Here is a 72089-nt window from a genome sequence, read left to right on the forward strand (position 1 = left end):
GGACATTACAGCTGCAATGACAAACAGCACGGTAACAAGCCATCCTCCAGTGACACTCCGCCTTGTGTTCCCAGGGAGTCAGTGTGGCTCCTTGATAGGCAAAGGAGGCTCCAAGATCAAGGAGATCAGAGAGGTAGAAGAAGCTAGGCCCGAAGCATCTCTCAATTACTTTCTGTCTCTCTTGACAACAATTTTGTCCTAGCGGGAGCTCATTTGATTTAGCCTGGTCCCAGATCTGTTTGTGCTGTATAGCCAACTAATGACTGTAGGAGTTGTTTATACAGCATATATCTGGGATCAGGCTACATTTGATGATCCCATCCTAACCTTTCAATCACCCAATGAAACAGCCTCAGGTAAATGAATTACAATGAAGCACCAGCACCAAGCGACACTATTCAGGGAGACTGATAAGCCCGGAGTACCAAACATTGTGGTCACGCAAACATTCGCATTCATCCATGGAATTGGGTGCTAAATCCTCATAGTAAACATAGTACATTAACTATGAAGGAGGATTGCACTCTCCAAGTAATTGGGTGTCAAATATTTATGTTGACATAATCTCGGAACACAGAAACCAAATCTTGTGTGTGCACTGGCTAGCAGTGTCACAAGAGACTCATTTGTACAACATATACATTGTGTATGTCAACAAAAATAAATAGAAATTCAGACATTGTACAGTTATATATGAATAATACATGATCAAAAGGAATCTTTTGACAAATGATGGCCTCTCTTTGTAATTGACTCCCATTGTATGTGATGTTCAGACCACAGGTGCTCAGGTGCAGGTTGCAGGGGACATGCTGCCAGAATCCACTGAGAGAGCTGTCACTATCTCAGGCACTCCTCAGGCCATCACACAGTGTGTCAGACACATCTGCTCTGTCATTCTGGAAGTAAGCAAGCCAATACATTTCAAATACAGTATTATTATAGCATCCAATTGTTCAAATTTATATCCAGACCTGAAACGACTCAAGGCTTGATAATTATGGTATCTAACTACACCATAATAATTGAGACTACAGCCATATCAGGGCCTAAGAAACAATGGGATCTAACTAGTTGCAGTTGGTAGTGATGTGTTTGTCTGATCAGTCATTGCTGTTTGTTGGTTGGTTGTGCCTTCAGTCACCGCCCAAAGGAGCAACTATCCCATATCGCCCCAAGACCATGCCAGGAGCCGGCCATCCAGTATTTCAACAACAACAACAACAACATGCTTCACAAGTGAGTTTTTTGTTGTTGTTGTCTGTACAAAAGTTACACTTGAATACAATACAGTAAGATAAAAAAATATATATATACATCAGCCCCTTGGCGCTGATGATTGGCAAGTGATGGCAGGTGATCAAATAGCCTTCAAAGGCTGATGATGTTATGTTCAGGAAATGTACGATAACCTTGTTCTAAAAAACTTGCATGTCCATTAGAATTGTTTACGTGTCTGTGTATTCCAATTCATTCCTTGAAAATGATAGACAGGAACCTGTTACATGGCGATGGAAGGCTGGAAGGACAGCTACTAGCCACATAATGTTGTTGTATATTCATTACCATACCTGCTTGTAATTAAAATGAGCTCTGGGAAAAATGCAAACTAGGCACTCATTCCGCTCATTCTCGGAATTTCATGGACATGAATTGCATTTCCTGTTATTCCAATTAAAAGGTAGATTCTGCATCTTCCTGGCCTTTTTTGATTCCGAGTAATCAAGTTAAGAAATGTAATTGGAGTTTAGGCTACAAAAACATTCGGAAATGTCACGCAATGCTCATTTAGCCCAAAAAACATGCAGTGCATCTTTTCACCACTAGAGGGAAGCATCCGCATATATTGATGTCTCTCCACTATTTGGAGTATGTGAGTGGTCAGATGAGAAATTGCTGCTGCCAGTTGACTTTAAACGTCTATAGTCTCCGGTCAGAGCTGTCATATAATTACACAGCAGTTAGTAAGCACATCGCCACGTTACAAATGACAGCAGTGTACAGATGGGCATCAACGCTAGACAAAATATGGCACTTAAACCTCTCGCTTTGCCATGTGGCATTATCCGTTATTGCTCCCATTTTACATACAGACAAATCCATTATGACCTTTCACAAATGTGTGTATCTGATTGGACATCCTAGGCATAGCGAAACCAAAAAAATGAAATGAATAACCTTTCGATTAAATTAGGTGGATCGAAACATAGACGTAGTAGTAGCTACAGATTGTGGGAATGTGACCAAAGCAGCATGGGATCTACATCAAATCTTCATGTGTTGCAACCATTTAGAAAATAATCATAAAGGGACAAGAGGAGAAATGGTCAAACAGTTATAATACCCCACTCCTGTATCCCATTTTTGCAGGCCTTCACAATTCAAGGACAGTATGCGTTTCCACATCAAGATGTAAGTGCATTTGTCTGATCCAATAACACCCACCCCAATGACCCACTCCTGCCCACAACCACCACCAACTTCCAAGCCACCACTATGCCCTCAGTGCACTCATTAACAAGGAGGAAACACTAACACTATCCTGTACTGTGGTGTTTATTAACACGAGCATAGCAGCTTGCTTTGTTTCAGAAGAGTGTGAGAAAAGAAAGGGACCATGACAAAAAAAAGCTAACGGTAACTTGGCACCTCTTGCTCATAGAAATACCACATCTAATATTGAAGAATCTCATCACTTCCATGACAAGCCAGCATAATTCTGATTCTGATGTCAAACGTCGAATTCTTCACCAAACTAACACACATTCTGAACTCTGTGTTTTGAATTTAAGATTGGCTCTGTATTGTAGCTATAGCTGTCAGCTCCGCTGAAATAATCCAGTTTGATTGGTTAGTTCTAACTTCCTTCCTACCCTGCAGTTGACCAAGCTTCACCAGTTGGCTATGCAGCATATCCCCCTCCCTTCCCTTGGGCAAAGCAACCCTACCTTCCCTGGTACGTACCCAAGGCTCCCTGGGAAAGTCCATCATATCCCTCTCTCTCTCTCTCTCTCTCTCTCTCTCTGTGCTCCTCTTTCTTCTTCTGTGCTCATCACACCAATCAAAAACCCTCTTCTGCTTCTGGAAAGACCACATCTTCTTTTGCATGTGTAGGTTTTACTGTATGTCTGTAAAGATAGAGCAATTTTTACGAGGTGGTAGCCTACATCTTACAGAACCCTCATCTCACAGACCCCTCTCCTTAACCTTGGCAATGATTCTCCTCTGTCTCTAATGTCCTCCCTACCATCCCTGACCTATACCACCCCATGTATTCTATCTCACAACAAAGAAGCAGCCAACCGAGAAAAAAACCCACAATATTCAAACAGTGAGAATTATTGAATTATTCCAATTGTTTGATAAATTTAAAAAAAGACAGGGTATTGCTGAACATGTATGCATTCCAAAGGATACATTCACAGATTGAAATGCGAAGGTATATTATTCATCTATCATTATGTATAATTGCATGCATTTTATAATCACAGCTGTTAAGTCGCTTGGTGCTTTCGTGTTAGATGTACATGCAATGTGATTTGAAGTCTTTAATTAAAGGTGACCAAACAATTGATGAATGTCATGTCTCAGGGATCATACATATACAGTGACGTGCAATGCCACGACTTTCAGTGCATACCGGAAACAGTACTATGTCCTACTCTGCAGGAATGGATGCCTCTGTCGCCACAAGTTCTCAGGAGCTGGCGATACCCAACGACGTAAGTCTTGCTCAGTCTTCTCAGCGTCATACAAGGTACAGACTACAGATGGCAGTCATTTAGGCACCGGTTCCGCTGCGCTCAAACAGAGAAGGACAGCTGAAATGGATCGTTGTTGTCGTTGTTGTGATACGGAAGCCAACTGAATGCTGTCTCTTTACATGACGTTCTACTCTTATCTTTAGGACAGATCTCCAATTGTCACATGTCCAGGCTGGCGAGAATATTTTTCAGATGTCCCAAATTGTGGAGATAACATTATGGAGGGTGCAGATGTTTTAATTGGACTGATAAAATCCACGAGAGAAACGTGTGACACATCTTTTGACTTCAATTTGTCACTTTCCTACCTTTTCCTCCTCAGTTTATTGGCAGCATAATTGGCAGACAAGGCAGCAAGATCAATGAGATTCGCCAGGTGTCAGGAGCTCACATCAAGATAGCCAGTGCCACGGACGGATCGCCCATGCGCCAAGTCACAATCATAGGCTCTCCAACCAGCATCAGTGTGGCACACTACCTCATCAATGTCAGGTAAGACTGCCTCACTACCTCTAACAGGTCAGTTGTGAGTTGTGACCCATGAGGCACTACAGTACATGACAGGCAACTGACAAGACCCAACTGAAAATAGAGAACAAAACAGGCAAGATAGTCAAACAACATAAAACAGTCTAACAACAGACACGACAGTCAAACAACAGACAAAATACTCAATGTAACAGTGTTGACAGGAAGGAAGGATGGAATTGTTTTGTTTTAGGGAAAAGCATGACATATTATCTAAGTGCCTTGGGGTCTACATACAATCCAGTGATCCAAACTCACAAAAGCATGAACATGTTTTTGTCTTACTGCTTTTAACACATAACATTCCTCATTTGATTCTTTTTTTCCCTTTCTCTCACTCTCCTCCCATGCTTTACCCATTCTCTTCCCGCCTTTCTTTGGATATGCCTCCCCTTAACTCCTTTGCTGAACCCTACCTTCCCATCTTCTCCCAACCCCATCCTTTCCAAAAATGGCTACCTTCCCTGTATCTGTTTACAGCTTAGAGATGGCTAAATACACCATGCAGGCTGCTTCCTCTGCGTCATCTGTTGACCTCAACAATATGAGCTTCTCTCAGTCTGCTCCCACTGTCTCCACACCCACCTCTATGGCTGTCATGGCTGCCACCACCCAAGTCCCTGGCACCATTAACATGCACTCCCCCTCCACCTTACAGTCCATCCCCACCCAGCACTATGCTGTCCCCGTTTCCAGTCTGCTTGGCATGAAAACGCTCCCTATGCTGGCTATGCACCCAGCAGCTGCCTCAGGGCTCCTGCAAGGTCTATCCCCTTACACCACTAAGATTCCTACTGCTGGCATGAAAAAACCTGAGCGCCAGAAGTTTGCCCCATATTGACATGTGGGATAAGAATTGAATTCTCCTTCCAAAAACACGTTTGGGGTCAGTACTGCATAACACTTGTTCCCTGTTGCAAAGCTTGATTGAGATATATTGACTGTATGCAGAGGCCTCATGCCCGTAGGGGGGACAGGGGCGTGTTCCCCCTCAGATTTGTCTTGTTGAAAAATATGTTGTTGTTGTTTCTCTGTGATACTACTAGCCACCTAGCAATTTTATGAAGTTGGCTTTAGGTAGCACAGATAGGTTCCCAATCTACTACCCTCATTACTAGCTACCAAGAAACCATTTCAGGATGTAAATAAAGTTAGAGTAGCTCGTTAACAAGGTTTCCTGCTGGCAAGATTGCTACACTTTAGAAAAGCAAGTAGTTGCTAAATGTACTGAATAAAACTCACATGAATTAAAATATTTTACCCAGACTTTAGCAGAGCAGCAGAAAAGCATATAAGAGGTATGCTGAGATATGCAGAAAAAAATAAACATATTTTTGGCATATAATTAAGCATAATGATTATTCTCTAGATTGCAGGATAAGGCTTTCAGCTGTTTGACACACACACACACACACACACACACACACACACACACACACACACACACACACACACACACACACACACAGTAGTGTAACAGTTTTGTTTGCAACTGTAACTAAAGCGAAATACCTACTTGTGTATCAGAACATACACAACAATACACAGGCATTTCTCAAGCTTACAGTATGTGATGCACAGACACAGCGGATCCTTCCAGCAGAACAGTTTTCTCAGATATGATGTACTGTATTTTGTTTTGAATCGCTATAAACAGTTGGCCAATGATGTGGTTAGGAAAAAGCCAGTTCCAAACCAGAATTGACGTTGTAGCAGCTGCATTCTATCGGTAGGGTAACTGTTAGGTAATACTTTACTTGACACCCATGGCCATAACCATGTCATAATATGTCATAACAGCTGACATAATGTGTCATAACCTGTTATAATATGGTCATAACACTGTCATGACCCATATATTTACACCTCTTGTGACATATATTGTGTTATTTTATGGCTGGTTATGACACCTACATCAGAGTGTCAAAACCCACATTTATTCAAATGAGTTTTTTCACTGCCAAGACGTTTCCTTTTGTTTGAATGTTTCTTTCTGAAATCCTTTGTTGTGGTAATATATTTTTGTTACAGTCATGCTTCTTTTTTTATCGTCATTTTTCAAAAATGATCTCGTAGAAAATGAAGTTTATTGCACTGCCGTGAAGCATGATGACCTCCCTGTGACACTTTACGTGGACTAAGAAAATACAATTTATGAAACTGTCACGAAGCATCACGACCATCATAATCAGACAAGCCAGATTGGCCTATCACGTACATGCCCTGATATCAGTCATCAATCAAAAAGAGGGTGTCTTGTCCTGCTCCTGCAATCTGATCCTGCATTCATCCCAGTCATCAGCAACAGAGCATTGGGGTAGGTGCACGTCCGACATCAATGTGTGCGCAATTAAAGTGAGAATTCCATTTTTTTTCATTTTTTATATCACATACATAAACATACTGTTGACACGTAGGCTAGGATGTAATGGAATGTTTTGCCTTGTGTGGCAGCTTTTGAGTGTTTTGACACTCTTATGTAGGTGTCATAACCAGCCATAAAATAATGCAATATATGTCACAACAGGTCTAAATCTATTATAACAGGTTATGACAAGTTATGTCAGCTGTTATGACATATTATGACATGTGTATGACATGTTTATGACCGCGAACGTGAACATTTATGATGCTGGTTGTCAAGTAAAGTTATTACAGTGAAGTTTACTGTAACAACGGTTTTTCCGCTTGGTCATGTTTCTTCCTCCTCCTCCAATAGGCTCTCGTCAGTGGTTACAGACTTGGGTGCTCTGTAGTATTGTTGCACATGCAGTGCTGATGGGATTACTCTAAAGCCACGTTGGATTCTTGTGGCTTTGAATCTACTCAAAAATCCTGTAGAGTGGGACTGGCCTAACTAATTCCTATAGTTCTGTTTTTGCCGCTTGGTTTTCTCAGAACTGAAGTCATAATGAACAAACCTCTACAGTCCAATTCATATTCCACTCTGCACTCAATATCTGTGGTTGATGCAGCACACTATTGTAACCACGTTATGTTTATGCTCGTGTTTTTAATTAGGTTCTACTCTTAGCTTTGTTGATGAGCTCTTATGATTTGTTATATTTGTCCCAGACATGAAATTACTTTTAAATAAATCAAGCTTTTTACGAATACAAATGAGTAATTTCTCCTTTTTTATTGCACAGCAAAATCAAACAATTTACACACTTGAGATTAGACTACCCCTCAATATTAGTAATTGTTGTTTTCATATACAGTATCTTTTCTCATTCACATGAAGAGTGAGCCATAATTCAGATATGGCAGGGCTGTGCACAGACCTTTCAGGGGACAAGTGCTCAAAATGAAAAAGCCCAGGTGTTAATCAACTGTTCTGCTTCTGTGACAGTACTGTTGATATTTTAAACTAGGTAGCTAGCTGCACACACTCGACAGGTGACCGCATGTCTCAAGCCATGCATGTTTGAATACTGGGCACCCGCAATCTCCTACAGGGCAGACTGGGAAACAGGCACAACCGGGCGCACTCGAGCTCTGTACAGGGCAGATCAACAGGAGCAAACCAACAGACTGGGTGGGGCAGGGCGAACATGATGACATCACGACGACTTGCGAACAGTGGGTTCTGAACAACAACGTTAAAAAATCTATACGCAACATTTTTTTTTTGTGTGGGGGAAATATACCACTAACCAAAAGGGCACTTTGGAGACTGGAAGGCCTAAGGGGCATGTGCTCTGCACAGGTAGAGCCCTATCTGTGCACATGCCTGTCTGCCTGAGATATGGTATGGTAATTTAGTCGACATGCCTTTCCACTTTGCTAGACTATTTTTCAATAATTCATTGTATATTAACGTCTGGGTTATTTTTGTCAAAATAACCTTTCTCTAGGAACTAAGCCACATATATATATACTGTAGCATTCCTATGGGGAAAAATTGTACAGAGTTGCATGACACAGTGTTTGAGATATGGAGTTTCAAGACTTATATCTTGGCTAGACTTTGTCATAAGACTTTCTGAACATACTGTTAGGTTCTGGGAATATGAAACATGTTACTTATTAATTGCACTGATGGAGTGATAAGGTTGAGGGTCTAAAACAGAAGTCAAGGGTTATAGGAGGAAGGCATATAGTGTGTGCTAACTAAGCTTGGAATGTGATGAGTGCAGGGAAGCGATTACATGTGGCAGGCATTGATAAGGGGAGACGGGTGGCGGTCTTAGAAAAGAACAAATGTCACTGGGGGAGAGAGGGTCATGTATAACGTTTACATTATGTCAGGATATGTTATTGTTAGCCACCAGGGATCATCTGGGAGGAGGAGAGACACAGTCTGGTATCAATCACCATGACAGCCTTGAGTTGGGGAGGAGTGAGCACTTTGGGGCAGAGGTCAGGACAGATGAAGTGAGGAATAACAGATATCACTAAGGTTCTGTCTAGCAGCAGGGATGCATTGGCTGTTCAGTTGTGGAGGAGGAAACTGAGCCTAGGAGAAAGGGTTAAATATCACTGCTTGTGTGAAATGTTTGTTTTTTTGTCTGAATTACAGCAGTAACGACCCTTTGGGAAGAATTAAACTTTGTTAAGCTTCTCTAGTGTCTGTGAGTTATTTACTCTGAAAAATAAGAACCTAACAATACAAAAAGTCTAATATAGGTATACAGCTAACTGCCAAAATAATGGAAACATCTGAGTAAATCAGGGATGCAAAGTATATTGAAAGCAGGTGCTTCCGCACAGATTGGGTCCTGAGTTAATTAAGCAATTAACATCCCATCATGCTTAGGTTCATGTACTGTATAAAATGATGGGCAGGCCATTCTTTTGGCTACCATGGCTATGTCCCCATAGGATGACAATGCCCCCATCCAGAGGGCACGACTGGTCACTGAATAGTTTGATGAGCATGAAAACGATGTAAACCATATGCCTTGGCCGTCTCTGTCACCACATGTGAAGTGAAGACTTATGGGAGATTCTGGAGCGGTGGCTGAGACAGCGTTTTCCACCACCATCAACAACCAAATGATGCCATTCCTCATGGAAGAATGGTGTCCCAATAAAGTTCCAGACACTTGTAGAATCTATGCCAAGGTGCATTGAAGCTGTTTTGGCTCGTGGTGCCCCTGTTTGCTTTATTTTGTCAGTTACTTGTAGTTCAGGTTGGCGCATGATTGGATACACAAACCTTTTAAAGACCCTATACACATTTTTTTGCTAATAGAGTACTCTGTAGTCTCACTGGTGAAATCTCTGTTGATCGATTTACAGTACCAGTCAAAAGTTTGGACACACCTACAGTACTCATTTCAAGTGTAATTTTATTTTTTATTTTTTAACAGACCTACTCATTGAAGGGTTTTTCTTTATTTTTACTATTTTCTACATTGTAGAATAATAGTAAAGTCATCAAAACTATGAAATAACACACCTGGAATCATGTAGTAACCAAAATATTTATATTTTATATTTCAGATTCTTCAAAGTAACCACCCTTTGATGACCCCTGATGACAGCTTTGCACACAATGTAGAAAATAGTAAAATTAAATAAAAACCCTTGAATGAGTAGGTGTGTCCAAACTTTTGACTGGTACTGTATATCTCTGGCTGACTCTTGTGTACTATGTATTTGCATTTTTGATTGGTCACAAATATCTGACAATACCCTAATCCAAAGGTGTTGGGATCATCAAACATGTATCATTAAATAATATTGCTTACTGTCAAAGTATATGTGCTGTACCTGTAAGCTACAAATAGTAGGCAAACTTTTTTCAATACTATATTTGTCTTTATGATCTGGGCTTAACCCAAAACATCAAATGAATATTCAACACATAAAAATGTCCTCTCGGGTGCTACAGGAACAGCTTTCTCTTGTCTGGCCTATTCAAGCATGCTGCTTTCAATGGCCAGGTATACTGTAGTTCTCTGCCCTCTTCCTTTCAAGAATGAACCCTTGTGCCACTGCATACAGTGCACTCAGAAAATATTCAGACCCCTTGACTTTTTCCACATTTTGTTACGTTACAGCCTTATTTTAAAATTGATTAAATTGTTTTTCCCCCCTCATTACTTTACACACAATATCCCATAATGACAAAGCAAAAACAGTTTGTAGCAATGTTTGCTAATTTATATATTTTTTAAAACAAAATAAAAATGCAATTTACATAAGTATTCAGACCCTTTACTCAGCACTTTGTTGAAGCACCTTTGGCAGTGATTACAGCCTTGAGGATTCTTGGATATGACGCTACAAGCTTGGCCCACCTGTATTTGGGGAGTTTGTCCCATTCTTCTCTGCAGATCCTCTCAAGCTCTATCAGGTTGGATGGGGAGTGTCACTGTATAGCTATTTTCAGGTCTCTCCAGAGATGTTAGATTGGGTTCAAGTCTGGCTCTGGCTGAGCCACTCAACAACATTCAGAGACTTGTACCGAAGCCACTCCTGCATTGAGTTGGCTGTGTGCTTAGGGTCTGTGTACTTTGCTCCGTTCATCTTTGCCTCAATCCTGACTAGTCTCCCAGTCCCTGCTGCTGAAAAGTATCCCCACAGCATGATGATGCCACCACCATGCTTCACAATAGAGATGGTATTGGCCAGGTGATGAGCAGTGTCAGGTTTCCTCCAGGCCAAATAGTTCAATCTTGGTTTCATCAGACTAGAGAATCTTTTTTCTCATGGTCTGAGAGTATGTTAGAAACCTTTTGGCTGTCATGTGCATTTTACTGAGGAGTAGCTTCCATCTGGCCACTCTTCAGGAAGTTTCTCCCATCTCTACAGAGGAACTCTGGAGCCCTGTCAGAGTGACCATTGGTTCTTGGTCAACTCTCTGACCAAGGCTTTTCTCCCCCAATTGCTCAGTTTGGCCGGGCGGACAGCTTTAGGAAGTGTCTTGGTTGTTCCAAACTTCTTCCATTTAAGAAGGATGGAGGCCACTGTGTTCTAGGGGACCTTCAATGCTGAGGAATGTTTTTGCTACCCTTCCCCAGATCTGTGCCTCGACACAATCCCTTCAACCTCACGCCTTGGTTTTTTCTCTGACATGCACTGTCAACTGTGGGACCTTATATAGACATGTGTGTGTCTTTCCAAATCACATCCAATCAATTTAATGTATCATAGAGGGACTCCAATCAAGTTGTAGAAACATCTCAAGGATGATCAATGGAAACAAGGTGCACCTGAACTCAATTTCGAGTCTTATAGCAAAGTGTCTGAATGCTTACAGTTAAAGTCGGAAGTTTTCATGCACTTAGGTTGGAGTCATTAAAACTTGTTTTTCAACCACTACAAATTTCTTGTTAACAAACTATAGTTTTGGCAAGTTGGTTAGGACATCTACTTTGTGCATTACACAAATCATTTCGGGTGTACCTGTGGATGTATTTCTAGTCCTACCTTCAAACTCAGTGCCTCTTTGCTCGACATCATGGGAAAATGAAAAGACAGTGCCTTGCGAAAGTATTCGGCCCCCTTGAACTTTGCGACCTTTTGCCACATTTCAGGCTTCAAACATAAAGATATAAAACTGTATTTTTTGTGAAGAATCAACAACAAGTGGGACACAATCATGAAGTGGAACGACATTTATTGGATATTTCAAACTTTTTTAACAAATCAAAAACTGAAAAATTGGGCGTGCAAAATTATTCAGCCCCCTTAAGTTAATACTTTGTAGCGCCACCTTTTGCTGCGATTACAGCTGTAAGTCGCTTGGGGTATGTCTCTATCAGTTTTGCACATCGAGAGACTGAAATTTTTTCCCATTCCCCCTTACAAAACAGCTCGAGCTCAGTGAGGTTGGATGGAGAGCATTTGTGAACAGCAGTTTTCAGTTCTTTCCACAGATTCTCGATTGGATTCAGGTCTGGACTTTGACATGGCCATTCTAACACCTGGATATGTTTATTTTTGAACCAGTCCATTGTAGATTTTGCTTTATGTTTTGGATCATTGTCTTGTTGGAAAACAAATCTCCGTCCCAGTCTCAGGTCTTTTGCATACTCCATCAGGTTTTCTTCCAGAATGGTCCTGTATTTGGCTCCATCCATCTTCCCATTAATTTTAACCATCTTCCCTGTCCCTGCTGAAGAAAAGCAGGCCCAAACCATGATGCTGCCACCACCATGTTTGACAGTGGGTATGGTGTGTTCAGGGTGATGAGCTGTGTTGCTTTTACGCCAAACATAACATTTTGCATTGTTGCCAAAAAGTTCAATTTTGGTTTCATCTGACCAGAGCACCTTCTTCCACATGTTTGGTGTGTCTCCCAGGTGGCTTCTGGCAAACTTTAAACAACACTATTTATGGATATCTTTAAGAAATGGCTTTCTTCTTGCCACTCTTCCATAAAGGCCAGATTTGTGCAATATACGACTGATTGTTGTCCTATGGACAGAGTCTCCCACCTCAGCTGTAGATCTCTGCAGTTCATCCAGAGTGATCATGGGCCTCTTGGCTGCATCTCTGATCAGTCTTCTCCTTGTATGAGATGAACGTTTAGAGGGACGGCCAGGTCTTGGTAGATTTGCAGTGGTCTGATACTCCTTCCATTTCAATATTATCGCTTGCACAGTGCTCATTGGGATGTTTAAAGCTTGGGAAATCTTTTTGTATCCAAATCCGGCTTTAAACTTCTTCACAACAGTATCTCGGACCTGCCTGGTGTGTTCCTTGTTCTTCATGATGCTCTCTGCGCTTTTAACGGACCTCTGAGAATATCACAGTGCAGGTGCATTTATATGGAGACTTGATTACACACAGGTGGATTGTATTTATCACCATTAGTCATTTAGGTCAACACTGGATCATTCAGAGATCCTCACTGAACTTCTGGAGAGAGTTTGCTGCACTGAAAGTAAAGGGGCTGAATAATTTTGCACGCCCAATTTTTCAGTTTTTGATTTGTTAAAAAAGTTTGAAATATCCAATAAATGTCGTTCCACTTCATGATTGTGTCCCACTTGTTGATTCTTCACAAAAAAATACAGTTTTATATCTTTATGTTTGAAGCCTGAAATGTGGCAAAAGGTTGCAAAGTTCAAGGGTGCCGAATACTTTCGCAAGGCACTGTAAATCAGCCAAGACCTCATCATTGGGAGCAATTTCCAAATGCCTGAAGGTACCACTTTCATCTATACAAACAATAGTATGCAAGTATAAACACCATAGGACCACACAGCTATCATACCGCTCAGGAAGGAGATTTATTTTGTCTCCTAGAGATGAACGTACTTTGGTGTGAAAAGTGCAATTCAATCCCAGAACAACAGCAAAGGACCTTGTGAAAATGCTGGAGGAAACAGGTACAAAAGTATCTATATCCACAGTAAAACGAGTACTATATCGACATAACCTGAAAGGCCGCTCAGCTTGGAAGAAGTCATGCCCTGGTATTAGTATTTTGTGTTTTTTTAAATTATTTTGGTCAGGCCAGGGTGTGACATGGGTTATTTATGTGGTGTGTTTTGTCTTCGTTTTTTTTTGTAGGTAATGGGTTTGTGGTTAGTGGGGTTGTCTAGAATAGTCTATGGCTGCCTGGAGTGGTTCTCAATCAGAGGCAGGTGTTGATTGTTGTCTCTGATTGGGAACCATATTTAGGCAGCCATATTCTTTGAGTGTTTCGTGGGTGATTGTTCCTGTCTCTGTCTCTGTCTGCACCAGATAAGGCTGTTTAGGTTTTTCACGTTTATTGTTTTTGTATACTGTTCATGTTTTAATCTTTATTAAAGATGTATACAAATAACCACGCTATAATTTTGGTCCGATCCCTGCTACACCTCCTCTTCAGAGGAAGAGGAAGAAGAGAACCTTAACAAAGCCTAAATAATTTCAGGAGTGAAAATGTGCTTAGCAAGTCATAAAATAAGTTACATGGGCTCACTCTGTGTGCAATAATAGGGTTTAAAATTATTTTTGAATTACTGCCTCATCTCTGTACCCCATCTGTACCTCATCTGTAAGGTCCCTCAGTCGAGCAGTGAATTCATTTCAAACACAGATTCAACCACAAAGACCAGAGAGGTTTTCCAAAGTCTCATAAACAAAAAAGCAGACATTGAATATCCCTTTAAGCATGGTGAGATTATTAATTACACTTTGGATGGTGTATCGATACACTCAGTTACTGCAAAGATACAAGCATTCTTCCTAACCCGGAGGGGAAGGAATCCGATCAGAGATTTCATCAATGGTAACTTTAAAATGGAATGGAGCTCAGTGACCTGTATTCATGGATATCAAGGGAAACTAGGCTTCACCAAAAATGTTACCAATAAAAGAAGATAAATTATAAAATAATTTCTCTTTCGTCTCTCTCTGTGTTTCCATAATATTCCGTCATTTCGCAAGGGGCTGAATCTCACCTGAGAAATCACCAGAGCGAGCGAACAGTGTGCCCATCTGTCTCAGTATGTATAGCTGTTGTTATGATTGCTGTCTGAACCAAAGCGTATAACATTTTTGGTGCTGTAGCATTTGATTGATTGATGCCAGCAATCATTTGGCCTTTATTTGCCAAGCTGAACTCAACTGTGGGTTGTCCCGGTGCAACAAAACATCCCCCAAAGGAGTGCAGTTTGGATTTGGCTTCAGACCAATTAGATCCCTTCCTAAGGAAAATGTAATTTTCAGAAAAACATGTCTGTTTCTGGTCTGCTTGTGTTGATGTCCTTCAGTAGCTAGCCTGCAAAATCAGCCCTTTTCTAAGCCATGGATGGAGATGGGGATTTGGACTTGTGGTTTTGACTTAATTCTGTTTGCAGGCCAATGATTTACTGCAATTCTAATCTAACCATAGATCCATATTTAGTACCACTGGCCTGAGATGCTTAAAGTTCAATATGTAGCCTAGATGTAGCCCAGTAGGCTCCCGCTAACTAGCTAGCTAACTTATCTGGTTCTGTAGTTCATTGTTGTCCATGCGAGGAAGTTAGGCTAGCAAGCATTTCAGCTAGGTAGCCTATGACAACAAAAACTTAAAGTGTACTGTACACACACACACACACACACACACACACACACAGACATAATCTAGTACCATGGACAGCCACATGATATATAGTAACATTAATTGGACTAAATTGTGTTGGTATCTTTATGTTTGTTTTCTGTGTATTAAACTAAGCATATACAGCCTTGTTGATTTGATGATGTTTAAGTTGAAATGGTGCTGGAATAGCGGAGGCCGTGCTCCTGTTGTCTTTGTGCTGACTTGCGGCTAATACCGTGGTTCTAAATCAGTAGTTGTTTAGTAAACTGACAGGGAAAAAATTTGCTTGACCATGCTGCAGATTATTTAACTGTTGGTCACATGCAATGTTTGCTTTCCGGTTTTGTGATGAACAAATGTATGTGTAGTTGAATTTGTTCTGCCACTGTGTGACTGTTGTCTTTTTTTGTCACAGCTTTATTGTATATCACGGTGGTGTATGAACGAATGGGTTATAGCGCAAACAACACCCTTATCACAACATAGGTTGCAAAATGGCTTTTTTTACTTGGCATCCTCAGTGATTTTACCCACGCACCGCTACTGGTGGAGGTAAGCACAGGTACAATCCTCTCGGAAACCTGGTTCAGTCAGCTGTACACCAGACACTTGGAGGTGAATTCACCTTTCAGCAGGACAATAACCAAAAACACAAGGCCAGTGAATGTTCCTGAGTGGCCAAGTTACAGTTTTGACTTAAGTCTGCTTGAAAATCTATGGCAAGACTTGAAAATGGTTGTCTTGCAATGATCAACAACCAATTTGACAGAGCTTGAAGAATTTGGAAAAGAACAAAGAGCAAATATTGTACAATCCAGGTGTGGAAAGCTCTTAGAGATGTACCCAGTCGACTCACAGCTGTAATCACTGCCAAAGGTGAATCTAACATGTATTGACTCAGGGGTGTAAGTACTTAGGTAAATTAGATCATTCTATTTTTAATTTTCAATAAATTTGCAAACATTTATAAATATGTTTTTACTTTGTCATTATGGGTTATTGTGTGTAGATGGGTGAGAGAAAAAATATACCGTACCAGTCAAAAGTTTGGACACACCTACTCATTCAAGGGGTTTTCTTTATTTTTACTATTTTCTACATTGTTGAATAATAGTGAAGACATCAAAACTATGAAATAACACATATGGAATCATGTACAGTAGTAACCAAAAAAGTGTTAAACAAATAAAAAAAATATGTATATTTTTGATTCTTCAAAGTAGCCACCCTTTGCCATGATGACAGCTTTGCACACTCTTGGCATTCTCTCACCTCTTCACCTGGAGTGCTTTTCCAACACTCTTGAAGGATTTCCCACATATGCTGAGCACTTGTTGGCTGCTTTTCCTTCACTCTGCAGTCCAACTCATCCCAAACCATCTCATTTGGGTTGAGGTCGGGTGATTGTGGAGGCCAGGTCATCTGACACGTGGAGATAATCCGTTCACGTACTCTGCGTCTCACAAAGACACGGCGGTTGGAACCAAAAATCTCAAATTTGGACTCATCAGTCCAAGGGACAGATTTCCAACTGTCTAATGTCCATTGATTGTGTTTTTTGGCCCAATCAAGTCTTCTTATTATTGGTGTCCTTTAGTAGTGGTTTCTTTGCAGCAATTCGACCATGAAGGCCTGATTCATGCAGTCTCCTCTGAACAGTTGAGATGTGTCTGTTACTTGAACTCTGTGAAGCATTTATTTGGGCTGTAATTTTTGAGGCTGGTAAATCTAATAACGTATCCTCTGTAGCAGAAGTAACTCTGGGTCTTCCTTTCTTGTGGCGGTCTTCATGAGAGACAGTTTCATCATAGCGCTTGATGGTTTTTGCGACTGCTCTTGCAGAAACTTTCCAGATTGACTGATCTTCATGTATTAAAGTACTGATGGACTGTTATTTCTCTTTGCTTATTTGATTTGTTCTTGCAATAATATGGACTTGGTCTTTTACCAAATAGGCCTATCTTCTGTATGCCAACCCTACCTTGTCACAACACAACTGACTGGCTCAAATGCATTACGAAGGAAAGAAATTCCACAAATTTACTTTTAACAAGGCACACCTGTTAATTGAAATGCATTCCAGGTGACCACCTCATGAAGCTGGTTGAGAGAATACTACTTTGAAGAATCTACAATGTAGAAAATTGCAAAAAAGACCCTTGAATGAGTCGGTGTGGCAAAACTTTTGACGGGTACTGTATATTTATCCATTTTGAATTCAGGGTGTCACACAACACAATGTGGAATAAGTCAAGGGGTATAAATACTTTCTGAAGGCACTGTATTAAACCTTTTTTTTATATATGAATTGAAAGATTCATCATTTCCCTGTGCTCATAATCCAACCCCCTAAGAACCCAATAAATACATACCATGGTCTTACATTTCCAAATAGTGGATTATTCCATTCAGGTCTAAAATGCTGTTGAATATAATCAATAGTTGGGGAATGGGAATGTAATGACAGCAAGTAAAGACAGGTGAAGGGTAACTGCAGCAACAGTCAACAGTGGTGCTGGGCTGTGTGCCCTGGGCAGTTAGGAGTTCACAGACTTTTGTTGAATGTAAGAGTAATGATTTCCTTTCTGGCCCTGTCACAGGGGAAAGTAAAGGGGCATGGAATTACTCGAAATAATCAATTATATTAATGTAGTACCCACAGTGTTGGGAATGAAAAGGATTTGAGCTTAATCACTCTGCAGTGCTACTCTATGACATGTACAGTATGCATGTTGCCATACTCTGATAAATGCCTAGATTTTCCGAGAGTGAGCATTGAGTAAGACATTGACCAAATAGCTTAATTATGGTACTGGAATGTGTTATGAATGATATCATTTTTTATTGTGGTAAAAAAGGTAAGGTGTGTGTGTGTGTGTGTGTGTGTGTGTGTGTGTGTGTGTGTGTGTGTGTGTGTGTGTGTGTGTGTGGTGAGTGTGAGAGTGTGTGTGTGTGTGAGTGTGAGTGTGTGTGTGTGTGTTCTTTGACTTGAGCATTGATTTGTCTGGGCACAGTCTCAGTTCACAATGCTTTTCTCATATCAGCCAAATGAAATTACTGTAGTGAAACTTTACATTAAGGACCCTCAAAGAACAGAATAACCTACTAAAAACAATATCTTGGTTGGTTCGAGGGTCTTCACAGACTCCACTCATGCTTTATTGGTTGAATTCTCCATAAAGAAGCCATACACAGCCCTTCTAGTGGTCAAGTCCACGCTCCTAATTCATTGACCCCATGAATATGTGACGCAAGTACCCTAATGTTTTTTTGGTCACCCATACCAAAAAAGTGCCAATGTACACCAGGGAGAGCATTGGCGCCACACTCGTCTCACAGTGTATCGAACGAACGACAGAACAGTTGTTATACTGTACGTAGAAAGGAAGACCGTAAGTTGTGCAAGACACGTCTAGACAATCAAGCATCCTTATTGGGAACTACGCTACTAGATCAGTGTTTGCAATAGTGTTTGTATTATTGGTTTGTTGTAGGCTATATACGACCGTTTCTCTGTCTCTATAGTGATATGTTGTTACCGTGGGCAGTTTATAGCCTGCAATAAGAAAGCTTCGACTTCTTCCTCAACCCAACCGTCAGCCAACGGATAAAGGACACATGCAGAAGCTTACAGGTAACATGCATTTATATTATCTGCCACTTTCAATTGGTTCGCAATTTATGCAGGTGTATACCCCACCAATTAATCCAATATGAAATAATGTGGCTTCATTTATACCAATTGACTTTGTTCAATAGGAGATAGTTGTGTAAATATCTGATGATTCATAGCATCACGCCCCTGACATCTATAGTATACATAATGGATTTAAAGGTAGTAAATGCATAATAGAATGTGCATGCATATCTGGACAGATTGGAAACCGGCGAGGTAGTAATAACATAATAAAACCATTCGAAGACGGTCTACCTGCGTATAAGACTGTTGCGCTCTAATCTGACGACCAATCTAATAAACTAAATGTGTATGTCGCTATAATCAGAATAATGAAAGGTTTTATTTTATGTTGAATTTGGACAACAATGTGAATTCGCTGCGAAATAACATTCGTACCTCCTGTTTTGAGATGTCTGGCAATGTCTAAAATCCATTTAATAACCGAGGCTATAGCGCTGTAACAGGTGCTGGAAACTGAATAAACATGTTGAGGTTTGGGATGTCAAGACTAAGCACAATCTATTTGATCATACTGCAAATTAACTTCTTGAAATAAGCAATTACAACATAAAACATTGAATTCTCCTATCACATGCATCATTTGTCATCATGTCATGTTGAAAGGTTTGAACCATAGAAACCTCATATAATCATTTAACAACCAATAGGTCAGTGTGCTTAGGAAACATCTCTCAAAAAATCCGTTCTGAAAATGGTGTGTCTGTGTTATAGTTGCAATAGAGCTTAGTATAAGCCTTAAGAGAACACTGCCTTTCCCTTTAATAACTGCAGCTTAGCTTTAATTGGGGGATTTTGGTTGTCGACTACAAGATGGCCCACTGGGCATAGTCATCAATTCAAAGTCTATTCCACATTGGTTCAACGTCATTAAATGACGTGGAAACAATGTTGATTCAACCAGTGTAAGCCCAGTGTGGGAGTTGAACTGGTCTTGAGGTTAGTCGTGTGAATGGGGTTTCATTGCTGATATGATAGGCGACCTCCAGCACACAGTTGCTACCTTATTTAAGTGGCCCTGTACATACTCAAAATGTACCGCTGATACGACTGTGATACAGTTGACAGTTTTTCTGCACAAAAATAAATTCACAAGCATTGTGGATATATATACATATATATATTTTTTTTTCAGTCAAGCTCTCTGTTGTATCACAACAATATCAATAGCATCACAACCATTGAGGCAAATGTGTTGTTGTACATCAGTTGTACAACATGACTGTGTAAGGAGCCATAAAATAGGAAATGCTTCAGCCAGTTATTCTCTTCCCAGCTTACTCTGCTACGGTCTGTTATAAACTGCTGATGCTATCCAACCTCGGAGTTAAGGGCAGACTCCACTACATTTCCATTTGCATAAGACTCCATTTGATCATTTAGTAGACCCACCCTAACAAAGGAGGCCGAGCAGCATAGCCTAGAGATGATAATCGTGAATAAACAACGGTGGCCGTTATTCGCTGGTTTCCCCCAGAAGATTTTGGCATGAAGTGAGAACTCCACTCAAGAATTAAGAGATTGACCCTTCATAGATGTGTGTTGGACCAACAAGAGCATTTAGAGCAGTCAGCCATGGAACAACTCTAGGCTCTCAACAAAGAAGGAAGGAAGGATGAGGAAGATCAGGTCCCCAAAAGTGCTCATCTAAATCATTTGTATTGGTCAGCCCTTGCCAAACCAGTCCAATTCAAATATTATACATGAGTCTATCAGCAACAACTATACAGTCTTCACTCAATGTAAAACTGGCCTTTTATGAGACACCGTCGTTCAAAAGTTTTAGAACACCTACTCATTCAAGGATTTTTATTTATTTTTGACATTTTCCACATTGTAGAATAATAGTGAAGACATCGAAACTATGAAATATCACATATGGAAATCATGTAAAAAAAACAACATCAAAATATATTTTATATTTGAAATTCTTCAAATAACCACCCTTTGCCTTGATGACAGCTTTGCACACTCTTGACATTCTCTTAACCAGCTTCAGCTGGAATGCTTTTCCAACAGTCTTGAAGGAGATCCCACATATGCTGTGCACTTGTTGGCTGATTTCCTTCACTCTGCGGTCCAACTCATCCCAAACCATCTTCATTTGGTTGAGGTCGGGGATTGTAGAGGCCAGGTCAACTGATGCAGCACTCCATCACTCTCCATGGTAAAATAGCCCTTACACAGCCTGGATGTGTGTTGTGTCATTGTCCTGTTGAAAAACAATTGATAGTCCCGCTAAGCCCAAACTAGATGAGGTGGTGTATTGCAGCAGAATGCTGTGGTAGCCATGCTGGTTAAAGTGTGCCTTGAATTCTAAATAAATCACAGACTGTGTCACCAGCAAAGCACCCTCACATTATTGCACCTCCTCCTTCATGCTTTACGGTGGGAAATACACATGCAGAGATCATCCGTTCACCCACACCAGGTCTCACAAAGACACGGCGGTTGGAACCAAAAATCTCCAATTTGGACCCCAGACCAAATTACAGATTTCCACTGGTTTAATGTCCATTGTTCTTGTTTCTTGGCCCAAGCATGTCTCTTATTATTATTGGTGTCCTTTAGTAGTGGTTTCTTTGCAGCTGTAATTTTTGAGGCTGGTAACTGTAATGAACTTATCCTCTGCAGCAGAGGTAACTCTGGGTATTCCATTCCTGTGGCAGTCCTCATGAGAGCCAGTTTCATCATAGCGCTTGATGGTTTTTGCAACTGCTCTTGAAGAAACTTTAAACGTTCTTGAAATGTTCAGTATTGATTGACCTTCATGTGTTAAAATAATGATGGACTATCATTTCTTTTTTGCTTATTTGAGCTGTTATTGCCATAATATGGACTTGGTCTTTTGCCAAATAGGGCTATCTTCTGTATACCACCCCTGTTATTAAGGCAAAGGGTGGCTATTTGAAGAATCTCAACCATAAAATATGTTTTGATTTGTTTTACACTTTTTTGGTTACTACATGATTCCATATGTGTTATTTCATAGATTTGATGTCTTCGCTATTATTCTACAATGTAGAAAATAGTAAAAATAAAGAAAAGCCCTTCAATGAGTAGGTCTGTCCAAACTTTTGACTGATATTCTAGTTAAGTTTTGATGTAGCCTTCCTTGCCAGGCTGGCTGATGAATAAGACTATAATATAACATATGTCACAATTTCAGTGTCTCGTTAAATGTTATTGAACCTGGCAGTTTCACACTTAAATAGCATAGCCAGATGAAATTTTGCCGAGCCTGATTAAATGTTGCTGAGACATTGCATTGTTCAGTCAGACATTGCATTGTTCAGTCAGATAGGCATTTTGAGATGTGAAGACAACTTCGACTGAACCTCGACTGAATCACAACTGTGTCAACAGTAACGACTAGCCTAAACCTGCTCTCATCAAAAGACAAAACCTGTTCATTCATTCTAAACCAGTAGAGCAGTACACCTTTAAATGTCAATGGAAACATTGATAGTCTTCTGTCAGCCAGACAGGCATCAATAAACCATTCATTCTGTGCTCATCAACCACTATTGCTGTACTGAATTATACAGAAATAACTCATTACCACTGTTAGATAATCATTGGGATTATTTCCACATATGCAATTGACTTCCACATGAACTAACAGATAAAAGATAAAAGGCAATAAGAGAAAAACAATATGAGAAAAAGAAAGACGAACACACTGTTGACGAGAGCCACTATGAACCCAGATTCTGGTTGATGGTTAGCTTGAGGACAATGCAGAGTCCAGTAGGAGGGAAAGAGGACAGCTAGCATGCAGCAGCAGTAGCAGCGGGACTGTCGCAGCCAGGTACTAGCAGCTTTTAGGTTACGGCAAATAGAGCCAAATGATGTCCTTTTACTAATGAACCACTGGCTCTGTCTGCTGCGGCACTATCGGTATGCACCTTGTTCTGCCACCTCTTAGAGCCCAGTCTCAGCCTTGCTTTTTTGATTTTGACTCTTGGCTCATACACAACAATTTAACAGAACAGAATCACCTCACAAATACCAAACGCTACTGGCATCCCCACACCACTCATTTTCAATTCAAGTCTGTTCTGTGAATGGATTGGAATTGTTTTCGGGTATTGCAAAATTATTCTTGTCTTAAATGCAGATGTTGAAGTAACCTCGTCCCCGGGCTGGAAGTCTCGGGCTGTGTGTTGAGACTACACATGAAGTGACTTCCAATTTATGTTTGGAATTGAGTTCGAATTCACCGCAGCCCTTATCTCAATATATACTTCCCCGAGGTGCCAGGACAGGCCCATCCATTTATTAGTGTGGCATATCCTAAGAAATTACATTTTTTTTATGTTGTTACTGATAACATATGTTTATTGTTCCCTTTATATTACTATACAGCATTTTCTTTAAGACTGACTTGCTCAGAGAAAGCTTAAAATATTTATACAGCTTCTATTCTTTCATGAGAATCCTAATTAGGAAATGGTAGTTGCAGCTACTCTGTTGAAAGCTAATTCAGTGCCAGTGGAGTTGACATTTGAATCAATACTGCATGGACTCTTTTTTAAATGGGTCCCGATACATGTCTACAGCTCATTATTAGGTCAAAGTCAATACAGAGAAATCTTACCTTTTTACACAGAGATAGACACATCCATTCTGCTACAGTGTCTAAATAAAAGACAGAAAGGCATTAAATCACAAAAATAAATGACATATTATGATAGTTTAGTGACTCAAATAGATTGATTAGTAATGAAACAAAACGTGTCTTCGTCTCTGTCACAAGACGTTGCATACGGGTGTCATCAACATGACCTCGTCAACTCAATGCAGTAATTGACGTCCGTCCTACTTACCTAGGACCAACTCTGTGGCATTGTGGATAGAGTGTTCACCCTGATATTGGAAGGTTGGGAGTTACATCCCTGGATGAGTCATACCAAGGACTATAAAAATGGGACCCGATGGCGGTAAGGACCTGTGACAGACTAACAGTCCTGTCTAGGAGGTGCACTTGAATACTGCAGAAACAGGAGATAGGCACCTGCTTCTATGGGCTGATAGTATTCACACGCCTTGACTTTTTTCCAATACCCCATAATGTCAAAGTGGAATTATGTTTTTTGAAAATGTTTACAAATGAATTAAAAACGAAATGCTGAAATGTTTAAAGTCAATAACTATTCAACCCCTTTGTTATGGCAAGCCTAAATACATTCAGGAGTAAGAAATGGCCTAATAAGTTGCATGGACTCACTCTGTGTGCAATAATATTGATTCACATGATTTTAGAAGGACTACGTCCTCTCTTTACCCCACATATATAATTATCTGTTAGGTCCCTCAGTCGAGCAGTGAATTACAAACACAGATTCAACTACAAAGAACATGGTTTTCCAATGCCTCGCAAAGGGCACTTATTGGTAGATGGATACAAATGGAAAAAAACAGACATTGAATATCCATTTGACCATGGTGAAGTTATTAATTACACATTGGATGGTGTATCAATACACCAGGTCACTACAAAGATACAGCCATCCTTCCTAACTCAGTAAGAAACCACTCAGCACTTTCACCAGGCCAATGGTGAGTTTAAAACAGTTGCAGAGTTAAATGGCTGTGATAGGAGAAAACTGAGGATGGATCAACAACATTTTAGTTGCTCCACAATACTAACCTAACTGACAGAGGGAAAAGAAGGAAGCCTGTACAGAATAAAAAATATTCAGAAACATGCATCCTGTTTGTGAGAAGGCAATAAAGTAATACTGCAAAAAAATGTGGCAAAGCAATTAACTTTTTGTCCAGAATACAAAGGGTTATGTTTGGGGCAAATCCAATACAACACATTAATGAGTAGCACTCTCCATATTTTCAAGCTTAGTGGTGGCTGCATCATGTTATGAGTATGCTTGTGATTGTTATCTACTGGGGAGTATTTGAGGATAAAAAAATAAATGTAATGGTGCTAAGCACAGGCAAAATACTAGAGAAAAACTTGGTTCAGTCTGATTTCTACCAGGCACTGGGAGAGGATTTCACCTTTCAGCAGGACAATAACCTAAAACAAAAGCCCAAATCTACACTGGAGTTGCTTACTGAGAAGATAGTGAATCTTCCTGAGTGGCTGAGTTACAGTTTTGACTTCAATCTATTTGAAAATCTATGGCAAGACCTGGAAATGGTTGTCGAGCAATGATCAACTACCAATTTATAGGGCTTGAAGAATTTAGAAAAGAATAATGAGCAAATGTTGCACAGTCCAGGTGTGGAAAGCTCTTAGAGTCTTACCTAGAAAGACTCACAGCTGTAAACACTGCCAAAGGTGCTTCTACAAAGTATTGACTCAGGAGTCTGAATATTTATGTCAATAATATATTCAATAAATTTGCGAATATTTCTGATTATTTCACTTTGTCATTATGGGATATTGTGTGTAGATGAGTGAATTTCAAAAAAATCCATTTTGAATTCAGGCTGTAACATAACAGAATAATAAGTCAAAGGGTATGAATACTTTCTGAAGGCACTGTACTTACCTAGGGTGGTGGTGTCATGATACTGTCATAGAAAATGTAATACAGCAAATAGTCATGACAGTTGGTGTCTGTTATGATTGCTGAATTTGGTAGATATGGCCATTGTTTGACAAATATAAATAATGAATCCAAAGGCGTAAATTTTGATTCCCTTTTCATTAGTGGTCTCAAACTCCTGGCCAGCGGGGCACATCAGATCCGTAAGCCGCAGTTTGGTGGCCCTGTCTGGAGTTTGAGACCACTGCACCAAACAGGAGCCAAAGTTATAGAATATACTGTATAAGGACACACTTCATTTTATTGCTCTTTATAACACTGTTCACTGATCTAAGTTGGTCTGGTAATTTCTTCAAGCGACAGTAAATTCATTCTTCCTGAAGAGAATCATGATCTCTTTTTCTAATCAATTTCTCCCTGTATACAGTTCTTTATTTGAACTGGTATCCATTGATTATTTTTCCCTTTGTTCTGAGTTGGGAGTGAGAGTGTTAGATTCAAGTTATTTTTGAGCCATTTTCTCCTCAGTCTATCTCTGCTGGAAGTATTTGATGCAAGGAAGCGTTCATGTAAGAAAGCCTATTGATTTCCTGACAGGCCAAATCAATACAGTCCCAGTAAATAGGCTTTTCTTTATGTCATGTCAGGTGTTTCTTTGATAGGATCAGACATTGCAATCAAAAAACAGAATTCTTACCGTTATTGGGGCTAACATGGAGACAATTAGTCATATTTGTTTATGCTGTATAGCCAGCTAAATGCATAAAGAGGTCAATGGAACTCGACCAAACAATGTAAATGCCATGGAGTATAATGCTGTATGGATGTCAACCCCAATACATGTTCATGTCATCGTCAGCAATAAACTGTATTACAGTTAAAAACAACTTTGACTACCACCTCTAATTTATTTTACGCTAGCTATGCTATATACAAAACAGGAGTTAGCATATACAAAACAGGGGTTTGCATATACAAAATAGGAGTTAGCATATACAAAACAGGAGTTAGCATTTAGCAGTCACTTCTTCTATACCTGAAAAAGGACAACTTCTAAATGTTGTGCTGCGAAATCTGCCAAATACCCTGTATATCCAAATCGGACTTTATTAACCACACTGTGGGCCTGTCCTAATACATCTATCATGATGCATTTGAAGAATATTCACTTTGTTAGATCAGATTTGTTGAAATGTGCATCATCTGGCATCCTTCTTCTATCCCCCACGGTCTGCGTTCCATTGACCTCTTCACCGCATCTATCCAACTGATTCTGGACCACGCTAGGAGACAATATAAATGTCTATACTAAATGTGACAATCCTGTCAAATAATTAATAACGGTTTCATTTTCTTTTTCCAGATGGACTGGCTCACACCGGAGATGTGAAGTGTGTTATGTGAAGCCAAGGTGTCATCCCACCTTATAGGTGGTGGGGAGAGATGCTGCACTCTGTTGCCATGACAGCGGAAGTCCTGTTTGTTATGTGGTTTCTCATGACCAGTAGTCAGTGTAATCCCGTGGCAGACTTGTTGGTGAGCCGGGAACGCTTTGAGCGTGTCCTGACCCAGGCCAGAGAGGACAAGTATGACAAGCAGCAGGCCTCGGAGGGGGCGCACAGTTACAGCACCCAAAAACAGCTGAAAGAGATCAGCTTCATGGGCCTGGAGGCCAACAGAGGGGTCAGCAATAGAACTTCTGTCAACAGATCCAGGACGAACTCCAGCTCCCAGAAACGTGGTGGATCCAAGGGTGGGAAGGCATCACAGGAGTTGTGGGAAGAGCAAGAGGGGGGCCTGAGTCGAGTAGACGAGGGCCCTACAAGTGAAACAAACCTCTCTCTCGACGAGTATGCATATCCAGATTACAGGGGGAAGGGCTGCATTGATGAGAGTGGCTTTGTGTTTGCCATCGGGGAGAAATTTACTCCGGGCCCCTCAACGTGCCCTTGCCTCTGCACGGACGAGGGACCCCTGTGTGCCAAGCCTGAATGTCCCAAAGTTCACCCTCGCTGCATCCGGGTGGACACCAGCCAGTGCTGTCCAGAGTGCAAGGAGAAGAAGAACTACTGTGAGTTCAGGGGAAAAGTCTACGCAACGCTACAAGAGTTTAAGGTGAGTCTGGAAATTAGGTCTTTAAAGATTTACAGGGTCGTATTCTCTAGGAACCAACCAAAAGCCAACAAGCCAAAAAGGGAAAGGGATTGCCTCAACATGTCAGATAAGAAACATTTGTGTTTGTTATCCGTTGCAAAACGTTTGGCTACATGAATGTCTCTTCGACAGTCTGTGCTTCACGAGATCAACCTCTGAGTTGAAAAGAAACTCAAGCACACTGGTGATCTACATGCGCCACAGATGAAATGCATCTTGTTACCAACGTTTCAGTCTCAGTAGACCTTCATCGGGGAAACTGTTGATAGCCTGCCAGTTGTATGCTGGGTTCATCGTGAGCACTATACCAAGACAACGATCCTTTTCAGTGCAGCAAGCAAAAAAGCAGCCAAGCACATATTAAAAGTCTGCATTTATTTTATTCACACAAAGCTTGAATTTTACTTGGCGCTGCTGTATTGAATAGTACGGTTTAAGCTTAAGAGTATTTTTTCCCTTGATATTCCTATCTTGATGCACTTGCTAGTTTTTGTGGAGTTATCTATTTTAAGCCAAGCTCAAGAGACCTCAAAAGGTCTTATCTCTTGATTTACTATACCATCAACTTTCTATTCTATATTTGATCAAAAATGTATTATGTGTGGCTGTATAATGTGTCCCTTTGTGCGAGCACTGGAGGGTCACACCAAGAGGTTAGGTCTAATATGGGATTTATTTCTGCTAACGCAGAGTGATACAAGCAGCTCTGTATGGAGAGGCACAGCTCGTTGCTCTCCTGGGAGAAGTCTGCAGAGAGAGGGAGAGAGAGACAGACAGAGAGATCAGAGAAAGAGAAGAGAAAGAGAGAGAGATACCGACTTCCACTGAAGTACATAGCACTATCCTCTGTGGGTGCCTGCCTATGGGATTTGAAACAAAGCAACAGGCAGAGCCTTCTGGTTGATTGCTGTGTTCTGCGGTGGTACAGTAAGTGGCGTCTCTCTTGCCGTTTTTCACAGTGGAGTGCCAGGCCGAAGCTCGAGACGCTCTGCAATCAACTTGATCCATGCTGTTAGGATTAACCTATGGTCTCTGATTAAAAGGAAAGCCTCACATGGCCACGAGTGCCTTCAGACTAAAACCTACAGCGGTAACATCTCCAGTCGAGGGGGGTGACTTGGTTGAAGGCGTATCGTCGGCACAAGCTGCATCAGACAGTCTTTCGGACCTGTTTTTCTCCAATACTTTCAGAAATGGAAAGCTCCATTAAACAAACAAACTGTTCCCTCTTGTTCACAAAGCAATACACTTGGAAGCTTCTATCTGTTACCCACTGAGCACACAATCAGCACATTGATTTCCCCATTTTCGGTTGATTGCGCACTGAAGTTAATTTCTCCTCTCCTTCAAATAAAGTATTTATTTCCAATAACGTTCTGTAAGATCGGAATTTCCTGTGTTCTAAGCTTTGCGGCTGAATGTTCGATGTTCAATGTCATTGTGTTGGCTGGTGGGACGGACGTGTGTGTGTGCGTGTGTGTGTGTGTGTGTGTGTGTGTGTGTGTGTGTGTGTGTGTGTGTGTGTGTGTGTGTGTGTGTGTGTGTGTGTGTGTGTGTGTGTGTGTGTGTGTGTGTGTGCGAGTGAGTGCTTACATGAAAGAGATTTACAAATAGTCTTTCTCCCTCTGCCCCCAGGTGTCTCCGTGTGAGAAGTGTCGCTGTGAGGGGAGTGGAGAGGTGTTGTGCTCTGTGTCAGCATGCCCTCAAACAGAATGTGTCGATCCAGAGTATGAGCCTGATCAGTGCTGCCCCATCTGTAAGACCGGTGAGTGATCATGCTTGTCTCAAAACACTTACGTTACCTTAATACGGAACACACAGCATGCACACATGCAGCACTGAGCCATTTCATTTACCATTTGAATTTGAGTGTTTGTCTTTGGGAAATCATACATGATTGGCCAGAAAAATCATGCCTTATCATAGTTTGTTGCAGTGCTATTAATTAATATGATCGTGTGTAAGTGTGAATGCCTCTTTTATTACCCAGCCCTATTTTTTGAACAGATGCTCGTGGTAAGTTTCCACAATATGCTGGTGTAAATAAAAGGTCGAATCAAGATTTGGGAATCCTGGGTTAGGGTGAGAACCTTCTGATTTGAAAGCATTGCACTTGCATCTTATAGGATTGCCTCTCTGGCTCACTGTGGATTATCTGAAATAGTTTCAGATGATTTTAGACAGCATGTCCTAGATTGTGTCCCCTTGTTTTTCATGGCGTGACTCTAATGCAACATGGCAATGTCAGCAACGTTGCCTCCTTCAGCAAAAAATAATGATGACTGGTGATATGCATCTCGAACATATCTCGGCCACTTAAAGCGATGCCGTACCACAAACAAGGGAAATGCAGTCAACATGAAATTAAATATCTTCATATTTACTCTATTGCTGCAAACACACAAAAACTGATACCAACAAACAGTAATACCTTTGTCATCTTCACTTGTGAAATACCACCATTTAATATTAGTACTGTATTGTTTTCTGAAATACATTTAATTGATAGTGATATTTTTTCAATAGCTGTTTTTGCATACATGTGCATCCTGTATCTTCAGCAGTAGAGCTCTCTCTTTCTCAAGAGGTGTCTTGGAATGCTAAAGTTAGTACAAGTTCCTTGGTGCTGAGATTTGAACAACTCAATGTTTGCCCCAAAGTCAGGTTTTGGTGGGTTCCATTTTCAGAGTTAAGAATCTACAGAGAAGAGGCACAAGGACCTGCACTACGAGAAATATGGCATACTGTATGTGGTGTCCATGTATATCAAGGATCCAAACGAATCTATGCGCTCATTCAGGCAATAAGAGCTTTGTAGTGTTGTGGTTTTAAAATGAATCAAGGCCAGTTTCAGTCCCGCTATTACCATAAGATTACCACATTTCAATTCCCCCCGTTTTAGAGTAGCACTATAAAAATGTAAAATGGTACTTGACTGTACATTTGAAACATATTTTGTCATGGCTCCATTTATCACATTGGAGGTAAGACCCAGATGCAGACAGCGTTGAAGAAACAAAAGTTTATTCCTGACAACAGGGGCATGCAATCAACAGGTCAAGGCAGGCAGGGGTCAATAATCCAGAGAAGGTATAAATGGTCCAGAACGGCAGGCAGTCTCAGGGCAGGCAGAATGGTCAAAACCCGGGAAGGACTAGAAAACAGGGGCAGGAAAACAGGCAGGAGCAGGGAAAAATGCTGGTAGGTATTAAAGAACAAAACGAACTGGCAACAGACAAACAGAGAATACAGGTATAAATACACAAGGGATAATAGGGAAGATGGGCTACACCTAGAGAGGGGTGGAGACAAGCACACAGGTGAAACAGATCAGGGTGTGACATCATTGAGTGCTTGAGTCGGTAGATTTTTTTCATGGGCCTCAACATGGGTTTAGGTGTCTTCATTGTTTCATTGTGTTTCATAGTCTAGGCTACATTTACATGGTCTTGTAACAAAAATAAATGTTACTCATTTTCTGGTGTCTGTAAGAGGGCAATTGTCAGCCCTTGTAAAGGCCACTTATATCTGAATCAAGCTGAGAACTTAACCTTTTTCTCATACGTCTCTGTTAATGTTGCGCATCCAGCTGCTTTTCAGGGACTATGCAAAAAAAAACATTGGTGCGTCCCAATAATGATCTCCTTTCTTCTAAAGTGTACACTCATTCACACACTCATTCACTACTTCCCACAGAGCTCAAAGCATTGAGCTCTGATGGAGTTTCCACCCTATTTCTTATAGCAATTATTTCCTTTCAAATTTGTGAAGTCAAGTGAACAAGGAGGAGAGAGACATAATTGGGACGCAGGAAGAGTGTTGATGCAGGAAGTTGTGTTACTGGGCCAGTAGCCAGCATCTTCATTCTGATCTCAGTGTCCTAGTGTTGCACATTTATGGACACTAGGTTGTTCTGGTTCTCATGTGTTTGATACCCTGTCAAAGAGATGGAAGTACATACTCATTTGCTTCCCTTGACGGTCCCTTCCCACTGGGCACAGACATCAATTCAATGTCCATTCCACATTGGTTCAACATGATTTAATTGAAATGGCATGGAAACAACTTCCGTTAAACAGTGTGTGCCCAGTGGGTTGCCACCTCATTCACATTTCTTACATTACGTGTCCTTGTATGTTAACGTGTAGGTAGACAACACAGCTTTTGCTGTGATTTTTGATTACAGTAAGTTATCTTTATGTCCCTGTGCACTTAAATGTTGATTACAGATCTACCAAACTTAAGCAGCTTAACCATTCTCCAATACGTTTGACTCAGGTAGTCTCTTAAGTTTTTCACTGTATCGTAGGAGTGCCAGGCTCACATACAGATGTTGTCTAAGGGGGAAACAGCTGTTGCGACCTCCTGAGCGCTCCATGCATCTGAAGTATGACATCAAAGCATCTCTCATTGCTAATGGCCATCATGTCGCAGGCAGGATGGGAGACTCACAAAAAAAGATTGTCTAGTTGCGGAAAATACCTTGTACTTGGGTCAGTAGATTACAGTAGATGTCCTTACTGACATGTTCAATATAAATTATGTTTTTAGAAGAACATCTGAGAAATAGAAGTTGGTCAATTAAGTCATAGCCTACTTGGCATTAATGCTGTCATTCTTTTATCTCATTTTTACATGCATTACATTACTATAATGAATTATGATAGTAGGTATTCTATTAACATTGTAAAAAACCTACGTGTTGGGAAGTTTGATAACTTCATCTATTATCTAATCATTCGCGATCGTCAGCGAGAGCAACATGTCTCAGATGTGTTGTTCACGCTGTACGCAAAGAGACACTTGAGGAAGACCCACGGGGGACAGATGAAAGTGAGAGATATCGCTAGCATCCAACCCAGGCAGTTGCTCATGAATATCAAAGAACATCTGTGGCATTGCAACTTTGTGAAACTAAAACAGGTTCACATTAGGTTTTACCTGTTCATTGAACCAGGTTAATCTATCATGAAGATACAATCATCACATCGTATTTGGTATTACATAACAACTAAAATATAGATGGCAGAATGCATGCACAGGTGCAGTCAATTGAAGTGTGGAAGAAAGACAAAGAAACAACCTTTCTCATCCTCTTAAAACTTCCAACTTCCAAGAGTCCATGCACGTGTTTTTGTGCACACATTCAATTATACCTGTCCACACAATGGATTAAAAGTATGCTAAGGAAATTCAGCATCACTTCTGTAAGTTTTACGTTTCCTGCTGCTTCCAAGAATCCAGTAGTTGACTTTACTGACTCTAACTCCCTCTGTCCTCAATGCCTCAGTGGTGGTACTGGTAGCCCCTCCGTCTCGAGTTTTGCTCGTGCAGACCATCGCCTTGGCAACACTTAAGGAAACAAGTGGTGCTCTCAAAGGCTCAGACATCGGGGTCGACACTCATCCCAGGAGGTTGTAATAAACAGTCGAGACCGTAGCCAAAACCCTTTCAAATGGCAAAACACAAGAGGAAGAAGCCTGGTCGCTAGGGGGAACAGCAACTCTCTCATTTAAAATGACGGAGGTATTGGTAAAAAATATTAATTGAAGAGGTTTAGAGATGCCGTGAAAATATATTTAAGAGCTCTTTCAAAATGGCAGGGGTAGGAGACATATATGGTGGTGGGGATATTAGACTGCATTGATTTCCCACTTCGAAGCAGCTCTCGACCACCCTTGATTATGAAGGAAAGCAATGGCTTCCATTCTCGATGGCTTCCATTCTCGATTCTATTACTCCTACTCATTAAATGCAAAAGCTCAGCTGTCCATAACCATTCAACTGTGCAACATTTTGCTCTTTTTATTTCAATAATGCTCCCCGCAGACTCTCTTAGACAACTTGCAAGACTATTACGATGGAAATATTTGTAGGTTTATTTCAGGCACCTTTGCTTTAGCTTATTTGTTTTACATGGAAATACAGACAATGACAGCTTGTGAGATTAACATGAATGGAAAATGCTCTACTACTAGATAAACACTAAAACCTAACACAGAAGATGTGCTGATTCACAGAACGTAAAACCTGGCACTGTCTTACACCATCGACTGTTCCAGAATATGTGGCAGCACATATTCAAGACGGCACACTCATTCTAGTGTAACATGTTGGGAATTAAATGATTCATAGCATAGAAATTCACTGTTCCAAAGGCTTCTCACACCCAAACAATTTCTATGACCATTTTCACAAAGCCAAGGCATTTTGCTGCATTCATAATGCATATGTACTAAAGAACTACATTACGGGAAGGGATTTCTCACTATTCTGCTATTTCCCTTACCTCAACTCTCAGAGCCAGTAAATTGGAGCATTAAGGATGTGTACATTATAAGGATGTGTCCCTGATTTATTTCTATCTCTCGTCTACCGCCAGTAGCCACAGGTGCTAATGGCTGCTTCTTTCACATTCAGCTCACCGACTCAGTTTTCAGTACCTATTACACAATCACATTTTGGACTGTCCATTTGTGTTTTCTGATATAGTCTGATGCTTGAGGTTATTAATGGTGGATAATGCTCTTTTGAGGCCCATTTAATGTTTTCGGATAAAAACCACTTTCTACTGTCAGAGAGAAGAGAGATGTTGTGTTAATGAAGCCATGGTGGCTAAAAGATGAGGTATTCGTGTGATAAGCAGAAAGAAAGGGTGACAGCATAGAGTAAGCACAGCAGAGAGGCACATCATGGGTACATACATTAATAGGATTGGGTGTCATGCTAATCATTCTGTCCACAAATGGATGACAGGCTGTCTGTCGCTCAAGTCTTAGCTCCATAGCAACATTTCTTCTGGTTTGTATTGGGGTGAAGTATACCTCTTTATAGCATCACACATTATTTACCAGTTTGTCTCAATCATTTTGATAGACTATCCTTGAGGAAATATTTTGCTTAATGTTATTAATGACTCAATTGCGACAGAAGACGGGACATGTGGTGAGTTGTTATTCAGGGAGGGTTTCTTCAGTCTTCATCTAGAGTTATAAATCTGTGAGTGCTCGCATTTTGACAGCCCCAGCAAACTGTTCACTATAGATTGATGCGCCAGCATGCCTCTCCTCAGTGCTTCTGTCCAGTGAAGATTCCTATTGCTTCAGCTGAAAGACTCACAACTTATCAGTGGAAGCAGCATCTTAATACCAGAATAGTGTTGCTCAAGCTCATGTTTTTTTTAAGGAGAAACCATTGCCTGCAGCTGTATGTCATGTTGTGGCTTCAGCTCCAGGAATGGGTATTTGGGTCCATGCTGCTTGAACGATAAGGGATGATTTATGTGAATATATTTTTAGCCAGTTGTGGAAGACAAATGGAGCTTCTTGAGACAATGGCCACCGTTTCAAAACTGGGAACCAGAGCTAAGTAAAATGTAGGTTACATGTAAACTAAAGATTGATGAACAGAGATTTTACATTTCAGTGCAACTGCATTTATTAATAGAATATTGATGTTTTACAAAGTTGTATGTCTGATTTAAGCATGATGTTGAAGTGGTTTTGATCATATGTGCATTAGTAACATTATTTTTCATCAGAGAGACAATCCAATGAAGGGTAACGAATTTGGGCATGTCTTCCTTTTTACCACCTGATCAGGGGTTCAGCACCATGAAAAACAGCTCAGTGGGACTGTTGTTGGAGTGCGTGGAATTCTAACACCGCAGGGTGTCGGCATCTCAACTGTCCAGTGTTCTTCCCGATTTGTATTGGCGTGATTGATAAACAGTAGCGATTATTTCATAGTTTTGATGTCTTCAATATTATTCTACTAAAAATAAAGAAAAACCCTTGAATGAGTAGGTGTGTCCAAACTTTTGACTGGTACTGTATATTATGACGACATTTGGTGACATTTTTGTTCGTTTTGGTCTTCAGCAAGTTTGTTTTTGGTTGTTCATACATTTTTTCAGGGAGGCAAGCCAAATTCGGCAGCCGAAGTCTACGTCTCTTCATTGGTGATTGGTAAACAGTAGCGATTCAATGAAGTGTTTGTTGTCATTCAACAAGAGACAATTTGTTTCCTGAATTTTTTTTTCCGCCTGAGAAATACTGCACCAAACAGCTTAGATATATGTAAAATTGCGCAACTAAGATCTGCTCAGCAAAAACGTCAAAATTAATGAAATATTTATTGAGTTATCTATTGCTATTTTGAGGATGCGTATACTGTCTACGGCATCTCAAGATGGACAAACAGTACTACTGAAGCTTTTTCCACATTTTTCAACAAAAATATTTTAAGGGAGTATACGAGCACACTTGTTCGGTTTGCCTAGCTGAGTTTGGCTAGGCGCCAGCCGAACCAAAGCATGCTGACGGCTTTAGCCAGCCCATCCACTCCATCCACAATCCCACTAAGCTATTTTTCAGGGTAGATCAGCTCTTTGATTGACTGTATACAAAATCATTGAGATTGTCTGAGATCACTTTAACAGTTACCTTGATTCTTCTTTTGCCAGGGCCAAACTGTTATGCAGACACACAAGTGATCCCAGCTGGGCGCGAGGTGAAGATTGATGAGTGTACAATCTGCTACTGCACGTATGAAGTGGGCACGTGGCAGATCGAACATCAGGCTACCTGCAGCAAGAATGATTGCCAGGTGAGCTAGAGACTGGCCCTGACAATGGGTATGGGGGCAGGGGCTATGGAACAATAGGCGCCCTCGCCGTGTCCATGTCAGCCAGCACGCAACTCAACGCTAGCCTGATTAAAACAGACTGAACGCTGGTGAGCGCAAAAAATGTTGAATGCAGCTTTCAGTCTAGTTTAACCTGGCTAACTCAATGCAGCCTTCACCCAGTCTATACCAGACATCAAGGTCACCCCCAGACCGTATGATTTCTGCATTTACAATCACATGTATTATTAAATCAAGCTTTATATGAAGAGTTTGAATCCATATACAGAATATCTATTTATCTATGTACTGAATTATTTATGGAGAAAAACTAGCCAAAACATATTTTTTATAGCCACTGCATTTTATTCAACTGCAATGAATTGGGTTAGAGATCAAATAAACATCATGGAATGTATAGAATCCTTACTGTCTGTGTTTCATAGAGGTAGAAACCATAGCCTACTGACAGGTGGTGTCATTCTTACACGATGCACCACCTGAAGTAAAACAATGGGTAAAACTTGTAAGGTTTCAAAATTGTATGTAATTTTGAAAATAACTTAGTGAAGAAATGTAAGAAATTACATGACTGTTTTGTGATTTACTTATATGTATTTTGCAATTTCAATGTGTTTTGATTTTATGCGCTTTTTGTAAGCAGTTCTCTTTGTATTATGTATTCACGTTTAAAATAAACAGCAACCTGTGCGCTGTAGGTGCTTGTATGATAATATCAATCAATTTATTGAACCAAATACATAAAAAAAGTATAAATTTTTTTTTTCAATTGTAATTTAAAAAAAATCCAACTCCAGATACAAATTTATACATACGAATAACAACTTACAGACACACACAAATGATGACTACCTCTCATCTGCCCAGACCCACATGCTCACACCCCCATCCCTAGTGCCTGCATTATCGTTTGCCACTTGGCCTTAAATTGTACCAATTCATTTTTCTTGTTCGCCCATGCTATTTCAATATTTCAATAGTAAATATTTGGATTTTTGCCATTATGTTAATTTGGCATGTTTTTAGTTTGTTTTTTCAAGATGAGCGATGAGAAGAAAATCATCCAGTCCATTGGGTATCTCAATACACCATGTCTTGAAATATGCAGGCAGATGGATTAAAAGTAAGTTTACATTGTAATTTTTCTGACAACCATCTTTCTAGTTCCGCCCACAACTTCTGAACTTTATAGCATTCCCAGAAAGCATGGATTATTGAGACATTATTAGTTTTACACTTAACACATGAATCTGCCATTGTGTTGTAGAATTTTCAAATTTATCTTATATAATAAATTCTATATATTATTTTATACTGGATTAAGCACCCATTTTTGTTAACTCCAATTCTGTTAGTGATGCTCCAACTTTCCCTCCTTCTTATGCCAACATCAGTTCTTTTTAAATATTGGTTCCAATAGTTTACATTTTTTCTAAGATATTGTCAGTTGGATAGGCTCTCTGCAAGGTGTTATATATCTTCCCTGTCATATGAACATCCTTTTCCGACTGAAATAGGATTCCCTCAAGGTTGCTCTGATGTCCAAAATATATTTTGTGATATGTAACTTTTAAGTATGTATTCGAAACTGTCTGCATTGGTTAGTCCAAAATCACTTTTTAATTCTGTCATGGAAATAAATGTATTTTCTGTTACCAAGTAATTTTCAGTTTCTGTGCCTTTATATTTACGTTTTGCATGTGGACCAATTTATCTGTGAATTCTGAAAAGCTATCCAAGGATTGTTCCAGAAGGTTGTGTTTTTAGGGCGTGATATTGGTTCTTGTAGAACACGTTTCATTTTCTGCCAAATTGTTATAGTGTTCTTAACTATGAAGTTGTTAATGTTCTTAGCTTTATCCTTTGACAATAGACACGTAGAAAGACTCTGGGGATGAGCATGTGCAGCTTAAGTATGTACCCATTGTTCCTCTTTAGTGCATTTAACCATATGTCGTAAGTAAAAGCCTTGTGTAGCGAGTTGATACAATTCCAGGTCTGGAAGGTAAAACCACCCTCAGACATAGGACGATGTAAAACTTTCCTTTTTATTCTATATATTTTATATGCCCATATAAAGTCTATTATGACCGGGTATACTTTTTAAAAGAATGTCTTCTGTGTTTGCGAAAATATATACAAAAACTTCAGGCAGCCATGCCATTCTAAAGAGGTTTATTCTACCTGTAAGATTCATGGGAAGATTATTCAATTGAATTAGATCTGCTTTCATATTGTTGAGTAATGGAATAAAATGATCTTTACATATTTGTTGTTTGTTGGCACTTATTAAGCATCCTAAGTATTTAATTTTTGTTTGTGGTCCACTTAAAGAATTACTGTAGATCGTAAGTTATTATTTTTATTTTTCCTATTGCCATTAATTTTGTATCCTGAGATTTTTTGTGTATTCAGAAAATATTTTTTATCAAAGGGGGCATTGAGTTTTCAAAATTGGTCAGGTATATCAGGAGATCATCAGCAAATACGTTTTGGTCTTTATTGATGTTTACCAATGCTAATACCTGTTACGTGTGTGTTCTGTCTAATTATTTCTGCAAGCGGTTCAATTGCCGGTGCGAACAGAAGGGGGGAGAGGGGACATCCATGTCTTGTGCCCCTTTCTAAAGTAATTTCATCAGAAAATGTAATATTTGTGTATAAGTTTGCTTTAGAGCATTTATATAATTATTTTATTAAATGTATTATTTTAGCTGGAAAGTTGAAATCTTCCAAAGTTTTGAATAGAAAAGGCCTGTCAATATGGTCCAAAGTCTTTTTTTTGGCATCAACAGACACTGTTGAAAAATCTTTATCTTGTTTTTTTTGTGTATTGTAATAAACTGAAACATGTTCTTGTATTTGTTTGTAAGTGTCTTTTTTTAATAAACCTTGTTTGATTGATTTGTATGAAGTCTGGTAAGACATTTGCCATTCTATTTCTTATATGTTTTGTTTTTATTTTATTGTCACCATTTATTACATTTATGTGTCTATAATCCGCAGGGGACTCTCCAGATTTTCCTGCTTTTAATATAACTGAAATATCTGTTTGATACATGAAACAAGGAAGGACTGAATTATGTGATGTGTAAATAGGGGGGCTACTTTGTGCCAAAATGTTGAATAGAATTCTATGGTTGGCCATTGATTCCTGGTGCTTTTCTCAGTGTGAATGTCTTAACAGTATCTAATATTTATTCTTTGTTGATCGCTGTTTTTAGTGATTATTTTTAGTCTACTGATATTGCTTCAGATTTCTGGAATATAAGAAGGCTATAGTACAACTAAATGTTGTTTAGTTCTAATGTATATACATTTCATAGAAGCTTTTAAAATTGTCATAAATCGCATTGTTTCTAATTACCGCTTTTTTATCTTTATCTTCTTAAATTACAACTGGTTTAGCATGTACTAATTTTATGAGAGCTGCAAGATATTTACCAGGTTTATTTGCCACTACACAACAAAAATATGAACCCAACATGCAAAGTGGAGGAGTATTTCTGTCTGTAATAAAGGCATTTTGTGTGGAAAAACTCATTCTGATTGGCTGGGCCTGGCTCCCCAGTGGGCCCACCCATGGCTGCACCTCTGCCCAGTCACGTGAAGTCCATAGATGGGAGACATCGATCTGCATATGAAGTTGTGTCTTGGCTCAGATTAGGAGCCAATCTGTAAATAGCACACCCAACTACCTCATCCCCATATTGTTATTTATCCTCTTGCTCTTTTGCACCACAGTATCTCTACTTGCACGTCATCATCTGCACAACTATCACTCCAGTGTTAATGCTAAATTGTAATTATTTCGCCTCTATGGCCTATTTATTGCCTTACCTCCCTACTCTTCTACGTTTGCGCACACTGTACATAGATTTTTCTATTGTCTTATTGACTGTATGTTTGTTTATCGGTAACTCTGTTATGTTGTTGTTGTTGTCTCAATGCTTTGCTTTATCTTGGCCAGGTCACAGTAAGTGAGAACTTGTTCTCAAATGACCTACCTGGTTAAATAAAGGTGAAATAAAAAATAAATAAAATAAAAGGAGGACAACAACTATCTCCTGGAGTTCATAAATTGGCGACAGCCTGTAAGCTGCTAGCATTTTTGACATTTTGCAAACTCAACTAAATGCAAAACTCGTTTTTCAACTACTCCACAATTTCTTGTTAACTAACTATAGTTTTGGCAAGTTAGTTAGGACATCTACTTTGTACATTGCACAAGTAATTTTTCCAATAATTGTTTACAGACAGATTATTTCACTTATAATTTATTGTATCACAATTCCAGTGGGTCAGAAGTTTACATACTAAGTTGACTGTGCCTTTAAACAGCTTGGAAAATTCCAGAAAATTATGTCATGCTTTAGAAGCTTCTGGTACACTAATTGACATAATTTGAGTCAACTGGAGGTGTACCTGTGGATGTATTTCAAGGCCTACCTTCAAACTCAGTGCCTCTTTGCTTGACATCATGAGAAAATCAAAAGAAATCAGCCAGGACCTCAGAAAATAAAGTGTAGACCTCCACAAGTCTGGTTCATCCTTGGGAGCAATTTCCAAACGCCTGAAGGTACCACATTCATCTATACAAACAATAGACCGCAAGTATAAACATCATGGGACCACAGCCGTCATACCGCTCAGGAAGGAGACGCGTTCTGTCTCCTAGAGATGAACAAACTTTGGTGCGAAAAGCGCAAATCAATCCCAAGACAACAGCAAAGGACCTTGTGAAGATGCTGGAGGAAACAGGTACACAAGTATCTACATCCACTGTCCTATTACGACATAACTTGAAAGGCCGCTCAGCAAGGAAAAAGCCTGCTCCAAAACCTCCATAAAACATCCAGACTACGTTTTGCAACTGCACATGGAGACAAAGATCGTACTTTTTGGAGAAATGTCCTCTGGTCTGATGAAACAGAAATGGAACTGTTTGGCCATAATGGCCATCGTTTCGTTTGGAGGAAAAGGGAGCAGGCTTGCCAGCAGAAACACACCATCCCAAACGTGAAGCACGTGGGTGGCAGCATCATGTTGTGGGGGTGCTTTGCTGCAGGAGGGACTGGTGCACTTCACAAAATAGATGGCATCATGAGGATAGAAAACTATGTGGATATATTGAAGAAACATTTCAAGACATCAGTCAGGAAGTTAAAGCTTGGTCACAAATGGGTCTTCCAAATGGTCAATGACTCCAAGCATACTTCCAAAGTTGTGGCAAAATGGCTTAAAGACAACAAAGTCAGGGTATTGGAGTGGTCATCACAAAGCTCTGACCTCAATCCGACAGAACATTTATGGGCAGAACTGAAAAATCGTGTGTGAGTAAGAAGGCCTACAAACCTGACTCAGTTACACCAGCTAGGTCAGGAGGAATGGAACAAAATTCATCCAACTGATTGTGGGAAGCTTGTGGAAGGCTACCCAAAACGTTTGACCCAAGTTAAACAATTTAAAGGCAATGCTATCGAATACTAATTGAATGCATGTAAACTTCTGACCCACTGGGAATGTGATGAAAGAAATAAAAGCTGAAATAAATCATTCTCTCTACTATTATTTTGACATTTCATATTCTTAAAATAAAGTGATGATCCTAACTGACCTAAGACAGGGAATTTTTACTTGGATTAAATGTTAGTAATTTTGAAAAACTGAGTTTAGATGTATTTGGCTAAGGTGTATTTAAACTTCCGACTTCAACTGTATCGTGGTGATTTTTGTCTAAAAATACTTTTTTACAACCTATGTGTTTGCATTGCTGATTGTATCAGTGTTTGCTGTTGGAGTCCGGAACATAAGTCCAGTCAATGCATTACTCCAAATTCATCGAGTCAACAAGTTATTTATTCATCTTTTCAATACAACGGCCGAACCATCGCACTGACCAAATGTACAAGCACAGTGGGACGAGTGAGGCCAGCCCGGCCCTACAGACATCTACTCACCTACCTGATGACAATACTACTGCTCGCCGGGGATGTCTAGATGAATCCAGACCTCACAGACGGACGCTCCTCTCGGGGCGTTCTCACGCCGGTCAAGGTAATCATCTACTGTCAACGGTGGCGGAGTTACCCCAGTGTAATATCCAGAGGTGGGACCAAGTCATTGTTTTACAACTCACAAGTAAGTCTCAAGTCTTAGCACTCAAGTCCCAAGTCAAGTCCCAAATCAAGACAGGCACGTCCGAGTCAAGTATCAAGTCCTGAACTTTGAGTTTCGAGTCCTAAACAAGTCATAATGTGCTCTTCACCAAATGTAATACCATTTCATATTTTTAACAAGAGAAATAGTAACCACACACACACACACACACAGTAGGCTAACGTATGTCAATGGTTTTAGGAACAGCAGTAACATCAGGCAGGATTTAGGCTACCAACTGCCTAGCCAGTTGTAGCTCAATCTTGGGTGCAATGATCACGTTCCTGCACTGACTGACTGTGTGGAGGCTCATTGACTTAAGGTTACGTTAGCCTACATGCTACAGCAGCAAAGTTATATATAGCTGTTGGCTATATGAGTCACGACTTACCTTTTTTGTGCAGCTTCAAAAGTCGAACAAAGTTGAAAGTTGTTGCGCGTCCGTCTGTAATTTTCTTCCAGCATGTTTTGCAAGTTGCAATCCATTTTGTGTTGACTACAGTGTAGTCTTTATATCTGAAAATAAGAATTTTGGATATCATCTTTCCGAGAGCTCAGACTGAATTCACCCACCGACATTCCTCTGCTTTGCCATGCGCAACTTTTTCTCAGCTGGCACAATTGGATTGGCTGCTGTCCGATTCGAACTGTAATTTGTTATACCTGTTGAGTGTAGGGGGCATTATTTAGATTTTTGGATGAAAAACGTACCCAAATGTAACTGTCTATTTCTCAGGCCCAGAATCTAGAATATGCATATAATTGTCAGATTTGGATAGAAAACACTCTAACGTTTCCAAAACTGTCAAAATATTGTCTGTGAGTATAACAGAACTGATATTGCATGCGGAAACCTGAGGAAAATTAAACCAGGAAGTGGCTTCTATTTTGAAAGCTCCATGTTCCATTGAATACCTTCCCTCCATTTAAAGGGATATCAACCAGATTCCTTTTCCTATGGATTCCCCATGTTGTGAACAGTCTTTAGACATGGCTTCACGGTTTTTATTTTGAAAAATGAGCGAGAAAGATCACATCGCGTCAGTGTATAGCTGGGTGTCCCCAGAGTTTTGCTTGTGCAACAGTTTGGAGCAGCCATTGTGTCTCTCTCTCCTATTGAAGCTAAAGTCCCGGTTGATATATTATCGATTACATATTGAAAAAACAACCTGAGGATTGATTATAAAAAACATTTGACATGTTTCTGTGAACATTACGGCTACAATTTGGAATTTTCGTCTGCGATGTCGTGACCGCTCGAGCCTGTGGATTTCTGAACATAACGCGCCAAACAAATGGAGGTATTTTGGATATAAAAATAATCTTTAAGAAACAAAAGGAACATTTATTGTGCAACTGGGAATCTCGTGAGTGCAAACATCCAAATATCGTCAAAGGTAAGCGATTTAATTTATTGCTTTTCTTACTTTCGTGACCAATCCACTTGGCGGCTAGCTGTTTGTAATATTTTGTCTACTGAGACAGATGTTCTTACATAAACGCTTGGATAGCTTTCGCTGAAAAGCTTTATTGAAATCTGACACGTCAGGTGGATTAACAACAAGCTAAGCTGGCACCACCGACCACCCGTGTGCCACCCACCAAAATATTTTTTGGGCTGTCCTTTGGGCTGTCTTTGTTGCCGCGAACCCCGGCGTCGTCGCTGTTGCTCCTTCGCTGCCTCCGCCTGTTCCATGGCAGGCTTCTGTCTCCTGCCATGATTTCGTCCCACGTCCAGGATGTCCTCCACTCCTCCTGGGCACGCTGCTTGGTCCGTGGGTGATGGGATCTTTGGTCACGTTCGTTGAAATGAGCGGACCAAGTCGCAGCATGCATAGAGTTCCACATGTTTATTAAAATGAAACTCGCCAACAAAAACAATAAACAGCAAACAAGACGTAACGACTGGAGTGCTTACAGGCACTACACTAAAACAAGATCCCACAAACTAAAGGTGGAAAAAAGGCTGCCTAAGTATGAACCCCAATCAGAGACAACGATAGACAGCTGCCTCTGATTGGGAACCATACCCGGCCAACAAAGAAATAGAAAAACAAGAATAGCCACCCAAATCACACCTGACCTAACCAAATAGAGAAATATGAAGGCTCTCTAAGGTCAGGACGTGACAGAGGTACAGTGTTTGCAGAAAAAAATACAAATGAGCAGGGCGGGGGGCTGTATTAAATGCACCCAACTTGAATTCACCCTCGCAATGGAAATCGAATGTATTGCAGTAACTATAACACTGTCACTACATATATAATTCACTGTTGTTGGCATATACCGCCAACCATTATCAAACAACATCTTCTATGAATATTTTTAAAACAATACTAAAACTTATTGACACCAGTGGAAAATAAATAATTGTAATTGGTGATTTTAACTTTAACCTTTTGTAACTAGGGGGCAGTATTTTCATTTTTGGATAAAAAACGTTCCCGTTTTAAACAGGATATTTTGTCACAACAAGATGCTCGACTATGCATATAATTGACAGCTTTGGATAGAAAACACTCTGACGTTTCCAAAACTGCAAAGATATTGTCTGTGAGTGCAACAAAACTGATGTAACATCAGATAAAACCCAGATAAAAATCCATCCAGGAAGTGCCCCATATTTTGAAAGCCCTGCATGCCAATGACTCCTTATATGGCTGTGAATGGGCTACAAATGAGCTTACGCTTTCTACGTATTCCCCAAGGTGTCTACAGCATTGTGACGTCTTTTTACACATTTCTGTTGAAGAATAGCCGTAAGGGACCACATTGAGCAAGTGGTCACATGATGGCTCCCGCAGAAAATCTTGCGTAAAGTACTGAGGTAGCCATTATTCCAATAGCTTCTAATGAGAAACCAATTGTCCTGGCGGATATATTATCGAATAGATATGTGAAAAACACATTGAGGCTTGATTCTAAACAACGTTTTCCATGTTTCTGTCGATATTATGGAGCTAATTTGGAAAAAAAGTTTGGCATTGTAGTGATTTCTCAGCCAAACGTGAAGAACAAACGGGAGCTATTTCGCCTACAAAAATAATATTTTTGGAAAAAAGGAACATTTGCTATCTAACTGGGAGTCTCCTGAGTGAAAACATCCGATGTTCTTCAAAGGTAAATGATTTAATTTGATTGCTTTTATTATTTTCGTGAAAATGTTGCCTGCTGCTAGCAGAGCCTAGCATAGCATAATGCCATGATAAATTTACACAAATGCTTGTCTAGCGTTGGCTGTAAAGCATATTTTGAAAATCTGAGATGACAGTGTGATTAACAAAAGGCTAAGCTGTGTCTCAATATATTTCATTTGTGATTTTCATGAATAGGAACATTTTCTAGGGATATTTATGTCCGCTGCGTTATGCTAATTAGTTTGAGGCGATGATTACGCTCCCGCATGCGGGATGGGTAGTATCAAGAATTAACTGTGCTGATAAATGAATTACAAAAAAGCTCAAGGAAATCACTAGTCAATATGACTTGATGAAAGTCAAGATGAAAAATGGACAAACTGGAATCACACATTCTTCAAAAACTCAGGTTGATCTTATTTTCAGCAACAAACCAGAAAGGATTACAAAATCATTTAACTTTATTAAAGGAATATCAGATCATAATCAGACTCTGATTACCAGGAAGCTAACCAAAAACAGAGTAACGTACAGACAAGACAAGAAGCACGTCTCCTACAGAATACGTAAGAAGTACCTGGCTAAGTTTGAGGAAGAATTGAAACTAACAAACTGGAGTGACTTGCTGGCCTCTGAAGATTTAGATTAATAGTTTCATCTTTATTGTTACAATTACTGGTGTAAAGGACAAATTCATGAAGAAAACTGAATGACTGCAAAAAAAGTAACTTAGCCTGGTTCTCTGAGCAGTTATGGAGTCTCATGAAGCATAGATTCTTTGTCCTCAAAACTGCTCTGAAAACAGATCTAAGTACTGCCATGAGGATTTTTAAGGATCTGTGCAATAAAGTTCCAAACAAGTTTAGAAAGGCCAAAGCCAACTTTTTTATTGGTCTTATCAACCAAGCTAAAATAGCCTCAACATTTAACAATTTCTTAAATGACTCAGTTGAGAACCTGGGAGTAACAATTGGCCATAGAAATAAAGTGATTATTTCACCTGACTATACCGCTCTTGTTTATTAAAAAGCAGGTACAAATACACCTTATGGAACAGCGGGGACTGTGAAGTAACACAAACATAGGCACAGGCACATGCATACACAAACATGATAATAAACGCGCTATACATACACGTACACATGGTTTTGCGTTGTAAATATGTGGTAGTGGAGTAAGGGCCTGAGGGCACACACTTAATGTGTTGAGAAATCTGTTGCGAATGTATTGTAATGTTTTTAAAATTGTATAACTATCTTAATTTTGCTGGACCCCCGCTAATGGGGATCCATAATCAATACAAATACAAATACAAACCAAATACAGTTTTAAAATTTTATCGGACATATCATATTGATTCATGCAGATGTTTTGCTTTTATGCCTCACGAGATCATTTTCTTATACTTGGTGCAAGAGCTAATGGTTAATATTCCATAGACAGTCAGAATTACATAGATGAAATCATCATGAAACTGTGCCAATTAATATGCAACAGCTGTCTGCTTTACAATATAGGTACAATGGTAACTGAGAATCCTGAATTTCCATCAAATCTGCCAAAGGACAAAAGCTGGAGTCATGTTATTTTCAGCTGAATTAATAAGGAGGAGACTTGGCTCCAATTACATTGATCCCCATTTTCTGCTCGTTTCCCAGCCGTGAAAGGGCAGCTGACTGGGAATATGTCAGTCGGAAGTAATATTTAGGAAAGAGAGAAAAGGTTGTCTTTAATCATACAGGTAGGCTAAGGATGAAGGGAGAGTGCAATGGGTATTATACTCAAACCAGCTCCAGAGGTGCTTGGAGACACAATCTATAATGGTGGATTTTGTGTTCAGCTGTATTCTTGTACTAAGCCATTCTCACTCACAGTGTTATCTGTTATAGATGTCTACATACTACCACAGATGTTCTGGACTTCATAAAAATTACCCCTCTTCAATACTGGTGAAAGAATAATAGCCGAATCCCATTATGGTTTTACAGAGTAACAGTACAGAACAGTGCATGATAAAAAGGAAGCACGGGGACAGATGTGGCGTTGTTTCTTTGGAGAGGGTCTCTGTCGGCTCTGCAGCTTGGTTCTCAGGGCCCCGGTCCCTAATGTGCGAGCCACACAGCAGTACTCTTTGATCCAGGGTTGCCAGACAACGGTAGTGTGCCTCCAGCAGTGAGATGTGCCTGTGAGCCAGCCTGGAGGATCGAGGTAAATAACCCCAAATATGTGCATATACATGACGAGCACCGCTCAAGCAGCAGGGGGACAATGCCACACATCAGCATCTGTCTCTACTCATCTTCCCTTATTCCTATACACTTCCGCGACCTTCCAATCAATTCTCAGTTCACTCAAGATGTATTGGGAACGTGCTTGTGTGAAATGAATGATTATTCTTTCCCTCGTATACAGTAGGTGACACTTACTGGTGTGCACTGTGCATACTCCAGTCCACATTTGATTTACATCTCTCTCTCTCTCTCTCTCTCTCTCTCTCTCTCTCTCTCTCTCTCTCTCTCTCTCTCTCTCCATCTTTTCAATGGGTTGAGTGTTCCGCTCACTTTCAGTCTCCATATCAATTTCCTCAAGATATATGGATTTGCAACATACTCATGTAAAAGGCTCCATCTTTCCCCCCTTTTCTTTTCCCTTATGCAGTACACTTACTGGTGTGCACTGGGCATACTCCAGTCTACATTTACATCCCTGCAACTGGGAGTATTGGTGTCTTTCAGGTAGTTCAGAGTGTTGACTGAGGAATGTGATTGTTTTTCATGAGTGTGTTCTGTATGTTTTTGTTCTGTCTCTTTGTACAGTATGTTCATTTCATATTTTATGGTGCATTTCATACTCTCTAAAAATTAGGGCTTCAACAAGGGTTCTTCTAAGATCCTCGAAGTTCTTTGAAGAACCTTAGGGTTCTTGGCACTGAAAATGTCCCAAAAAGGTTCTTCCACGAACCTCATAGGAGGTGGGGTTCATCGAGGAACCTCCTTAGTTTGTGGGGGTTCTTGCAGGAGCCTAACTGCCCAACTGAAACATTTGGATTTGAATTTGAAAGGACAGCAGGTGAAGGCACTTAACTGAAAAATGTAAAGATCTCAATTTAAGGTAAGGTTTGTGGTTTGTATGATCTAAATGTATATTGTTTTATGATGGTACAGTCTATCTTCTACATTATGGACAGGGTATGTGTATAAAAACTATAATCAAAACAGTTTTTTTCATTCACATTCACCTCAAAAACCAAGGTATGAATACTGTTGTGTGTTTATAATGACATTTTGGGGGATTCACAGACTTCCTGCTCCCTACACCTCTGATGAATATAACAGGAAACCTGTTTGGTCACCATGCACTCAAAAATAATTATGGCTATGGATACGGAGAATATTAACACATTAACATCAACACACCAGAGGAAATCCCCACTGGACCTGGGGCTCTGCTGGGAGTTTACCTCATATTTAGATTTTTTTATTCAGCTTTGCCACTAAAATCACAATAAACAGTGAGATCTTATTGTTATTATTGTTATGCATATTATTATCATTAATAATAATAATAACGGGGGGGGGATTAAAAAATGTACCCTAAAAAAGTCCTTTGAGGATCCATTAAAATAAGAGTTAAGAGTTTATAGGGGTTTCCCCACAGTTCAGTTTCAATTTGAAAATTTGAATACTCCGGAAACGTTGTCTTGTTAAGAATCAGATCAAATCAAATCAATTTATATAGCCCTTCGTACATCAGCTGATATCTCAAAGTGCTGTACAGAAACCCAGCCTAAAACCCCAAACAGCAAGCAATGCAGGTGTAGAAGCACGGTGGCTAGGAAAAACTCCCTAGAAAGGTCAAAACCTAGGAAGAAACCTAGAGAGGAACCAGGCTATGTGGGGTGGCCAGTCCTCTTCTGGCTGTGCCGGGTGGAGATTATAACAGAACATGGCCAAGATGTTCAAATGTTCATAAATGACCAGCATGGTCCAATAATAATAAGGCAGAACAGTTGAAACTGGAGCAGCAGCACGGCCAGGTGGACTGGGGACAGCAAGGAGTCATCATGTCAGGTAGTCCTGAGGCATGGTCCTAGGGCTCAGGTCCTCCGAGAGAGAAAGAAAGAGAGAAAGAGAGAATTAGAGAGAGCACACTTAAATTCACACAGGACACCGAGTAGGACAGGGAAAGTACTCCAGATATAACAAACTGACCCTAGCCCCCCCGACACATAAACTACTGCAGCATAAATACTGGAGGCTGAGACAGGAGGGGTCAGGAGACACTGTGGCCCCATCCGAGGACACCCCCGGACAGGGCCAAACAGGAAGGATGTAACCCCACCCACTTTGCCAAAGCACAGCCCCCACACCACTAGAGGGATATCTCCAGGCAGAGACAGCAAGGGCGGTTCGTTGCTCCAGAGCCTTTCCGTTCACCCTCCCACTCCTGGGCCAGACTACACTCAATCATATGACCCACTGAAGAGATGAGTCTTCAGTAAAGACTTAAAGGTTGAGACCGAGTTTGTGTCTCTTACATGGGTAGGCAGACCATTCCATAAAAATGGAGCTCTATAGGAGAAAGCCCTGCCTCCAGCTGTTTGCTTAGAAATTCTAGGGACAATTAGGAGGCCTGCGTCTTGTGACCATAGCGTACGTGTAGGTATGTACGGCAGGACCAAATCAGAGAGACAGGTAGGAGCAAGCCCATGTAATGCTTTGTAGGTTAGCAGTAAAACCTTGAAATCAGCCTTTGCCTTGACAGGAAGCCAGTGTAGGGAGGCTTGCACTGGAGTAATATGATCACATTTTTGGTTCTAGTCAGAATTCTAGCAGCTGTATTTAGCACTAACCGAAGTTTATTTAGTGCTTTATCCGGGTAGCTGGAAAGTAGAGCATTGTAGTAGTCTAACCTAGAAGTGACAAAAGCATGGATGCATTTTTTGCATCCTTTTTGGACAGAAAGTTTCTGATTTTTGCAATGTTACGTAGATGGAAAAAAGCTGTCCTTGAAATGGTGTTGATATGTTCTTCAAAAGAGAGATCAGGTTCCAGAGTAACGCCGAGGTCTTTCACAGTTTTATTTGAGACGACTGTACAACCATTAAGATTAATTGTCAGATTCAACAGAAGATCTCTTTGTTTCTTGGGACCTAGAACAAGCATCTCTGTTTTGTCCGAGTTTAAAAGTAGAATGTTTGCAGCCATCCACTTCCTTATGTCTGAAACACATGCTTCTAGCGAGGGCAATTTTGGGGCTTCACCATGTTTCATTGAAATGTACAGCTGTGGGTCATCCGCATAGCAGTGAAAGTTAACATTATGTTTTCGAATGACATCCCCAAAGAGGTAAAATATATAGTGAAAACAATAGTGGTCCTAAAACGGAACCTTAAGGAACACCGAAATGTACAGTTGATTTGTCAGAGGACAAACCATTCACAGAGACAAACTGATATCTTTCCGACAGATAAGATCTAAACCAGGCCAGAACTTGTCCGTGTAGACCAATTTAGGTTTCCAATCTCCCCAAAAGAATGTGGTGATCGATGGTATCAAAAGCAGCACTAAGGTCTAGGAGCACGAGGACAGATGCAGAGCCTCAGTCTGATGCCATTAAAAGGTAATTTACCACCTTCACAAGTGCAGTCTCAGTGCTATGATGGGGTCTAAAACCAGACTGAAGCATTCCGTATACATTGTTTGTCTTCAGGAAGGCAGTGAGTTGCTGCGCAACAGCCTTTTCTAAAATTTTTGAGAGGAATGGAAGATTCGATATAGGCCGATAGTTTTTAATATTTTCTGGGTCAAGGTTTGGCTTTTTCAAGAGAGGCTTTATTACTGCCACTTTTAGTGAGTTTGGTACACATCCGGTGGATAGAGAGCCCTTTATTATGTTCAACATAGGAGGGCCAAGCACAGGAAGCAGCTCTTTCAGTAGTTTAGTTGGAATAGGGTCCAGTATGCAGCTTGAAGTTTTAGAGGCCATGATTATTTTCATCATTGTGTCAAGAGATATAGTACTAAAACACTTGAGCGTCTCTCTTGATCCTAGGTCCTGGCAGAGTTGTGCAGACTCAGGACAACTGTGCTTTGAAGGAATACGCAGATTTAAAGAGGAGTCCGTAATTTGCTTTCAAATAATCATAATCTTTTCCTCAAAGAAGTTCATGAATTTATCACTGCTGAAGTGAAAGCCATCCTCTCTTGGGGAATACTGCTTTTTAGTTAGCTTTGCGACAATTAACTTCTTGAACTTACCCATCCCGGATCCGGGATCGTGAATACAGCCTCAGGCTCATTACCATAACGCAACGTTAACGATTTATGAAAATCGCAAATGAAATGAAATGAATGTGCTAGCTCTCAAGCTTAGCCTTTTCATAACAACACTGTCATCTCAGATTTTCAAAATATGCTTTTGAACCATAGCAAAACAAGCATTTGTGTAAGAGTATTGATAGCTAACGTAGCATTTAGCGTAGCATTTAGCGGGCAACATTTGCACAAAAAACAGAAAAGGATTCAAATAAAATCATTTACCTTTGAAGAACTTCGGATGTTTTCAATGAGGAGACTCTCAGTTACATAGCAAATGTTCAGTTCTTCCTGAAAGATTCTTTGTGTAGGAGAAATCGCTCCGTTTTGTACATCACGTTTGGGTACCAAAAAAAAAACGAAAATTCAGTCATCAAAACGGCGAACTGTTTTCCAAATTAACTCCATAATATCGACTGAAGGTGTTTTTCACATATCTCTTCATTGATATATCGTTCGTGGATGTCTACTTTCTCCTCTGAATCGCTTGGAAAAAGACTGAAGATGACGCACTAATTTCGACGGAGGACACCGGGTGGACACCTGGCAAATGTAGTCTCTTATGGTCAATCTTCCAATGATATGCCTACAAATACGTCACAATGCTGCAGACACCTTGGGGAAACGATAGATTGGGCAGGCTCAGTCCTTGCGCATTCACAGCCATATAAGGAGACAATGAAAAACAGAGCCTCAAAAATCCTGCTCATTTCCTGTTTGAAGTTTCATCTTGGTTTCGCCTGTAGCATCAATTCTGGGGCACTCACAGACAATATCTTTGCAGTTTTGGAAACGTCAGAGTGTTCTCTTTCCACAGCTGTCAATTATATGCATAGTCGAGCATCTTTTTGTGACAAAATATTGCGCTTAAAACGGGCACGTTTTTTTATCCAATAATGAAATAGCGCCCCCATAGATGTAAGAGGTTTTAAGTAGAAAAATAAATAAAAATAGGATGATCGAGCAGCAGTAAGGGCTCTTCGGTACTGCACGGTACTGTCTTTCCAAGCTAGTCGGAAGACTTCCAGTTTGGTGTGGCACCATTTCCGTTCCAATTTTCTGGAATCTTGCTTCAGAGCTCGGGTATTTTCTGTATACCAGGGAGCTAGTTTCTTATGAGAAATGTTTTTAGTTTTTAGGGGTGCAACTGCATCTAGGGTATTGCGCAAGGTTAAATTGAGTTCCTCAGTTAGGTGGTTAACTGATTTTTGTCCTCTGGCATCCTTGGGTAGACAGAGGGAATCTGGAAGGACATCAAGGAATCTTTGTGTTGTCTGTGAATTTATAGCATGTCTTTTGATGTTCCTTGGTTGGGGTCTGAGCAGATTATTTGTTGAAATTGCAAACATAATAAAATGTTGGTCCGATAGTCCAGGATTATGAGGAAAAACATTAAGATCCACAACATTTATTCCATGGGACAAAACTAGGCCCAGAGTATGACTGTGACAGTGAGTGGGTCCAGAGACATGTTGGACAAAACCCACTGAGTTGAGGATGGCTCCGAAAGCCTTTTGGAATGGGTCTGTGGACTTTTCCATGTGAATATTAAAGTCATCAAAGATTAGAATATTATCTGCTATGACTACAAGGTCCGATAGGAATTCAGGGAACTCAATGAGGCGGGGCGGCAGGGTAGCCTAATGTTTAGAGCGTTGAACTCGTAACCGAAAGGATGCAAGTACAAATCCCTGAGCTGACAAGGTACAAATCTGTCGTTCTGCCCCTGAACAGGCAGTTAACCCACTGTTCCTAGGCCATCATTGAAAATAAGAATTTGTTCTTAACTGACTTGCCTAGTTAAATAAAGGTAAAATAAAATAAATAAATAAAATGAGGAATGCTGTATATGGCCCAGGAGGCCTGTAAACAGAGTGTAAGTGTAATTTGTTGTGTAACAGTAAGATGCAGGACTTCCTTGCAAAAGAGAACTTGGTCTCAAAGGGACTCTTGATATCTTCCCTGCTCTCTCTCAATCTCTCAGTTAGCAATGGAGAAAAATACAAGATTCGCTCCAAAAAATACATAATTCCCAAAACAGAGGAGAAGCCTGCTCTGTGTTGTAATAAATGTGTGCAGAGACTTTATATTCTATCTCTGATGATGGTGGATAGATTATTAGTGAAATATTGCTTTTTAGATACTGTCATTTTTTTCACCAGTCATCTATTCAAAATGTGAAAGTTGATTCAAAGTTGTGGTCTGGCATGAAGTTTTAAATTGAAAAACAAGATTAGAACCATCTCGAACTTCAAGAGAGACGAAATGAGTCATCAACTTTGAAAGGAAATTCCCAAAGTATTGTGGTTACAGACTGCCGAGTCTGCCTTCAAAAAGAGTACATTAATTGGAGACATATGTCTGGGAAAAACACAAGAGATTATCCTGGTCCTCTCGGCAATTAATCCCTATAGCTCCGGACAATGTTCATATCAGTGAGCCTGCCTTTGTTCCTATTAAGTGATGCAATTCATTATTCATTTATGGCAATCAACCATGGACTTGAAAAGAACCATTTGTGTAGTCAAGTGTTCATATTATGAAGGCATCATAAGTAGTATACCAGTATCTGAGACACTATTCTCTTATGTCAGATAGAGCAAATAATCGCCAGCGGGACGAGAGGCGCATAGGAGTGACATCACCTGACGTGAGATTAGCATCTGGGATTATAATAATGTGTTACAAATGTCTACCTACAGATGTAGGATCTTAATCTTGTAGGATAATGTAGGATAATAATCCTGCAGGAACAGGAAATGTCAATCGTTATGTGGGTTATAATGAACGGACATCTTTGTAGGGGTTGAAATTCTTAAATTTCAAAGTGGAAATAACAAGCTTCAGAAGCTTTTTAAAACCTCAAATACACTACAAGTTTAAAATGTAGAATTCGCTCCTGCGACGGGGTGATTAAATTAAGATCCTACACCTGTAAATTAATTACAATATCCATACTGGTGTGGAATGGACAAGTCGTGATAAATACCATTTACATGTGGGTGCCAATGTGGCTAATCTATATAAAAGGTACAAGTCAGCATTCAAAGTCAGCATTCATACCCAATCATAACATTTTCCATCAAGATAGAACTGCCTAAGGGGGAGGAGTTGCAGTCTACTGCAGAGATAGCCTGCAAAGTAATGTCATACTTTCCAGGTCCATACCCAAACAGTTCAAACTACTAATTTTAAAAATGACTCTCTCCAGAAATAAGTCTCTCACTGTTGCCGCCTACTACCGACCCCCCTCAGCTCCCAGTTGTGCCCTGGCACCATTTGTGAATTGATCGGCCCCATCTAGCTTCAGAATTTGTTCTGTTAGGTGACCTAAACTGGGATATGCTTAACACCCCGGCAGTCCTACAATCTAAGCTAGATGCCCTCAATCTCACACAAATCATCAAGGAACCCACCAGGTACAACCCTAAATCTGTAAACAAGGGCACCCTCATAGACGTCATCCTGACCAACTGGCCCTCCAAATAAACCTCCTCTGTCTTCAACCAGGATCTCAGCGATCACTGCCTCATTGCCTGTATCCGCTACGGATCCACAGTCAAACGACCACCCCTCATCACTGTCAAACGCTCCCTAATCACTTCTGCGAGCAGGCCTTTCTAATCGACCTGGCCCGGGTATCTTGGAAGGATATTGACCTCATCCCGTCAGTTGAGGATGCCTGGTCATTCTTTAAAAGTAACTTCCTCACCATTTTAGATAAGCATGCTCCGTTCAAAAAATGCAGAACTAAGAACAGATATAGCCCTTGGTTCACTCCAGACCTGACTGCCCTCGACCAGCACAAAAACATCCTGTGGCGGACTGCAATAGCATCGATTAGTCCACGTTCAGGGAAGTCAGGAACCAATACACATAGTCAGTCAGGAAAGCAAAGGCCAGCTTCTTCAGGCAGAAATTTGCATCCTGTAGCTCTAACTCCAAAAAGTTCTGGGACACTGTAAAGTCCATGGAGAACAAGAGCACCTCCTCCCAGCTGCCCACTGCACTGAGGCTAGGTAACACGGTCACCACCAATAAATCCATGATTATCGAAAACTTCAACAAGCATTTCTCAACGGCTGGCCATGCCTTCCTCCTGGCTACTCCAACCTCGGGCCAACAGCTCCCCCCCCCCCCCGCAGCTACTCGCCCAAGCCTCTCCAGGTTCCCCTTTACCCAAATCCAGATAGCAGATGTTCTGAAAGAGCTACAACACCTGGACCCGTACAAATTAGCTGGGCTTGACAATCTGGACCCTCTATTTCTGAAACTATCCGCCGCCATTGTCGCAACCCCTATTACCAGCCTGTTCAACCTCTCTTTCATATCTTCTGAAATCCCCAAGGATTGGAAAGCTGCCGCAGTCATCCCCCTCTTCAAAGGGGGAGACACCCTGGACCCAAACTGTTACAGACCTATATCCATCCTGCCCTGCCTATCTAAGGTCTTCGAAAGTCAAGTCAATAAACAGGTCACTGACCATCTCGAATCCCACCGTACCTTCTCCGCTGTGCAATCTGGTTTCCGAGCCGGTCACGGGTGCAACCCAGCCACACTAAAGGTACTAAACGATATCATAACTGCCATCAATAAAAGACAGTACTGTGCAGCCGTCTTCATCGACCTGGCCAAGGCTTTCGACTCTGTCAATCACCATATTCTTATCGGCAGACTCAGTAGCCTCGGTTTTTCTAATGACTGCCCTGCCTGGTTCACCAACTACTTTGCAGACAGAGTTCAGTGTGACAAATCGGAGGGCATGTTGTCCGGTCCTCTGGCAGTCTCTATGGGGGTGCCACAGGGTTCAATTCTCGGGCTGACTCTTTTCTCTGTATATATCAATGATGTTGCTCTTGCTGCGGGTGATTCACTGATCCACCTTTATGCAGACGACACCATTCTGTATACTTCCGGCCCTTCCTTGGACACTGTGCTATCTAACCTCCAAACAAGCTTCAATGCCATACAACACACCTTCCATGGCCTCCAACTGCTCTTAAACGCTAGTAAAACCAAATGCATGCTTTTCAACCGTTCACTGCCTGCACCAGCACGCCTGACTAGCATCACCACCCTGGATGATTCCGAACTAGAATATGTGGACATCTATAAGTACCTAGGTGTCTGGCTAGACTGTAAACTCTCCTTCCAGACTCAAATCAAACATCTCCAATCTAAAATCAGATCTAGAGTCGGCTTTCTATTCCGCAACAAAGCCTCCTTCACTCACTTACCCTAGTAAAACTGACTATCCTACCGATCCTCGACTTCGGCGATGTCAACTACAAAATAGCTTCCAATACTCTACTCAGCAAACTGGATGCAGTTTATCACAGTGCCATCCGTTTTGTTGCTAAAGCACCCATTGTTATACCACCCATAACTGCGACCTCTATGCTCTAGTCGGCTGGCCCTCGCTACATATTCGTCGCCAGACCCACTGGCTCCAGGTCATCTACAAGTCTGTGCTAGGTAAAGCTCCGCCTTATCTCAGTTCACTGGTCACGATGGCAACACCCACCTGTAGCAAGCACTCCAGCAGGTGTATCTCACTGATCATCCCTAAAGCCAACACCTCATTTGGCCGCCTTTCGTTCCAGTTCCCTGCTGCCTGTGACTGAACGAATTGCAAAAATCGCTGAAGTTGGAGACTTTTATCTCCCTCACCAACTTCAAACATCTGCTATCTGAGCAGCTAACCGATCGCTGCAGCTGTACATAGTCTATCGGTAAATAGCCCACCCAATTTACCTACCTCATCCCCATACTGTTAATATTTATTTACTCTTCTGCTCTTTTGCACACCAGTATCTCTACCTGTACATGACCATCTGATCATTTATCACTCCAGTGTTAATCTGCAGAATGTAATTATTCGCCTACCTCCTCATGCCTTTTGCACACAATGTATATAGACTCTTTTTTTCTACTGTGTTATTGACTTGTTAATTGTTTACTCCATGTGTAACTCTGTGTTGTCTATTCACACTGCTATGCTTTATCTTGGCCAGGTCGCAGTTGTAAATGAGAACTTGTTCTCAACTAGCCTACCTGGTTAAATAAAGGTGAAATAAAAAAATAAATAAATACCGGCTGCCCAATTCGGATTATTTTTCCACTAATTTGTCTTTTAACCAACCAAATCAGCTATTTTGCCAATAATTGATTAGAATTGGGCCTGTGAGCTCCTCAAAAATGTAAGAGATGTTAGGCTGCGTTTGCACAGGCAGCTCAATTCAGATCTTTTGTCAATTATTTGCACATCTGAAACGTATCTGATCTTTTCCCTAATGTGTAAACAGCAACAACAACAACAAAAACACATGGAATCTGTTCTTTAGACTTCCGATGTTTTCCACCTCCATATGTGGATCTCATTCCTGATACAAACCCGATCCTCCATATGTGACCTCTGGCTGGATTTTTTTTGTTCTGAAATGTTTTTTTTCTGCACATGAAATGCCTATTTAAGGAACAATAGCAAGAAATGAGCATTGCATGTGTGTGTTACTTCAGAGGCTACATCAGTGTGCATGCACAAATTCTGATATTGGTCACATGTACAACCGCACAACCTATGTGCAACATAAATATGGCAATGTGTGTTTGAATTAGGTATGATATCTAACATAGGTCTCGCTAGATATGATTTGTTTTTGCAGACACATTCTCCCTGGTCCTGTAATTCATAATATCTTCAAAACATGTGTACGCGACCAATACAATTGTATTATATTTTATTCATCATTGTCCCCAGTGGATAAATCAGGGAAGAAATGCAGAGTTAAGCTTACTACTATACTGGAGGTTTGAAAACAGCCCAGACGTAGGCTAGTGCATGTCCTTGCTGCTGCCTGCGTGTGCCAAGAAGAGTTTAAGTATTTTGTCGGCTAATATGTTAGGAGTGCATTTCATGCAGCTTGTCAGTTCTCAGAGAATAGGATGTTATGTTGCTGCATTCTGAATGTGCTCACAGCAGATATTTGTAACCAATGTTTGTGTTGAAATAAAAAAAATATGTAATTCTACAAGTCTCCTTTCTTTCTACGTATGGCATTGAAAGCAATATTGTTGACCATTTCCCATCTTCATTCAATCGTGACCTGTACCTTGCATGGGAGCTGGAGGGCATGCTTTCATGTTGTCCTGTATAGGCCAGCCATTTGATAGGATTTCTGCTTCTGGCTGAGTTCACTTCCACATACAAATCTACCTTTATACCATTTCAGTCTGAATCAAAGGAATGTGGGTTGTTTGTGAGTCCATTGGGGTGTGCTGTTTTCTGTCATTTGTGACTGTCATTATCAATATCAATACTGATTCATTAAGCGATGAACACAGACTTCAAGCCTCAAGTTGCAGTGATTCAGTCAGTTCAGCTTTATGTAAAGAGAGAACAACTATTATGTCTTTGCGTTTGTCAGTCGTGTTCTTCACTTTATTTTCGAAGGAATTCTGCAGTATAGCCTGCACTGTACATTCATTTCACCAGACAGACAACCAGATCTGTTCAAATCCATTAAATCCAGCTCTAGAAATTCCACACTGGTCCTGCAGCAACACAATCACAGAACTTGTACAGTGACACTCCCTTGTGATTATGGCCCTCCTTGATCAATTTAAGTGAATCATTTCATGATTGAATGCTGAGCTCAAGAGAGTCTGACTGGCCTGAAATGGTCCTTTATAGATTCAGTTTTATATCTCGTCTTCTGACATCAGCCACACTTTCAATGTCACATTTGTGGCTGGGGTTACCTTAAGATGAGGTGGACACAGTCACAGGGGTGAATTGTTTTTTTTAAAGCCAACATCTCAGTAACATACCCTACCTACCATAGCTGAGATAAGAGATAGATAAGTTATTGATTATATCGTGGAGTCACAGTCACCATGTTTGGTTGAAAAGGGTCCATTTGTAAGCTGTGGTATCAGAAACAGGCAATGCTTTACCTCACCCATATCAACATCAATCGCTAATGAGCACGCTGTCTCCCCTTCTCCCAAAAGTACCTGCCTAATGGATATTGGGGATTCAATCTAACTCTATCCATCATGGCTTGTTTTCAGTCCAGATGGGTGAATGATAAGATAGGGACTAAACATCTACTAAAGACAACACCACAACACGATCTCCTCCAGAGAGAGGTAGCTAACTCCGGTGTAACCTGATTACTGGATGCGTTCCTGGGGGTTGAATTATGGAGAGCATTGTTTTGATAGGCACGTATGCATAACTAGCTGTCAGACAGTCAGACGGTAAAGAAAGCAGACCTTCTCTTTGCTCGACCGAATACCAAGTGTTTTGTCTTTGCAACACACCATTCATCTAGGGGATTTTTCCTTTTATATGGCCCCCGTATTGTAATTCATAATCTAACACTTGATATGCACTGTCAGTGCACACAGTGCATATATTACTTGGCCTACAGTATAATCAATGGCCCATATTCTGTTGTAGCCTCCCACGAGTTCCTAGATTGTGAACAACACGGGTGTGTCAGAATGAAATACAAACAACTCTTGACACATTTTTAGTCTATCCTAAAGCATATCAAGCATCCAGATACCTGACAGCAATTATGGGTTCAGAGAGTGCCCTTACAGAAAAAAAACACATAGCATTTTCACATGTTGAGCTTAAATTTCACATGAAGCCATATTTTCACAATTATTAAATTGTGTGTTCACCACCTTTTCACGTGTGAGATTAAAAACATGCTTTCACTTCACATTGCAAATTCACATGTGAATATTGGATATGCAGTTGCACATGTGAAAAAGTTTCTCATGTGAAAATCTCACGTTCACATGTGTAATTGCAAGTTCACATGTGAAAATCTACCACGTGAAAATCTATTTTGAGGTTCACATTTAAGAATAGTCCACATGTGAATATCTAACTTTTGTGTGAAAACCATTCAAATGTGAAAATGTAATTGCAGTTTCACATGTAAGAAAACTCCACATGTGAAAATGTTGAGTAGCAATGTTTCCACATATGGAATTGCAACTTCTCTAATGGCATTTTGTAAAAAGGCAACTTAGCCTATCTGAGTATCACCGGAGGCTGCTGAGGGGAGGACGGCTCATATTAATGTCTGGAACGGCGTAAATGGAATGGCATCAAACACCTGGAAAACAGGTGTTTGATGTATTTGATACCATTCCTCTTATTCCACTTCAGCCATTAACATGAGCCCATTCTCCCCAATTAAGGTGCCACTAACCTCCTGTGCTGAGTATAATAATTCAAGTGCCTACATTTTTTATTATTTCTTATTTGTTATTATTTGATTATTTCTGAGCCATCCGTTCAGTGTTACTAATGCAGGAATTACCCCGCTCTTCTTCTTCCATTGATGAGTGACCGTTGGACGAAGCCCAGTGAAAAGAACAGAGAAGCGAGTTATCCGTGTCTCCTTGTTTCTCCTGTTTCAATTTGATTTGACATCGCATGGTTGTTTTTAGCTGCATAGATGATGTATTTCTGTGTGTGTTTTGAACACTTTCAAACAATGCCATTGTTGGGGAGGACTTGGGTTAACTGATGAACTCTTACAGGGCAAATATTAACCTGTTGAAGAAAGTGTGTTTATCAATTTAACGCTAACCGTTAATATTCTTACAATGCAGCTCCATTTGAGCAAATTTGTTTGACAGCCCTAGATGACCTTAAAATGTGAAAATGCACATATGACAGTGTAGTTGACATGACTCTGCAATGAAGTAGCCCCGCCTGCGACTTAAAAAGTAATATTGGCACTCTTGGCCAAAATTGTCAAGATGTTGGCTTCTCCCATGGGAGACCCAGGTTCGAATCCCAGCAGTTACAAAAGCACACGGGAAATGTATAATTTTGGGAAACGACTATGTGTCTGAGTCATTTGAAAAATCCATGTGAGACTTCAGACGTGACATTTGTTCACATGTGGAAAATGGATGTGAAACGTCACATGTATCCGAAAACCACGTGTCTGACCTGGGATTTTGTATTACATTTTTCACATGTGATTTTTTTTCACATGCGTGTCTTTTCACGTGTTCTTTTCACATGTGTTCTTTTCACATATGAGTAACTGTCACAACGTCTGCCGAAGTCGTTGCCTCTCCTTGTTCTGGCGGTGCTCGGCGGTCGACGTCACCGGTCTTCTAGCCATCATTGATCCATTTCTTCCCACACACCTGTTTTCAATACCTGTTGTGTATTTAACCCTTTGTTTCCCCTCATGTCTTTGTCAGAGAATGTTTTATTGTCAGTGAAGTTTTATGTTGTATAGGTGCACGTCGGGTCCTCGTACCCACGTTTGTTTATGTCTGTACATTTAAGTAAGACTCCATTGACACTCCATTTTGACTCTCCTGCGCCTGACTTCCCTGCCACCTATACACAGGACGCTGACAGTAACACACAAAGTAACATATAGCAACAGGTCCATGTAGAATAAACAACCCTTTACCTAATACCATAGACACAGTGTTCTGCTAATATTAACAATGTGCACCTTTCACATTTAATTGTCATTCCCAGCCGATACAGATACTGTGCCTATCGACATTTTGTCTGGTGGTCAACCTTTTTGAAACATGTCAGAGAGGTCATACCTTTCTGTGTGGTGTCCTATATACAACAGGAATTCCCTGATCCTGGTGCAGAATACACAGGGTTTCTCCCTCCCCAAATTGACTGATACCATTCAATTTAATAATTTAAAAAAACGTTATGCCGAGTGCCAGGTCTCTTTAGAGACATCAGTATCAATCCCATCTGTCAGTCTAGACTTTATCACGTCCAGTGGAGATTTACCATGTCAATCTTGGAGGTGCAAACTACCCGCAAAAAATGTTTATGCATCACAGCAAAGCCACTACACAACACAATGCTAAACAATACATTAATTGCACTATAATGGTGACAAACAGTGCCCACAAACTGTTGGGGCCTACATAAAGCTGTCCCAACAGCAATCTCAACACCTTACAACCGCTACACCTGGCTATCAACAGAGTCTTGTCTGGCAGCGAAACAATTGAATTCAGCCTCTTTTACTGCCTTTAAAAAAACATAGCTGATATGACTGACGTGCTTAAACAAATGTGGTTTCTACTGACAATTGAGATGTGCAAACTATGGCATAAAATAACAATGAGGGGATAGGAGGCAATCTGTAATTTTAGATTAATACATTAATGAGCGAGCTAAGAGAAGTAGTCAATATAACTATTTGTTCAGGGAAAGTACAGGGAAAAGTACAGTGTCAGAATTCAGAACATGGGCCATTGTTACAGTGTTCTCCCTGTACACCAAGTCAGAACCGTAGGATAAATAAAGGGAACATATAAGCAGACAATGAAAGCTCTTACAATATTCGATGATGACATTTCTCTAAAACAGGCTATAGGCTACATGTGCACCACCAAGTCAGAACAGTAGGCAAGTTATGAGGAGGAAAGGGACTAAATTATTAGGGTGAGGGTCATTGGCTACTAACAGCTTACTACACAACATACACTTAGCATTACTTTCTTAGCTACAGTATCCATATCTCCTTGGCATATTACATAATTTATGCAGCAGGAAACACTACATTTTTGGGCTCACCTTGTGCTGTTCTCACTTGAACAGGAAGGTGGAGTGGTTGTCTTTCTTGTGGAGTTCCAAGTTGTCTTGAACTTACTGAAGTCTGAGACTTCCCAGTACCTAGTTTTCAGTTGTTTTGAACGCGGCATAAATCATGCTGGATTGACAGCATGGCCAATGTAATTATCCGTTTAAGCTTGGAAAAGAGAGTCTTAAATCCAGACATGGACCACACTCTCTCTCCACTGAATAGCAGGCTAGCGATTGCTTTGCAACTGTTGCATTTCTGAATTTGCGACTTCCAACTTGTTGTGTAATGTTCATGTCCATATGCCGATGAACACAATTTCTCTTCATATGACAAGGATTGAAAAGGATTTGCCAGTAGATTGTCGACTTCATTCATGATGATGACTGCTTGTATAGCTTGCTAGCTAAGTTTTTGAAAGTATGATGTTGACATCAGTCCAATCAAATATATGGTATATATGTGATTTGACGTCATTTTATCTGTGGCCAATGACCCTTAGCCTTCTTGACTGGGCACTCCTAATGTAAATCTATGGCAGCACCCAAAGGGCTTGAATTTTCGAGTTCTCCCTGTGGATTTTGTGGTGATGTAGTGTCCCCATGAGTGACAGAACACTGAGCCAATAACGGCGCAACTAGAGAACATTACCACCCCCTACGCTATGTATTTTCCGCTGGCTGCCCCACCACCACAGAAAGCACTGAACTCGGCTGAAACACCTGCATTTTGGATCTGCCTTATTCAAAAAAGCAAAAAAGACGTACGGCTTTATTAACTCAATGATTTTTATTTTACATTGTTTGCAAACTGATATGTGACACGTATTCATGCCAAAATAACATGCAAAAATACTTTAAAACATATACTGTAGATATATACTTTTGGCTGAACAGGTGGGGCTCTGCCCTGAATTATGGGTCGCCACTGATTACATCATCTTGCAAGTCTCCAATTGCTGACTTCATAGATGCATCTGTGAACACATACACAGGTATTGTTCTATTACCAATGGCATTGTGTTTGAAATTTTGCAAATAAATATATACTATGTGGAAGTTTAAACAGGTCAGACTAAACGTACCAAATTCTGGTCTCTCCATCGATGACCGTTGGTGAGCAGACAAGAGTTGAGGCTAGAGGTGAGGTCTTTGCCTTTCACCCCAAAGATGGGCATGGCAGCGTAGATCAGCTTCTGGCCCGTCATCAAAGATACTAGTTGGTCACACACAAACACCCGCACACACAGAGCACTGATTACATTATCAATGGTGGTTATGATTAACATGGTGGAACCAACCTGATTGCTGCATTCACCTTTCTATTTCACTTCAGATATGTGAACTGAAATGAAATGGTAAACGCAGCGATCAGGCTGGTTCCACCAGGCTAGATTATGAATTGGGACTAAACTCAAACCTTTTTTGACCTTTGATTCAAGTGTTCTCCCTGCTCCATTTATAAACTCACAGTGAGGGCATGTCTGCGTGATGCTGAGGGTCCCCTTGCTGGTCTTCTCTATGTTGCATTTACGGATGCAAACTCGGCATCTCTCGCACAACTGCAGCAGGCAATCCTCGTAAACCGTATGCTTCCTAATCTTATGAAGTGGTATTGACTGTGACATGCTGAGACAATAGACAGCCATGTGGTAAATTGCATTTTGTAATAAAGAAAGGGCAAAGCTTTTTGAAAATGCACTTCACAACCAAAAGGACTCTACTACTTCTTTCTGCTTGGCTGGGTAATTAACCTACTAGTTTATCAAACCGGGGTATTTTTCAATCCAGCTATTCACATAACACAAAGACACATTACCGTTGTCGGGTCAAGCTAATTGTAAATCGTCACGAGTTACTACAGCCACAAAGTCATAAAGGCTGTCTATTTCTACAATTTCACTTTTTCAAATTTGATTTTAAACCTAACCTTCACCACACTACTAACCGTATGCCTAACTCTAATCTTAAATTAAGACCAAAAATCTCATTTTATTTTCATTCATTTTTACACTATACCTAATTGACACATGGCTTTGGTAACCCTAAATCTATGCTTTACATATGTGGACTGGCTGTAGCTCCAGACTTGATTAGGTTAAGGCCAGTGACACCATCACAAATTGTTGTTCACTGTACTACTCAGACATGAGTTAGCTTCCACCATAGCTGCATCCATTAATTTGCTTTGCAATAGACAATACAGAATAATCATGTATGAGCTACGACCTAACTTGGTTGTAATGAGGTAGCTAGCTTGCTATGCTACTGTTAGCTGAAACTTTAGCTAGCCTGCCTTGCTAGCTAACGTTAGCTAGCCAGCCTCGCTTTATCAAAATATGGCGATCTAAGTTACACCAGAAAGGTCCTTATATTGTCAGCAGCTTACCACCCTGCATACCACTGCTGGCCTGCTTCTGAAGCTAAGCAGGGTTGGTCCTGGTCAGTCCCTGGATGGGAAACCAGATCCTGCTCGAAGTGATGTTGGAGGGCCAGTAGGTGGCACTATTTTCTCGGGTCAAAAAATATCCCAATGTCCCAGGCATCTTTCGGATGGGACATTAAAAGGGTACCTTGACACTCTGAGATCATGGCACTCTCAAGATCCCATGGCACTTATCGTAAAAGTAGGGGTGTTAACCCTGGTGTCATGGCTAAATTCCCAATCTGCTGTAAATGAGAACGTGTTCTCAGTCAACTTACCTGGTAAAATAATTAATTAATTAATATTCCCGTATCTATGGTTATACTCACCACGACTGGTTGTTGCACAAAAGCTAGTGTTACTGGTTGTCACGCCCTGGCCAGAGCCGCCATCGTGGACAGACACCCTCCCCTATGGGTTTAGGTGTGCAGGCCGGGAGTCCGCACCTTTGGGGGGGGGGGGGGTACTGTCACGCCCTGGCCTTAGTTTTCTTTATTATTTTGGTTAGACCAGGGTGTGACATGGGTGATGTATGGTTTTTGTCTCATCTAGGGTGTTTGTACTGTATAGGGCGTTTTGTTGATTTATTGGGTTGTGTTCATTCTAGGTGTTTGTGTAAGTCTATGGTTGCCGAGATTGGTTCTCAATCAGAGGCAGGTGTTTATCGTTGTCTCTGATTGGGAACCATATTTAGGCAGCCATGTTCTTTGGGTATTTTGTGGGTGATTGTTTACGTGTCTGTATTTGTTTCACCACATCGTACTGTTTAGGTTTTTGTTCGTTTCCCGTTTATTGTTTTTGTATCAGTTGTGTTCATGTTGAGTATTTCTTATTAAAAGAACCATGGACACTTACCACACCGCATATTGGTCCTCCGATCCTTCTCGCCTCTCCTCTTCAGATGAAGAGGATGAAAACCGTGACACTGGTGCAGACTTGTGGACCGACAAACTCCAAGCACCTATTTCGACAGCATACGAGGGTCATTTGGCAGGGCATGCAAACCATAGAATGTTTGCTGTGGCGGTATGGTCAATCTGTTTAATGCCTGTGATCATTTGAACGTGGGCGATGAAACAAAAGAGCCCCATTTAAGCGAAGTGGGTGGAGGGGCAATTTGCAAGTGGAGCTTGGCACAAGGGGGCATGATTTGTGGACATAAGTGTCCAATTCCAAACCTAACTTGCCAGTTCATTGATGTTCCAAACTCCATTTTAGACTAGACTGACTTTATGACCAAAATTATCCTATTTACACTTTGTAGTCAATAAATGATTCTGACTCACATCAATGCCACATAGGCCAATTTCAAAGTGATTAGTTGTTTTTTTAGGGGCAGTCGACCCTTTAAGTTTCAAAAGCTGGTAATTCCAATTTGTTCAGTGGGAGTGAAAACAGCTTGGCTATGCAATAGTGGTGGTTTAATAATGGAACCAGAGGACTCTGGAGACAAGCCTGTTTCTCTGAGCAACAGAGAAAGTCCATTACCCTCAGTTCAAACTCTTACTCGCTTAATTCAAAAACAGAGCTGTATTATTGCTCAAAAGACGGAGAGCATAGACACATCCAGAGTTGTTTCTTTCAGCTGCCTCACCTCTGGAAAAGACTACTCTGAAAATAATATACCGGAAAATCTGAAATTCCTTTGGGTAGTGTCTCCTGTTCCTCTGGGTAGATTGTTTCATATTGTGTCTTATTGCTTCCTATGAGAAACCATCTGAATGTCATTTGTTTCCGAGGAATAATTTATGCGTAATATGTTCTGAAGCCTTGTAATGCTGGTTCATGGTCTACATATTAAAAACCCGTTTTATTTAAGTTCAAATGGGTGTAAATATCAGGCGCTTGCCAAAAAATGTAATTACATTTTTCAGTCAAAGACCATTGACCTAAACAGTTATACATATGCAGTCATTACTGTTATATTACTAAAACAATGCATCAACATCAACCAATATGTTGGATTTTCTGCTGATGACTTTGAACAGTGCTTATGTACAGTATATGTGCATTGTTCTTTGGAGCAACATGCTTCAGTTGCATAATCCAGGTTATTTTGGACACCCACAACAAGCTTTAATTAGCAGTATGTTTAGTGAAGACTGAATGAGTGATGAGAATGAACGGGAGAAGCTTCATGAGGTTACTCCTCAATTTTCTCCAGCAAGGTTCACCTATGTTTGGGTAGGTAGGTTACTTGCTTTCCTAACTGTGTTTGAAAAGGGGGCTGTCATGACTTCTAACTACTAATTCCTCATCTGTATGTGCTATATGTTTTCTAGTCAATGACAGCTTCACTGAGTGTGACATTGCTATATGATGATTTTCAATTATATTCAGCCTTGGGGAATGTGAACATTAACCATCATGCTCATGCAACGTCATCATAGCGCCTTAGAGGGTGGTCTCGGGTGAGAGTGTGTGTGTGAAAAGTTCTGAATTTAAAGCATTATAATTTTGAGATTTTTCATCCCCCACCTCCTTCATTAATTTTTTTTTCATGAAGGAGGTAGGGGGATGAAAAATCTACAAATTATAATCTACAGAGGCATATTCATGACTTCATTGAACTAACTAAGTGTGACAAGTATAGAGCAGGAGCGACTGAGGGCAGGAAATCAGGAGCACAAAAAGCCCTTGGCCACTCTCAAAGGACATAACTGCCCCTGGTGCTCATGGGAGTTTTCATCTCAGCATTCTGTTAGGATTTTTCCAAACGGTTAGAGGTACTGTACACAGCATGAGACATAATCTGCTACATCCACGTTAGACAGAGTCAACGCTAATACACTACCGGTCCAATTTTTTAGAACACCTACTCATTGAAGGGTTTTTCTTTATTTTTACTATTTTCTACGTTGTAGAATAATAGTGAAAACTTCAAAACTAAGAAATAACACATATAGAATCATGAAGTAACCAAAAAAGTGTTAAACAAATCAAAATATATTTAATATTTGTGATTCTTCAATGTAGCCACCTTTTGCCTTGATGACAGCTTTGTACACTCTTGACATTCTCTCAACCAGCTTCACCTGGAATGCTTTTCCAAAAGACTTGAAGGAGTTCCCACATATGCTGAGCACATGTTGGCTGCTTTTCCTCACAGGAAATGGAGAGCCGTGCACGCTACGATTAACATGGACGTAGCTGAAGTGGAGCAGGTCGAGAGCTTCAAGTTCCTTGGTGTCCACATCACTAAGGATCTATCATGGTCCACACACACCAACACAGTTGTGAAGAGGACAATGCCTCTTCCCCCTCAGGAGACTGAAAGGATTTCCAAATGATTGTCCAAAAGTTCTAGGTAGTCACCTGGAAGGATTTTCAATTAACAGGTGTGTCTTCTTAAAAGTGAATTTCTGGAATTTCTGGAATTTTTGTGGGAGAGGGGGGGGTATACAGAAGATAGCTCTATTTGGTAAAAGACCAGTCCATATTATGGCAAGAACAGCTCAAATAAGCAAATAGAAATGACAGTCCATCATTACTTTAAGACATGAAATTCAGTCAATCCAGAACATTTCAAGAACTTTTCAAGTTTCTTCTAGAACAGTCACAAAAACCATCAAGCGCTATGATGAAACTGACTCTCATGAGGACCGCCACAGGTATGGAAGACCCAGAGTTACCTCTGGTGCAGAGGATAAGTTCAGTAGAGTTACCAGCCTCAGATATTGCAGCCCAAATAAAAGCTTCACAGAGTTCAAATAACATACACATCTCAACATCAACTGTTCAGAGGAGACTGTGTGAATCAGGCCTTCATGGTCGAATTGCTGCAAAGAAAACCCTACTAAAGGACACCAATAAGAAGAAGAGAGTTGCTTGGGTGAAGAAACACAGGCAATGGGCATTCGTCTGGTGGAAATTTGTCCTTTGGTCAGGAGTCCAAATTGGATATATTTGATTCCAACCTCTGTTTCTTTGTGAGATGTGGTGTTGGTGAACGGATGATCTCCGCATGTGTATTTCCCACTGTAAAGCATGGAGGAGGAGGTGTTATGAGGTGGGGGTGCTTTTCTGGTGACACTGTCTGTGATTTATTTAGAATTCAAGGCACACCTAACTAGAATGACTACCACATTATTCTACAGCGATAAGCCATCCCATCTGGTTTGGTCTTAGTGGGATTATCATTTGTTTTTCAACAGGACAGTGACTCAACACACCTCCAGGCTGTGTAAGGTCTATTTTACCAAGAAGGAGAGTGATGGAGTGCTGTATCAGATAACCTAGCCTCCACAATCCCCTCACCCCAACTAAATTGAGATGGTTTGGGATGAGTTGGACCGCAGTGTGAAGGAAATCAGCCAAGTGCTCAGCATATGTGGGAACTCTTTCAAGACTGTTGGAAAAGCATTCCAGGTGAAGCTGGTTGAGAGAATGCCAAGAGTGTGCAATGATGTAATCAAGGAAAACTGTAGCTATTTGAAGAATCTCAAATATTTGTTTAACACTTTTTTGGTAACTACACGATTCCATATGTGTTATTTCATTGTTTTTATGTCTTCATTATTATTCTGCAATGTAGAAAATAGTAAAATAAAGAAAAACCCTTGAATGAGTAGGTGTTCTAAAACTTTTGACTGGAAGTGTACATGGCCAGTGATCAATTCACTGCCTCTTTACAGTTTGATGGATACAGCCCAAGAGCTATGACCTACAGCACAAGCCTATAAATATATGGCCATATACTGCATTTTCATGAGTTTAGAAAGATTTGTGGACATACTGTACTCCAAGCAAGCAGAAATAAAAAATAACATATATGGACAGTGTCTTTAGTTCTAGCCTAAATTATGGTGCATGTACCTCATGCATAAGAATAAACTTAAGATAAGGATGGCTATGTAGTAGATTCGATTTCTCCCTCAGGCCATCAGGAGACCCAAGATTTTCTTCTGGAATGAACTTTTCCTCCACTATTTCCTTTTTTCCATTCGGTTATAAAGTTTTTAGAATGATCCGGCTAAGTTACCCCTATGTAACACTATGTACATGATGAAAAGTATGTGGACACCTGCTCGCCGAACATCTCAACGGTCCCCCTTCTGGGAAGAATTTCCACTAGATGTTGGAACATTGCTGCGGGAACATGCTTCCATGCAGCCACAAGAGCATTAGTGAGGTCGGGCACTGATTTTGGTCGATTAGGCCTGGCTCTCAGTCGTTCCAATTAATCCCATAGGTGTTCGATGGGGTTGTGGTCAGGGCTTTGTGCACAGGGGCATTGTCATGCTGAAACAGGAAAGGGCCTTCCCCAAACTGTTGCCTCAAAGATGGAAGCACAGAATTGCCTAGAATGTCATTGTATGTTGTAGCGTTAAGATTACCCTTCCCTGGAACGAATGGGCCTCGCCCGAACCGTGAAAAACAGCCTCAGAACATTATTCCTCCACCAAACTTTACAGTTGCCACTATACATTGGGGCAGGTAGGCTTCTCCTGGCTTCCGACAAACCCAAATCCGTCTGTCGGACTGCCAGATGGTGAAGAGTGATTCATCAATCCAGAGAACGTATTTCCATTACTCCAAAGTCCAATGGCGGCGAGTTTACACCATTCCAGCTGATGCTTGGCATTACGCGTGATGATTTTAGGCTTGTGTGCGGCTGCTCGGGCCACGGAAACCCATTTCATTAAGCTCCCGACGAACAGTTCTTGTGCTGACGTTGCTTCCAGAGGCAGTATGGAACTCGGTATTGAGTGATGCAACCAACAACAGACTCGGCGGTCGCGTTCTGTGAGGTTGTGTAGCCCACCACTTCGCGGCTGAGCTGTTGTTGCTCCTAGACGTTTCCACTTGACAATAATGGCAATTACCATTGACCGGGGCAGCTTTAGCAGGGTAGACATTTTACGAACTGACTTGTTGGTAAGATGGCATCCTACAACGGTGCCACGTTGAAAGTCACTGAGCTTGGGCCTCCTGAGTGGCGCAGCGTTTACGGCCTGCATCTCAGTGTTGTGGCGTCACTACAGCCTGGAGTTCGATCCCAGACTGTGTCACAACTGGCCATGGCTAGGAGTCCACACAAGCAACAAGATCAGGATTGTCTGATCTGTAGATGTCATTCTGTGTCAACATCAGTCTTCAGCCAGTTGTCTGCTGGCTGAAAATAATCCCTACCCAGGAGGAGAATCAACCCCACACACATTGCCTAT

At 40.6% G+C, this 72089-nt stretch overlaps 2 protein-coding genes across 4 annotated transcripts in view; both read left to right on the forward strand.

Moving 5' to 3' along the window:
- LOC135510851 (poly(rC)-binding protein 3-like) overlaps positions 1 to 7400 on the forward strand; it is an 11225-nt gene extending 3825 nt beyond the window's left edge. Inside the window, exons 6-13 of one of the 3 annotated variants that reach the window (XM_064932136.1) lie at positions 2 to 133; positions 777 to 905; positions 1141 to 1239; positions 2371 to 2412; positions 2881 to 2956; positions 3670 to 3722; positions 4087 to 4256; positions 7012 to 7400. In XM_064932136.1, the coding sequence (XP_064788208.1) occupies positions 2 to 133; positions 777 to 905; positions 1141 to 1239; positions 2371 to 2412; positions 2881 to 2956; positions 3670 to 3722; positions 4087 to 4256; positions 7012 to 7048 (738 nt within the window). In that variant the 3' untranslated portion in view covers positions 7049 to 7400. Of the gene's footprint in view, position 1; positions 134 to 776; positions 906 to 1140; positions 1240 to 2370; positions 2413 to 2880; positions 2957 to 3669; positions 3723 to 4086; positions 6661 to 7011 lie in introns of those variants that run through there. The other 2 variants (XM_064932138.1, XM_064932137.1) reach the window with 2 other exon arrangements.
- Positions 7401 to 18579: 11179 nt separating this feature from the next.
- LOC135510852 (brorin-like) lies at positions 18580 to 38541 on the forward strand. The gene is made up of 4 exons (XM_064932141.1): positions 18580 to 18898; positions 26837 to 27588; positions 29263 to 29392; positions 36092 to 38541. The coding sequence occupies exons 2-4, from the start codon at positions 26917 to 26919 to the stop codon at positions 36241 to 36243; spliced, it is 954 nt and encodes a 317-aa protein (XP_064788213.1). The 5' UTR covers positions 18580 to 18898; positions 26837 to 26916; the 3' UTR covers positions 36244 to 38541.
- Positions 38542 to 72089: the final 33548 nt, after the last annotated feature.

This window comes from Oncorhynchus masou, chromosome 23 (genome assembly GCF_036934945.1).
Source record: "Oncorhynchus masou masou isolate Uvic2021 chromosome 23, UVic_Omas_1.1, whole genome shotgun sequence".
In the NCBI taxonomy this organism is placed as follows: domain Eukaryota; kingdom Metazoa; phylum Chordata; class Actinopteri; order Salmoniformes; family Salmonidae; genus Oncorhynchus; species Oncorhynchus masou.

What these genes read in the sequence shown, in the direction of transcription:
- LOC135510852 (XM_064932141.1), top strand. Translation starts at nt 26,917, where the DNA reads ATGCTGCACTCTGTTGCCATGACAGCGGAAGTCCTGTTTGTTATGTGG. An exon ending in CAACGCTACAAGAGTTTAAG is followed by an intron (nt 27,589 to 29,262) that starts GTGAGTCTGGAA and finishes CTCTGCCCCCAG; the next exon opens with GTGTCTCCGTGTGAGAAGTG. An exon ending in CTGCCCCATCTGTAAGACCG is followed by an intron (nt 29,393 to 36,091) that starts GTGAGTGATCAT and finishes TTCTTTTGCCAG; the next exon opens with GGCCAAACTGTTATGCAGAC.